At 32.2% G+C, this 60948-nt stretch overlaps 3 protein-coding genes across 6 annotated transcripts; 1 reads left to right on the top strand and 2 right to left on the bottom strand.

Annotated features, from left to right (window-relative positions):
- Positions 1–1479: 1479 nt before the first annotated feature.
- LOC129286058 (protein ROLLING AND ERECT LEAF 2-like) lies at positions 1480–4816 on the bottom strand. Its single transcript, XM_054922095.1, has 4 exons — positions 3853–4816; positions 3405–3598; positions 2900–3123; positions 1480–2265 (listed from the first exon to the last, which is right to left on the bottom strand). The coding sequence occupies exons 1-4, from the start codon at positions 4814–4816 to the stop codon at positions 1560–1562; spliced, it is 2088 nt and encodes a 695-aa protein (XP_054778070.1). The 3' UTR covers positions 1480–1559.
- Positions 4817–25628: 20812 nt separating this feature from the next.
- LOC129285468 (serine/threonine-protein kinase BSK1) lies at positions 25629–32684 on the bottom strand. Of its 3 annotated transcripts, none has more exons than XM_054921186.1 (9): positions 32136–32684; positions 31886–32021; positions 31313–31446; positions 31084–31189; positions 30807–30892; positions 29794–29988; positions 26387–26551; positions 26195–26308; positions 25629–26092 (listed from the first exon to the last, which is right to left on the bottom strand). In XM_054921186.1, the coding sequence occupies exons 1-9, from the start codon at positions 32475–32477 to the stop codon at positions 25838–25840; spliced, it is 1533 nt and encodes a 510-aa protein (XP_054777161.1). In that variant the 5' UTR covers positions 32478–32684; the 3' UTR covers positions 25629–25837. The 3 variants fall into 3 exon arrangements, with proteins under 3 accessions (XP_054777161.1, XP_054777162.1, XP_054777163.1); XM_054921187.1 differs by having other exon boundaries at positions 29794–29982; positions 32136–32683; XM_054921188.1 differs by having other exon boundaries at positions 29794–29964; positions 32136–32683.
- A 20042-nt stretch (positions 32685–52726) lies between these two features.
- On the top strand, positions 52727–57485 carry LOC129287093 (protein HIGH CHLOROPHYLL FLUORESCENCE PHENOTYPE 244, chloroplastic). Of its 2 annotated transcripts, XR_008587593.1 has the most exons (11): positions 52727–52902; positions 52996–53240; positions 53639–53737; positions 53847–54041; positions 54409–54501; positions 54584–54679; positions 54779–54919; positions 55685–55888; positions 56357–56496; positions 56614–57202; positions 57313–57485. XR_008587593.1 is itself a non-coding variant. In XM_054923246.1 (8 exons), the coding sequence occupies exons 1-8, from the start codon at positions 52752–52754 to the stop codon at positions 55859–55861; spliced, it is 1197 nt and encodes a 398-aa protein (XP_054779221.1). In that variant the 5' UTR covers positions 52727–52751; the 3' UTR covers positions 55862–56112. The 2 variants fall into 2 exon arrangements, 1 of the variants encoding a protein (XP_054779221.1); XM_054923246.1 differs by lacking the exons at positions 56357–56496; positions 56614–57202; positions 57313–57485 and having other exon boundaries at positions 55685–56112.
- The last annotated feature ends 3463 nt before the right edge of the window (positions 57486–60948 follow it).

The raw sequence follows: 60948 nt of genomic DNA, 5'->3' as shown, positions 1-60948 counted from the left end.
GTGTACGTTAATTTTTACCATGGATAAATTTTAGTAATATATGAATTGTTTATTTTATTTTATTTTACCAGCAGATGACTTGTTCAGGAGAATGATTGAACAGCTGGAAAAGACATGCAGAGGAGTACGGTTTTAAATTATAGCCACACCTTTCCGTCATTTTATTTTTTTTTTGGTAAAGAGATCTTTCCGTCATTTATTAGGTGACGAAGTGCGAGAGGATAAGGGATGGAAATTGGAAAGTGTCAAGGCTGAACCATGTGCTGAAGGAGGAGCAAGAATATCCAAAGAGTTTTATAAAGGGAAAATCTTAAGTCGGGATTGTTGACCACAAATAATAAAAAATATGATCCTTGAATTTTTAAAATTTTACCAAAGTATCCATATAGAATTTTGAAAATGATAAAAGTTTCTTTATCTAAATGAATAACATAAATAATTTATTTATTCTTATATTATATGTTGTTTATTTATTTATAAAATGTTGTTTGTTTTTTAATTTCATTTATTTATGGTCCTAATTTTACTTAATTTTATTGTAAGTGTTGGTTTTATGATAAGATAATTTATTTATTCTTATATAGTATGTTATTTATTTGCTTACGAAATATTGTTCATATTCCTATTTCACTTATTTATGGCCTTGGAATGAAATCAAATAAAAGAAGGATTATAAACAAATGAAGTAGGAAAACAAATAATATTTCGTAAGTAAATGAATAGTATACAGTATGAAAACGAACAAGTCATTTATATTGTTCATTTAAATGAAGAAGATAATTTTATCATTTCAGCAACAAATTCAAATGAAATTTTGTATGGACCTTTTAGTAAAATTTTAAAATTTTAAGAGTTCCTCATTGAAATTTTCCCTTTTATAAATATCTAAGATCCATGACTTTTATAATATAATTTTGTAAATATCTAAATTTGAAACATGAGACACTGTTAATTCATTAAAATTTTTTAATTATGCATATAGATAATTCATGAGATTTATGTCACTTCAAAGTCTAGCAAGATATTCTCTTCAATTTCATTTATAAGACAGGTTTTAAAAGGTCTATTTAATCTTATTTATAAATCATATTGTGACTTTTAAGGTAATATTTAAAAAATATTTTTAAAATTAGCTTTTATGAAAGAGAAAAAGTAATATATTATCATTTTTTGAATTTATTATATAAGGGGTATATTTAAAATGTTATATTTTATTTCTTGTATTTTTTTATATTAGTATTGATAAAATTAATAAAAAATTTATAAAAAACACGAAATATTATATAACTAGCCTTAGTTACTGATGCAACAAAAATTCCACTTGCTGCTGAAACTGTTTTAATCAGGCCTTCATATCATTGCAGCAGTAAACCTAAAGGACAAGAAAAGCTCGGCCATCTTCACGTAGCAAGATAGCAAGCACTTGGTTGTAAAACAAGTACGTACCATTCAAGAACCCTACTCTATCCGGTACTCAAATGTGAAAAGAAAAGCAGAAAAGGTAAACGTACCGCTCCCCACACCCGCTTTATGTATAGGGTCCAACTAAAATGACCAACCTATGCCGCTTGCTCCACAGTGGCTCTTTCCTCTTGAGCATTCGATTGCATCAACTCTTCATAAAGTCTTGCAGACATGCCCGTGAAGTTCTCCATGGCCTCAAAAATTTGCTGCAATCTTGCTTGTATAACAGTGCTTCCGTTACCCTCATCATCATCATATATGATATCTTCTGAATGAGAGAGACTATTGTTAACTTCCCGGTATGCCATCACCATTTTCTGCTTTGCTGCCTGTATTTGCTTTTGTAGCTTCTGCTCCTCTCTCTCTACATTTCTCCCAACGTCCTTATCAAGCATTATTTCCATCCTCTCTCGTTCCCATATCTGGAGCACGCCCCTGGTGAACACATACATGATCTCTAAAACTGCCTTTTCGGATATTCTCTCCATAGCCTGGCACCATCGGTTGCATATTACAAATACACCAGGGGCTTCCATTCTACCAGGGGATGTTTCTTCCAGCTCCTGCAACAGACATTTCAGAAGCCAATTATTCAACGCTCTCACGTACCTTTTTTGGGCACTAATCCAGCTCGAGAATTGAAAAGTCCAGTTGATCAGCTCTCGTTCAAGTTGCTTGGTGGCTTCATCACCAACGCCACTCTTCTTCCTGCATCCGATCCAACCTACGCTTCGCGCGTCTCTAATTGTTTCACACTGAATTCGGTGGCACTCAAGCATGGATTTCCACATTCTAGTTAGCCTGAAAATAACATCAAGTATCCACGCCATGAGAGAAAGCAAAACATACTAATAGCTAGCATATAGTATACTCTAATATGTCCTAAAGAATACGTAAATGTCATCACTTGGCAAAAAATGACATCATCAAAACCACAAAAAACCACGAGAACAATAAATAAGAGCATGCTAGCTAAATCTATTCCTTGAAATTTACAAAGATTCTAACACCTCAAGTTTGGCCTTAAATGACGAAAAACTCAATAAAAACCGCACATTTTCCCACTCTCGTTACGTGCCTCGGCTTAAAAGTTTATCATTTGATGGTCATGTGTCCACTAATATGCCATTGATGCATAGGCGTATGGACATCTACAAATTCACAAGGTTCTTTAAATTCTGACGATCAAGTATAAGAGAAACAAGAGCCATTCTAACTGGAGATTGACACCTATATATAGGAAAGCAATTGACAAATAACGGGGAAGTGCCTACAATAACAAATTAACAACCACGTTTAGTCAAGAATTCACGGAGCGAGAATGCTCTCATGCATGTCGGATGCCAAAAACATAAAGCCAGCGAGCGAGGGATATAGATATATTCGTGATTTGTACAAATATCACAACTGGAAGCTCTTAATTAACTTCACATACCCGTGGATCAATTCATTCACCCGGGGCCACAGCTCTTCATCCCTCGTCTTATTTATCTTCACAGATATCAGTTCAACAACCTGAATGGCCATTCTGATTTTTGCGGTCAGATTTTTAATTGAAGTTTGAATTGAATCAACTTTTTGAAAATCGGCACCCCTGTCATCCAGACGCTTCAGCATTCGACACTTTTGATCATGCAAGACTCTCATCTTTTCCTCTGCCTACAAATTAAAAATAATACATAGGAATAAATAAATGAATAAATTCTAATGATTGACAAGATAGTGTTTTGAGGTAAAAAAAAAAAAGTGTTCAAACCCTATTGATAAATTAATTTGTGAGTCTAATTAAAAAATTACAGAGTAATTAATAGATAGGCGCTACTGCAGATAAACGAGATGCTTGAAAGGAAGTTCATTCAGCTACGTTTACCGAAGAAATCGAACGAGTAAAATGCATATGTGGAAGAAACTTTTGACTTTTTGGTCAACTAAAGGCATACCTTTACTTCCTTGTAGAGTTTCCTCTCCCAAAGATGAAGTTTTTGCAATGTAGAAGAAAGATTGCGTGTCCTCGTCAACATATCTCTATCAAGTTCCAAGCTCCTAGGACCAACCTTGTATCTTTTGGAGATTGATGGCCTTGACACCATTAATGACAATGGGAACGCAACTAAATTTAACATCTTGGAAAAAGCTGGTTCATATGGATTGATAAAATTCAAGTTAAGGGGCAAACATATATAATTTGAAGTCGTGTATGCAATATACGTTCGAAGAACTCGCAATGGTTAGCCCAAGTTAGTGAGAGCACGCAGAAAAACATGCAAGCTCTCAAATAATACACGGATTATGATAACAATGGATGGTGGAGGTAATAATTGGACTCAAGAGAAGCAGACAAAATGAAAAAGAGCCATTTCTTTCACTAGAAAATGAAGAGTGACTTACCTTGATAAGCTCCATGTTTCCGATAATATGGAAGCGAGCCCACCTCAAGTATCCCAGCAATTTCCATGCCAGATTCAGAAGCCCTTCGGAACTGAACCTCAATCTCGCTGGCGACCTTAAAAGAATCCCGAGGGCCAGCTCGTTCCCCGAAGCTCTCATCATCATGCACTTCATGTTCCACTTCCACCTCATCATTCTCCATTGAACCAATCGGCATAGTTTGGTCGAGCGATGCCTCTGTAAGGTCTGCTTGGTTTTCGTTTGTGAATCCTGAATGGTTCTCAGCTCCGTCATCTGCGTCGCTTTGATCCCCCTGCACTGGTTCGACCACCTCATACTCATAATCATCGTCTTCCAAATCAGGAATTCCCTCCGCCTCTCGTATTTCCTTCAAGCTCTGGCTCGGTATGCGTTGAGAATAGTGTCCGTCCTCTTGATAATAGAAGTTGCCAAAATCCGAAGTTGAATAAAGCCTCGGTGGTGGCTCAGACGAAGAATCAACCGGCAGCCCGTAGGGAGGAGCAGAATTATCATAGGTTTGATCTGCATGGCAGGGAGAAGGATCGGGATTCGTAACAGAGAATGGAGAGGAGCAAAAGGAGGAATATTGGCGCATGCGAACAGCGTGGGGACTGATAGGCGTCTGCTCGTAGAGCTGGGAAGGGGTAACATGATTCTTCATATATGATCGGTCAGTATTATAAGTGAAAGGGGGAGGGTGAAAATGATGAGGGTCGTCGTCGTCATCGTCGTGGCGGTGATCAGAATCGGAGGGCAAATGAGGCGGAGAAGTGAAATGGAGCTGTTGGAGGGAAAGAGCAACAGATTGGAGGGAGTTGACGTAGGAGAGGTGAGCAGCAGAGAGAGCATGGCAGTGGCGAATAGTTTCATCGAGAAAGGCACAACGTTGACGACAAAGGGCCACGGCCGGGAGATCATCGAGCTTGGAGATGGTGCAGCCCATGAGGCATGTAATGGTGAATTCATAAAACCAGATATAATCACACATACATGTATGTATATAGGGAATGACGAGATTTGGTGTGTTCTCATCAGGGAAGGGGAGGAGGAGGGAATCTTTGCCAGCGAGGAGCTCGCCGCCGCCTTCAATGATTCTCTGACTGTAACTGAAAAGGAGCGAGCAAGCACAAATTGGGCTGGAGAACAACTACTGGGTACCTTGCTTGTATGTCATATGGAAAGCATGTTTATAATTTCATTTTGTTCTATGATGATAATAACGATGAACTAAAAGAGAAAAAAGACACAAGCAACCCATCATATATAAATATTCCTTTCTGGAATGGAGGTTGAGAAATTTGAATTCCAGATGTTCGTTCATTCGACGATGTCGTGTTTTGTCTTCCGACGGTGGATCGCGCCAGGTTTGTGCCCAGTCAGCCATCGAATCTACAAACCCAACAGTCATCATTACACTTCCATAACGTATATATTCATTACCATACTGTAATAGTATAATTTATTATCTCAATTAAATATTTATTGGATACCATAATATTTATGTTAAAAATGATCAGGGTAACTAAGTATAGTATAATATTTAAGTACAAGGACCTCTATGATGTGATGTTGGTGTGGACAAAATCTGACACCCCGTTTCATGTTCATTCATGTTCCTTTGGTCTGGTCTATCTTCGAATGTCTTGCTATACGTTGTGTTGGGCCAGGTTAGCCATTCGTTGATGAAGAGGTGATAGGTTGAAAATTGTAATTTACACATCTCTGATTTCGCAAGGTCCAGATTTAACAATCTGAGCCATCCAGATTTTCCAGATTTAACAATCTGAGCCATCCAGAAAATCTGGATGGTCCAGACTTAAAAAAATAATTTAATATTTTTATTTTATATTTTTTAAAAAATAAAAATTTACAAAAATTATAAAAAAATTCTAATAAATAATTTTTCGACTAGTCTAGTCTATATTTAACTTGGAGGGTCTAACTTAATATTATAATTTTTATATTTTTATATATTAATTATTTAAATGTATTCTGTACAATTTTGATTTAAAATTTTTAACTTGTAATTTTTTTAAAAAATATTTTTAAAAATTTATAATTAAAAGATTATATATTTTATTTTTTTAATATTGTAATCATCAAAATAAAAAATAAAAAATTAAAATTTAGACCTTGCAATTAGATATTTAATATCAAATATGGATTGTCCAAAGTACATGTAAATAATCAATTTAAAAAGTTATAATATTAAATTAGACTACTAAATTAAATCAGTACTATCCAGATTCATAATGAACCTATTTATAAAAAAATTATAAATTTTTATTTTAATAAATATGAATTAAATTTAAATTTAAATTAAAAATTAAAAAATCTGGGCCGTTCAAATTTAATCTGAATGGCTCAGATATTATTTGATGGATGAGCACCTCGGTGCCCGAAGACGGGGACCGTAAGTAATCAACAAAGTATCATTCTTATCAACCAATTGAGAGTTCATCAAGCGAAGCTGACTCACAGTAACATAATGAATTAAGGTTTAAATGTTGTAGGAAGAGATGTTCGACAATATCCAATAAAAAAAGAATACTTGTGAGAAATTGAAAAAAAAAAATATCATTTTCATCAGGATTATTTTGTATATACCAATAACTCCATCAAGCTGTAATTTAACACCTTCACTTAAGTTGAATGAGATATAATTAACTTGAGACACAGATTAAACAAGAATAAATCCTAAGCTATAACGAGCAAATAAATATAAAAAGTGGTTAATGTTGGCGGTGAATTTTAGATTTTAAATAACTTGGATTATCATAATCTTCATTACTTCCCAGCGTTTAATTTCCCTGTAATTGCAATTAAAGTCATATTTGCTAGCCATCTACCCATAAAAGCATTTCAATTATGTCAACCCCTAATTTATTATTTGTTTATTTAAGCAGATTTAATCAAGTACAAGCCTGATGTGACAAGGCAGGAACTGCAAATATATATTCCTTCCGTTTCAACATGCAAGGGAACAAAAAAATTATATTACCCAGTTTAAAAAAATTAACTAATCACAATAATTATATTTAAAAATAAAAAAATTAAAATAAATTATTTTATATCAATTAACATAAACATATATTAATTATTTTTTATTAATATAAATTATGAGAGATAATTTAAAAAATATGTAATAAATATTTATTGAAATAAGTAATTTTGCTTATATAAAAAAAGTAAAAAAATGATAATTTTTCTTATAACTAAAAATGAAGGGAGTATATATGCATGTATATATGTATGCATGGAAAAATTATATCTAGGTTCTATATAAAGAAATATTTCATGAAATTAAAAAATACTCTTAATTTTTAAATTCTGTACATTTACAACTTGACTAAAGGCATTAATAATTAGGCAAAGGTCATTTACAAATTGTAAAGAAAAATGATAATTTATAATAATAAGTTATAAATGATCATTTTCTAGTTGTCAATGCTTTTAGTTATATTGTAAATGTGCATGATTTAAAATTTAAAAATGTTTTATGAATTTTATAGAATCTCTTGATGATGAATTTTTTTATGTGAACCTGAATGTAAATATATATATATATATATATATTCCTATCCTATACCTATGAGTGAATCAAGTTATTTAGTGACCGAATAATGTCTAGTCTAGAGTTTCTTTTTTTAATTTCTAGGCTCTTCTAAAACACCAAAATATATTCCCAATTACATTCCTAATGTTTTTGAAAATATATATATACTCCCTCCGTCTTAAATTATAGAACACTTTTAAAAATTTTTTTTTATCCTAAAATATAAAACACTTTGATTATATTAAAGTTTCCTTAAATATATTAATTTTAATATTACCCTTTCTCTTTTTATAATTAATTTATGTCTCTTCTCTTTTTAATATATTAAATGATGGGTATTTTTAAAAGTTTATATTTTTATTTTGAAAATATAATGTTGTTAAGTATATTTAATACTCCCTCTGTTAAAAAATAAAATATATTTTTAACTGAACCTCACTTTTTAATAACGTAGTCACCTATTTTTAAACTAACCCTATCTTTTCATATTTATCCCTATTAAATACCTAACAATAAATATAAAGGCATTATCAACAGGGATATTTTTAGAAAAATGACAACGATTACAGCTTAAAATATTAAAAATATTTTATATTTTTGAACAGAGGGAGTAAGATTTATTAATATATAATATTTTATTTAAAAATATCTTATAATTTAGAATGGAGGAAGTACAATAATCCAAAGCACAGGTTTAGGTACGCAAACTAAACATTTTAATGAACAAAATGAAAGCCAACCAACTATACTGCAAAACATGGGGATTAATGATCCAATATAACCTATCATGTAATCGTATCACATCTTTTTTGTCATACGATATTTCAGTCAAGTGTGAGATATGGAATTGTCACTTTCATTTACTTAACCATTACTTTCTCGATCTCTAAGTAGACTGACTGTAGTAATGAAAAAACTCTTTTCATTAAAGTATGACCATACATTTTCTTAGTCTTACTCATCAAGGGGCCTAGTAATATCTCTCACTTAATGTAAGGGATAAATTTCATCTTGACCACTCATATTCGTTTGCATGAATATCATTAAACTCAATCATAGCATTTATGATCACTTAGTCAAAGGTGACTTTTGACTAGGTCAAAATTTAGTGGTCATCATGTAAGAATCCATGATGATCTCAAGTCAAAAGGCTTAGTAATATAGTTACATATGAGATAAACTTATAACTTGTATCATGTAACTTTTTCATAGTGGGTCAGTCCTTGTACTTTTTCAAGTGTCTACAACTTTGATTTATATCTCTATAATTAATCAAAGTCATACTAGTCTTGTTTCATCTATGATCCCTCATAGATGACTAACCAGAGATATTTAAGACAATCACTATAATTTATCCAAGGATATAGTTATCATAATAAACATGCAGTTCATATAATAACAAAAGAGAAATTCATTAAATAACAATGTGTACAATATAATGATTAGCTCTAGAGCACAATTTTTGACAGTAACATCTTGAATTTTTTAATCTCATGATTAGCTGTTAATTGAGGGTTAAGTATCAATTAGTATGGGATTAAAGATTTGAATGATTATGTGATGATTTGACTCGTTGGGATGTTAAATGACTAGATATAAGTTGAAGGATAGTGTTTTAGGTCAAACAAAGTGTGTGTGGTGAGAATTATTCTCACTGTGCAATGCACCGTGGCTTGTGCTACATGCGCCATGACGCATGGACCAAAAAATGACCCCATAAGTCGTGAATTTGAGAGAGAGAAATTAAAAAACACATGAAAGGATAGGAGAGGAAGCTGAGGTTTGATAGGGCAAGCTATTTTGAAGTTGTGAAAGGTGCTTTTGATTGATAACTTAGTAGGTAAGCTATGTATAACTCTTACCTTTCATTTTACCTAAATTTCTCGGAATATGAGTTATAGAGAAATTGAATCGATGAAATTTAAGGGATTTGATTCTTGCTCAATAGTAATAAAAAGGTTCTTGAGAGTTAAATTAGAACTTTGTGACTGGTTTAGAGCTGAACGATAGAGCTTTAAACCCTTAGGCTTAATTTGGCCTTAAATCAAGAAGAAATTAAGGTGAATAGTATTTGAGTGAAAAGAGACTAGTTGGGATAATGAAAAGTAGTAATGGACCTAGAATCGATAAATAAAAAAGAATAGACAGCTAAATATAGCTATAAGTAGTAATTATGTGCTTTTGGTTAAATTAGACCAAATGATTAAATTGTGCCAAATGTGTTCAAATTGGCATATTGAGCATCTTAGTTGAGAAAGGAAGCTTGTGATAAGTTATAGTAGTGGTTGAAATTCATGGGTAACCTTTCTAATGATAAAAGGGTTGAGGTAATTGAATAACTTTCTTTGTTTGACTATTATTGTAACTGTGTGTGTAAGTATGCTATATAGTACATGAAATAGTTTTCAACTAAGCATGATTTATGATATTTTATGAATGTTACATAAAATGACTTTTGATAAACTAAAAGTATTGAAATATGTGATTTCATATGGTATGTAAATATATATGTTATGCATGAGAAAGCATATAAAGTGGTGATTAGGAACCCGTGATTAGTTCAAAAATTATGATCATAGGGTGGGAGTTTACTTGAGTGGAGATGTGGTGATAAGACCATACGACATATTCTCCATAGTGCCCAATGGGGTGTAGTGTTAGAAAATTATATCCCCTTAGTGCCTTTCAAGGTATGGTGTTAGAGATGATCTCTTCAAGGCCCATTAAGGTGTGGTATTGGAGATTTAGACTCCTTAGTATTTGTGCGATTTGGAGTCAATGACACCTTATTGTGTGTATTAAGGGAAACCATAGTCTGAAAGTGAGATAGAACACCTTTGGTTGGGTGATTCTACTACTGAAGGTGAGCTCAAGACCAATGAGATTATATACTGATTTAAGGTGAGCCTTTAGTTTTGAGTCAAAGTAATTTAAAGGTTCGGTCAATAATGATCATGCTATATAATGCTTATGTTAGTAAAGTGGTGAAAAATGGTGTAAAGAAGTGAAATGTGAAACATTAATTTAATTTTAGTAAGACTTGTGGTATATGTTATGTTTAACAGCATATATGCTTTACTTTCATATAGTTGCATGTGATAGTCAATAGAAATGAGTTATTCTATTATTAAGATTTTTATTTCACCCTTGCAATTACAATTTTACAAGACAAAGCAATGATCAGGGGAAGGGAAGAGAGTCAAGACTAGCTTAGAATTGAGAAGCTGTGAGATCCCATCATTTATGTAATAAACTGGAATTCTTGTAGATAATGTGTATATAAGTTGCCATAGGGATTGCATGCATGATTTGAGTAGTGGACTAGAGAAAATGTAGCCCAATGTATGAAATTATAATGAAATAAGTAATTTGAGGCTAAGATTGAGTTATGATTGTATGGTAAAGGTGATTTTATATGATTTTGTAGAGAAGGGGCCAAGTAGGCCAAGTTATGCCAATTTGTAACAAATTGTGAAAAGTTAAGAAATGTAAAAATTGGTTGCTGAAGAGTCAAAGTTTGATATCTGCGAATATATGTGATATATTATAGTTAATCAGGTATGTTAGGTCCTTTTGAATTTAGTTCAAGGCCTTATATGGTCTAATGAGACAAATGGATCAATTTAAGTGTTTGGGTGCTTGAAATTTTTTGTAAAAAGTGACTTTTTACACCAGGGTGCCCAAATTTTGATCGAATTGTTAGATCATGTTCAAACCTATTTCATTAACTAGCTTATGAGATAAATTTCATGTGGACATTTGAATCACTCTAATCAGATATTGTATGTAAAAATGGCATATGTCAAAAGTTTGTCATTTTTGCTGTCATATGACAGCAAAAAATTTGGATTAGAGCACCACGGCGCATGACACAAAAAGTCAAACGTATGACCCCGTGTCACATGTCGTGACGCATATACTATACATCGTGCTGCATGACCTAATTTTCAACCTGATTTTATGATTTTTATGGCATGCAATGAGTAATGTGAATGTAACTATTTGCTTTTCACTATATGATAGTCTGATATGGTATGATTTTAGTGATTTTGCAAAATAAGTCTTTGGCCAAAGCTTTTCAAATAAAATATTTGATTACTAATTGGTGTGATTAATGTAGTGGTTTGTAATCTTCTCCTATATTGAGTGGATATAGGAGGAGGTTACAAGAGTAACCCTTCATAATTAGAGAGTGAGGTTAGTCCAATCATATAGGCTAGATCTATATGAGATAATAGTATATGGATTCAGTCAAATGATATAAAGATTGGTATGAGGCGATTGCATTTAATCATGTGAAATGCATTATAAAGATGCATTGTGAATAATGTTGGTTTGCCTTATGTGATATTAAACGCTTAATTATTATGATTGTCATACTTTAATATGTTTGATTAAATTATTTGGTTATTGAGATATTTATCTCATCCTTATAGTTTAATATTTACGGGTAAGGATCAAGTTAAGGGCAAAAGGGAGGCCTCTAAAGTTAAAGACTGAGTAATCAATTATAATATTTCACATTTTATCTTTTATGTATAATTTGAATACAATATTTATCAACTAGGGATCTTTCATATTGACTTATGTTTATTTTAAATTCACTTGCATTTGTAACCTTTAACTTTGAATTTATTCATTTTTTAATTGTCTTGATTATAATAGGGTTCAAACTCCTAATTTTACTATAGTAATGTGCTAAGATAGTTTGAAAAATTATATCTTGACAAGTTATATGAGTTTAACATGTTTTATGTGATTATTTAGTTTGAATATAAAGAATTACATTTTCACCCTCTTATTATGTGCCTTAAGGTGGTTTGGTGGTCAATTCTTATATTAAAAGTTGTTTGATGCTTGTAACTTCTTAGACAAGTGTATTAGGACTTATTGAGCGTGGTTTAAACCCTTATGTGGGCTAACAGCTTAAGGTGTGAGTTTTGGACACCTAGTTGATGGGTTTAGGACAAAATGTGAAATTGTATCCCAGGTCTCCAAATTCTTTGTTTGATATTGGATTGACATGAGACCAAAACCACTAGTTGGATTATGAAATTGATGAGGTGTGGGCACTTGAATCACCTTAATCAAAGATTTAAGGCAAAAGTTAAGCGCGTCAAAAGTTCATGATTGGTAGATGTTATGACAGTTTGCTGTCATGACATCTTTAACTACGGCTTATAGATTTTTAGCTAAAGCCAAAGGAGTTCTTGAGACCATTTAGCCACAACCAAATCTTCTCTAGAAGTGTCGGTCATGGCTTAATGTGCTCTAATAGTGGCTAAGTGCCTTTATTTAGTAAAAATGACCATTTTAACTTGTTTCCAACTATAAATGTTTTACATACTTTCCAAATACTTTTTACATTGATTTATAATGGTTAGTCACCTTTTAAACTTGGTTTTGAGATTAAATAATTTATAGGATTTCATCTTTATAGGGTTTTCTTACTTAGTCTTTTTGAGTTTTTATATAGTCAAGGTTGATCCTTTTCTTTTCTTGATATCTTTTATTATCAAATTAGTTGTAAATATCATCATAGCACTACCTTAAAGTTAAATATGTGCTAATTATGTGTTTAGGAATTGGAGATTTGCCATAACATCCTAAAAAAGTTAACCCCTAATTAGCTGAATTAAATAAGGGTAATTAAGAAAATAAATATGGTGTGTAGTTACAGAGAGCTAATGAATATTTTGAATTGTGATTTCAGCCTTAGAATTAAGTTCAAAGCGAATTTAGGCTACTTAGACCATAAAATAGGATAAGAATAAAGAAAAATGACTTTATGTCATGGATCACCAGAACATGGAATGTGCTCCTATGCATCACATGTCGCGTGTAACATCCCAATTTTTACTTAAAGAATTTAAATAAAGTTTGAAAATGATTTATTAGGTACATTGAGGTTTCGAGTAACTTCATTTATATTGTCATCTAAAGATATAAAGGATTGGGATTTAACGTAATAATTAATATGAAATTGGAGAAAATCATAATTAAAATAAATTGATTCTAGTTATATTCTTAAAGTATTAAATTATTATTTAATGAAGAAAAAAAAGGTAGTAAATATTCGTTAGCATTGATGGAATGATTTAACAATTATATTATATTTAGAAACAAATATACAATATAATATATTATGTATATAATAAAACAAAACAATGATAATAATAATAACAATATTGAAGGAGGGGGGAAACATGGGCTATGGCCCAACCCATTGGCAATTATAATTGCCATTTGCAATCTGATGCAAACATACACAATACACATTTCACCTTCCTTTCCTTTTATCTTTTTCTTCTTCTGTATTCTGTAGTGGTGCCGTGAGTGAGTGAGTGAGTGAGTGAGAGAGGGAGTGAAAGGGGGGGGAGAGAGAGGTAAAGGTATTTTGAAGGCAATTACTTGCCAACATCATTCACACACAACAACAAGGAGTAAATATTCTCACTCCCTTATCTTCTTCCAGCCTTAGAGTCGTGGAAATAGAGTAATGAGCGACAGGAGAAGAGGAATTTTAGGATCTTGGCTCCATAATAAGATATTTTCGATGAGATTTCAAGCTTTTTCAGACTATGTAAGTACTCTAAATATTTTTCTCAATCATATAGTCTCTTTAGTTTTTAATTTCTTCACAGTAAAAAAAAACTTAGGGTTTTGTATATTTTGAATTTATGAGTATTTCAATTGATTATTTAATTTTTAGTGAAGCTAATGATGTTAGAATAATAGTTTGTGTGGTTTAGATTTGCCCAAATTCTTGATTTTAGGGATTAAAGTTAGGTTTTAATTGAGAAAATTGTGATGTATGATTATGGGTGATGGTTTATTTGAATTGAATTATTTATTTTGGTTTAATGGAGGTTATATTGATGATTAAATGGATTGGTTTGGAGGTTTATGATTGAGTGTTAATATTAGTGATTTTTTTAGGTATTGTAGATGTTGGAATTTTGAAATTAAGGATGATTTAGAAAAATTATCATTGTTTAATACCTCTAATAAATGAAATGAGGTTATTGAATGATATGAATGTAATTGGAATGGAGAAATTTATTTGTAGTAGTGAATTGAAATTTTTAAAGAAAATAAAGTTTAGAGAAAACTGAGGTTTCTTGTAATGATTAGGAGTTTATTTGGGTTTATAATGATTGTAAGGTGCTAGAATGATGATTTGTGACATGAGACTAAATTTTTTATTTATGGACTATTTTTGTGCGAATTTATAGAATGAAAAAGAGGAAAATGGTGATACTAAAAAAATAATAATAAATAAATTAGAGGCTAATTATAGCTTGTTAATGTTTATAATTTGTTAGAAGAAGGCTAGAATTTTGGTTAGTCATACTAACCTTAGAAATGATATAAATAATAAAATTGAAAGTGTAAGTTATGTTCTCTAACTCCAAAATTAGAGTTGTTTTATTGGTTTCAATAGTTGAAACTAACATGTTATAATACTATGTTAAGTGCAGATTGTCTTATTGGTGAAGATTGTGATGAAAGAAAAGTTGTAAAAGGTAATCTATTGACAAAGCCATAAGGTAACTATGCTTTTAATTTGTGATTAGTGTTGCTTCATGTTAATTGGGTGATTATTGAGAAAATTATGAATTGTTGTTGAGAAATTACTTTGTTATGTTTATGAAAAAATTGTGAAACTATGGATATGAATTTTGAAGTACTTTTGCCAAGTGGGATGTCATATTGCAATATTGTTAAAAATGAGAAAATTGTGAAGATTGTAATATTATATAATTATGCAATATTGTTATGAATTTGTTTGATTATTGTGAAAGGTGTTGGAAAACTTATTGTTGTTGTATTTATGTGTCACGTGGTACGCCCCTATTGGAGTCCAATAGGTGGCTTGTAAGGGCTCGAGCTAATCTACCTTTGGTCGGGTAATTTAATACCGAGTGATGGCTACGGCTCAAGGTTAATGGAAGGAGATAAAGATGATTGTTTGTTATGCATTGTAATATTTCTTGTATTTTATTGAAATTATATTATTATTGTTTCTCCATTTAACAACCACACATTTAATTATTTGTATTTGCTATCATAAATTGGTATTGGTTACTGAGACTTTTGAGTCTCATTATATGGTTAACAATTTTCAGGAAAAGGGCCATAAGTGACGTGTGGAGGAGTCCTTGAGGCTTAGTGGTATAGATCCACTATCTCTTTTGGGTATTTAATTTATGATTTTTAATGTGTTATATTGCCAATACTAGGACTTTTTGTTTATTGACAATTATATGAATGCAATGATGTGATCATGCCCTTTAAACTAATTCTACTTTTGGTACACTTTACATAATTATAACTTGGATCTCTAATTTATTTTGGATGATTTGAAATGGCATGATTATGAGGCCAAATAATTGGCTTATTTTGAAAATTGATTAAGTTATTTTTTTTAGTTATTGGTCTATAGTTTGCACTTGTTGGGAGTATAAGAATTAAAAATATGGTTTTAGCCTAATGGCATGTGGGAGGTAAAATTTTATCTGAAATGTTGTATTGTGCAAGCTTAAGCTAATTATAAAATATTTTTATATTGAATTTATTGATATAAAATGTGTTGGGTGGCTATAACCAAACTATAGTTGTAACTGTGTAATAGTTGTATAAAATTATTTTGTATTATTTGAAAAGGGGTTTAATCTTTTTTACTATAATAGTTAATTTAAAAGGTGAAGTATTTTATAAGGTTATGTTTTATCGTTTCTTACTATGGTAGTGTTTTAAATTATAGAATTGTTTCAAAAAAATATTTAGGATAAGTTAACTTTTGTTTATCATGGAAGACACTTTTCTACCATGGTGAGTTAAATTATTTTAAAAAAAATTAAGGTATTACATCGTGACGAGTGTGGCAAATGTCATACACATTGGTGAAATTTTGCAAAAATAAGTTTGCATCAGAGTTCAAAAACTAAAGAAAGGAAAGGAGAAAAACAAAGAGGAACTTAAGAGCTTTGCTAGGGCATGCACTAGGCCTCCATTGAGAAGATATTTGAAACTTCTAAACATTAGAGGTAAGTTCCTTAAGTTTTTATCTTCCTTCCTCTTTCATTTTCTTGATGTTAGGAGTTAGAGTTTATTTAAGAAAGATAATTTTCAGCTCATAAATGCTATGGGTCTACACTCATTAACTTACATAGAATTAATAAAAGTTGTTTAAATGCTTTAAACCTTAGAAAGAGTAATGAATGCGTTTTTGGTAGTTGGAAGCCATTAATGCCCAAAAATTCATCATAAATGAGGTAGATTGAGTAATGTGGCTCCATTAATAGTTATTTGAGAGTTCAATAAAATTAACGTGATCTAATGGGAGTTAGTGAGCCCAATAGGTATGATTAAAAATGAAGGGCTTGTGATTTTAACAATTTAAAGTGTTTAGTAAATGTTGGAAATTATCTTAAAGAGGATATTGATAAGTAGTTGATGTGGATAAATGTAGAATGACTACTTCTTGACACCATTTAAACTTAAAATAGCTTTAGAAGTGTTTGTTTGAGGGGTAAATGTTTAACCTCTTAAAGATTTGAGATAACTGAGGAAAAATCTTTTTATACTCTTGTATGTTAATTAATTATTTAATTGTGAATTAATATTGTTAGTTGTAAAATTATGTTTAATGCAAGTGTTGTATATGAAACTTTAATGGAGGAATCACATCCAGCCCCCCTCAAGAAAATTAATTACAAATAAAGACTAGCAATAAGTCTTATTCAAGGAAAAAAAAGTCATATTCTCATTTTAATAATAATTTATTTTGCATTGGTCTTTATCTGTGATTAATTTTCTTAAAGGGGCTAAATGGGCTAAATAAGGGGAATTTTAGAAATAAACACTTGTGATGTGGAGTTCAATGAATGTGTGTAATGTTGAGTTCAATGAATGCTTGTAATGTAAAGTTTAATGAGTGCTTATAATATGGAGTTCAATGATATGATATTTCATGGAGTTTAATGAATATTTACAGTAAGTAGTTTAATAATGTAATATGATATGGAGCTCAATGACTTGTTATTATGTGTTTATGTGATGATCATATATGATGTGAATACAATGATAACGATAAGTGTGCCTACATAATGAGTATTTTGCATGCTATGTGATATCGCATTTCTGTATTGCATGATCATGTGAGACAGAAGTTGGCTTATGAAGAGAAGTAGTGAGTCTAAAATTTATGTAGTAAAGCTACCATTAGAGCTTGATGGTTTTCCTCGATATTATTTTTATTGTCATACTTGTTCAACAAGAGACTATCCCATTATGTAATAAGGGACTTAAACATACTCTAACTACTATTTGTTCAATGAAGAAGCCAGTTGAAGAAGAATGACACCTTATAGTGCAAGATTTAGGGGAAATCGTGATTTATAAGTGAGTTAAGTAACCTTGGCTAGGTAGCTTCTCACTCATGATTGGCTAGGGTAGTCTCAACATATAAACGAATCCATTGTGAAATAGCACATAATTTTTTGTCAAAGGCATAAGGAGGGTATAAGGGAGGTATGATTATGTATATTATGATAAAAAGGCACATGGTTATTTATATTGTGACCCTCATGGTGAAATTATGTGACTAGCTTGGTAATAATGTGAAAATGAGTTATCATGTTGTCATGTCATGAATATATGCTCTTGATGATGTAGAGTGCAAATACGTGTTGTGACCATGCTAAATTGACATGAGTATGACAATTATTGCCACTTGTATTTAAATTAATTGACATGTATTAGTATAAGTTAGACATACCTTAGTTACTAAGTGGTTGTACTCACCTCTCTCTCTTTAATATTATAAGAGTTAGTTCATCTAATTAGGATAGAGAAAAACAGCCTAAGGCATAGGATATTCATCCTCTTTGTAGGCCTCATTCTTATTTTGATTATTATGTGCATAATTTGCATGATATTGCTAGCTAGGAGAGTATATGTCTTTGGCTTACTTGCACTATGAGATTGTTAAATTAAGTTGTGTATTTTGGTCCTTAGGTTATGTATGTCTTAATTATGAAATCAAAGAAAGGGCAAAATACTAGTACAAGTAAGAAGTAAACAATTATCTACTTGATATTGAATGGCACGATGATTTATGAATTAAGGCTCCCTCTTTTATTTTTTTTTATTGAGGGGGTTAAGCATTGAAAATGTGATAGATGTATTATATGTATGATGTGGTGTATTGCGCAAGTGTCTATGAGTTTATTGAGTGTGGTCTAGGTGTAATTTAGGCATTTGACACTTGAAATAAAATTAGGGCACCCAAGTTGTGTTTGAATTGTGAAAAAGAGTGTGTTGAAAAATGAGTATCTAATTTTTTACTGAGAAATAATTTGATTGTGAAGTGTCATTAACTAGAGCTAGCAAAAATCTTTCTGTAGACACCTAAATCACCTTAATCAGATGTCAGATAGAGAAGTAAGACGTGTCAGAAGTTCTCCCTTATTGCTGTCAAATGACAACATCAATACTGTAAAAATTGTGCAATGCATTACGGCGTATGGCACAAAGGCAATGTGCCACGGCACACATTAACACATGCCATGACGCACCTTTCTTTTCCAGTACTATTTTGCTATTTTCAATTGAAATGCAAATGCCTTTATATAAGTTTGTATCCCTTACTTCCATATACATTTTTTACTTTGATTTTTTAATTTATAAAAGTATATATGAGTATGTTGGAAGTTTGAAAACTTGGAACCCTATTTGGTAAATTTTACAAGCTTGGTAATTATTTTGGATTAATTCCCTGATTACCTTAGGTTTTAGAGATAATCATAGATTAATAAGGGAGACCTTACACCACACATTACATAAAATAACCACACTGATGTTGTCAATTTGACAGCATCAGAGGCAAATTTTTGATGTACCCTTAAACTCTGTCTAATATCCGATTGAAGTAATTTAGGTGTCTATAGAAAAAATTAATCAAGTGCCAAAAGCTCATAATCACCTCTGGACCACACTCAATAACCTTAATTTACCCTATGCAATATACTATAGCATCACAATAACACTTATATAACATTTTCAGCTCTTAACCTCTTAATTTCAAAGATAGAAAAGGGAGACCAATTATATATAATAAATATTATAAATATGCATATAGTTAAATCCTTACTTGCACTAGTATTATGGCCATGCCCAAATATATCAATTTACAATACACAACTGTAAGGGTCTAAAATACATCAATTAATATCAACAATAACATCGTGCAAGTAAATATTAAAAGTATAAATCCCTAATTGGCAGTTATCAATCTTAAATACACATGATTCAAAATAATATAGGCCTATTATTAAGATTAATCAATCTTAAGCCTCTACAGCTTTTTCTTTATCTTACCTCAAGCTAACACCTATAAATTATTGAAGAGAGAGGAGTTAGGTATAATTACTTAGTAACCTAAGTCAATTTAGCCTATACAAATATAAGTCAATTAATAATAGAAATGCAAGTGACATACTAAAAGACCTCAATTAATCACTACAAATATCAATCTGGTATAGTCATAACACTAACAAGCACATGAGCCAAAATATATATACACATAATGTCACAAGAATAATAACCATGTGACTTACAAGATGCTATGAATGATCAATACCATCCTTATATCCCCATGGTACCTTCGAATGAAACTATAGGCTATTAAATCAATAGGTTTGTCCATGTGAATAGACTGCCTAAGCTCTCCAATTGTGAATAGCCACTTGGCCAAAGCTACTACACTTACTCTTAGACTACAGTTTTTCCCAAATCACACACTATGGGGTGTCATGCCCCTAAGATAGCCTCCTCGTGAAATAAGTAGAAACTAATTAGGTTCAAGTCCCTCAATAAATCATGGGATGATCCCTCATTAAATAAATGAGATATTAAAGAATTGGCAAGTTATCAAGCTTCGAATGGTGGTCATACCATCTGGATTTAACAATATCTACTTTTTTCCTTAGGTGAACTCCTACCATATATGATCATGCAATTTGACACATGCTTAACATATAGCCTGCACAATCTCAATCAATTTGTTCTTTGCACGTAACATATTCAAGCATCATATCTTTAGCATGCAATCTCTCACAAGTCATACTTATTGCATCATCAATCATAACATATCAACATACTTTACCAAATCATCATTTCATCTCAAACATTCTTTTCATACTCATGACATTATATCTTTCATATTTATTTTATGTCTCTCCACAAACATGCTCAATGCAACATTAATCACATATCAACATAAGCCAATTTACTTTTATCCAAATCACATCGAAACATGCATCTCATTTCACATTTGCATTTTATTCATTTCCAAAAGCATATTCATGCTTACAAACTAGGTACAAGCTATTATAATAAATTAAACAAGTAAAAGCATAAATTAGAATTCCCTCAGTTACTTCAAATATTTGAGTAGTTGAATGTTTACCCCTTAATACAAGCACTTACGAAACTCTTGCCAAGCTTGAATGGTGCCAAGGATGATTATTCTACAATTAATCATACCTATAATCATTAATATCACTATTAATGAAATTACAACCCTTTTTAATTAACACTTCATCAACCCAATTTATATCCTCTTGCATTTAAGCAAACCCATTAGATTTATTAATTTCCTTTATCCTACAGTAGCTCCATTAAACTCTTAAATTAACGTTAATGGTTTTCAACCATCTTCAACCACCTCATTTAATATCTATTTTCAAACATTAATGTTACCTAACAACCAAAAACGTGCACAGTCATAAACTCTAGGTTTAAATAACTCAAATAACTTCCATTGATTCTGTTTAAATCAATGGGTTTAGAACCATTCCTATAAGTCCAAAAATCCACTTTTTTCTATAAAACCTAACTCAAAACTAAGAGAAAATGGAAGAAGAAGGAAGGAAAGGACATAGGAGACTTACCCCAAGTGGTAATAAGCCTCAAAGTACTCCTAAACCTCCAAAAATTCAAACCCTAATAGAGCTATTAGCGTGCTCTTCATTCCTTCCTTTTTTCTCTTCCAATTTTTTAAAAAATAGACTATCTGCCAAGGAACATGCTGCCCAAGTTGTAAGGTCTCTCTCACTAATTCAAAATTAACTCTATTATTGAGATAATTACAGGACTAACCCAAGTAAATTACCAAGTTAGTAAAATTTACATAAATGGAATCTCAAGTTTTCAAAACTCAAAATGCTATAAAAATCATTAAAAATCATTTTTATAAAATAAAATCAGAGAAAAACATATATACGGAAGCATGGACATCTTATAAAGTAAGATAACATCAAATTACGATTAATATAGAAAAAAAAGGATTCCGAGATAATTACACTGCAGCATAAAATTTTATGTTACAACATAAACTACAGAATCTATGATAGCAAAAAGCAATCATGGTAGATTTCCTGCCCAAATTTTTGACGCATACTAAATCTCTATCCAACGTCCAATTAAGGTGATCTAGGTGTCTACAAAAAGCTTTCTTCAAACTCTAGCTAATAGCACTAATTTCACATTCAAATCATTTCTCAATCAAAAGTTGGATATCAAAATGAAAATTTGCAATAAATTGTATAAGACTCGTGCAATACACCACACTCAACTAAAAATACATGTATCACAAATTCACCATTCAACCTCATAACACATAAAACATAAGGGGGAGAAATTTCTTGCATAAAACAATCATTTTCACTCCAAACCAATCAAAATACACATATTCCTGCTTGTATAAGTATTTTGGCCCCATACTAGGGTTTACAACCAAAACTCACTAATTCAGGGCACAAAATACACAAGTGTGATACAATAATAATGCAAGTAGTACCAAAAATATTCATGTAATTCTTGGTTGGTAAGTTAACAATCTTAATACACATAAAACAACATAAAGAGTCATACAAAGGATTATTCCACAATCCTATGCCTCGGCTCATTTTTCACAACATAAAAAGGCCTTAAAAATATTGAGAATTAAGGGGTGAGTACAACTACTCAATAATCAAGTTTCATCTAATATATATAATTGCATATCAATAAAAACGAATGCAATTGCCAATAAATACACGCATAAACATGTAAGACAACATATAGCCTCAACTACAATAATAACAGCCATGTGATCGAACTTCAAATACAATAATCATATATATATATATATATATATATTAGTAACACATAACCTGGGGTCGCAATAATATCAACTATGCACCTCTAAACTGTATCGGACCACAATACTAACAACCATGTGGCCAAGACTAAATGCATAATCACATGCCAATCTTATACCCTCCTGATTAACTCCAACATGAAACTGGCGACTATTTGATGGCTACGTCCTTCACGGACTAACCCAACCTTCTACTGGTAAGGAGCTACTAGGCTAGGATCAATTCATTTACTTGTGCAATTCGGTTTCTCCTAATACTAACAACCATGAGGTGTTGTACCCCTAATCTAACCTCCTCATAAATCGATGGAGACTAGTTAGGTTCGAGTCCCTTATAAAACAAGTAGGACAGTCCTGAATCAATTATGAGATAAGGGCTACCTCCTGATTCTAATGATCAGTGCTAAGGCAAGCTCTCAATTCTAACGATTGCTGCTAATACCACGTGAGTTTAGTCAACTACTCCTCTCCTTAGGTAAACTCTCACTAATGATCATACTATGCACATATATCACATATGTATATGCATTCTAATCAACCATTCATATTATGAATCCATATATCCATACTTACACCTAACTCACTCCACACACTAACTAGTGCATAATCACAATTTCTTATTTATCATCACTATTAGCATATATATGAACATACATATAATTTGTAACAATAACACATCACCAATCATGCCAAATGTGCATCATGAGTTTAAAAATATTAAACATGTTTCAAATCAACCATTTCAACAAATAATCAATTAATATTCAACTGTATAAACTAGGCTTCCCCCGACTACCTCAAACCTTTAAGAGGTCAAAGGTTCACCCCTCAATAAAAGTTCTTCACAAGCTATACCAAAGCTTGAATAGTGCACAAGATGATTGATTTACAATTAATTATACCAATCATCATTAAAATTATCATAAACACTCTTCCAACTTTCATAAGTCAATACTTTAATTACCCAAAAATTCAATCTCTTACACTTAAACATAACCATTAGGTTTATTAATTTTCATTAACTCCATTTAGCTTTTATTAACTTAAATAATCACTAATATAACACTCAACCATCTAAAATCACACATTGGAGGTCTAAAGTTCATCCAAAATAGATGATCCAAGCTTACAACCTTGTAAAAACGTCTAAATTATGTGTAAAATACTTAAACAACTCCTATTAGTCACATTTAAACTAATGGGTTCAGACTCATAGCCTTAAATCCAAAAATCATCATCTCCCGACCTTGAATCTCACTTTCAAAACGTGTAGAGGGAAGAAGAAGAGATAAAGAAGGCATACCTAGGTGAAACTAAGCTTCAAACACTTCTAAAATACCCAAGAGTTGATACCGTAGTAGAGAAAACATTCTCTTAGTTGCCCTCTCTTTGTTTCAGGTCTCACACTCTGTTTTTTAAACTGATTTTCATGTTTTAAAACTGGTATAAAATATTATGCTGCAGCATAAATTTTTATGCAGCAGCATAACGCACTGTGAGCTAAAAATCTAATTTTTCTTTACAATTTATGCTCCAGTGACCCAATTCACTTCTGAACTCAATCCAAAAACTAAAGCCAAACCTAATAAATTTATCTAACTATCCTCAAACCTAATTATACTTAAGTTTTCATAATTACCCTTTATTAGATTAATAAAGCATGGGAAAATATTTTAGGATATTATAGCCCGCACCGTGGTGAATGTTACAAAGAGGTTCACTCTCGTTATTTGGTCTCTACACCACGATGAATGATGCACAAGCTACGATGGATGGTACAGAGATGGATCTTCCATGTTTTTCTTCCTCTTTCAAGGTCCAGGTGGCCCAACTTCGCTCAAAGCCCTATCTTAAAGTTGAAACCACAACCTAATATGTTTATTAGTCCTTTCTAACCATCTTAAATTACAATCTCACTTTTAAAGTTACTTATTTATTCTTAACTAAATTAACTAATCCAATATCTAATTTTTTATATGTTAGAGTCATTACAACTAGCACGTGTAACACATGTAGGAGCAAGGCACATGGATGTTGAGCAAAAAAGCAGCACAAGGAAGTGAAGTAAAAGTTGACTCTGGCACCAATTGATGTGAAACGAAAAGAGGAAGAGAGAAAAGAGATAAAGAAGAGAGAAAATAGAAAGGAGGGAGAGAAAGAAGAAAGGGAAAGGCTGAAATTTTGAGAATTCTATTCAATAATAAAAAATAATTTGAATATAAATGAAACTCTATCTCTATTTATAGAACTCCAAAAAATAATAATAAATCTAAATTCAAATTCTAAATCTAATTTAACAAATAGTGATGGGATGATAATATCCTATTTTTTCGTATAAATAAATGAGATAATGATTAAATAAAATAATAAATCTTAATTAACTATTATCCCATATTCCATTACAAGGTCGAAGCCCATGTTATCTAGAGTATCAACATGCTAAATTCCTTCCCTAGTAATAACAGCTACTTGAATCTCCCAATCCTTTTCCCATCATCTCCAACATACGATCCAGCACTCCACAATTCTGTTCAAGATCAGAATGGTTGAGATGAAAACATTTATTAGTTCAAAGAGAAATCTTTCCATATACTCCCTTTGCATACAATTTTGTTGTTATCAGCAAAGTCTCGAATCTTGATCATTAGATTTTATGTCTGACCCCTCCAAACTCTCAAATGACATGTGGATTTCTCATTCACTTTGTGAGCTCCTCCAATAAGTAGGGACTTGCTAACTCCTATACTTCCTAAGACCCAAAAAAACCTAAGTATTAGTAGAGCCAGTAACTCATGCAAGCCGTGCTTATTAAAGTCAAGCTCAATTTGAACCAAACTTATTCAGATCAAGTTTGAAATATCTCACCCTTTTACAAAATCCGCACACGCACACACGCACGCAATCATACCATCTGCTGCCTCATGCAATAAGAATGGTCCGCATTCCAACCGTATTGCAAGGACAGCAGAGAAAGACTTGAAAGAGATTGCATATAGAAAAATCACCAAGATTCCCTTCCCCGTTTAGCGTGCGTATGAACAGTTAATTCCTATGAGCTGGTCAATGAACCAAAAGTACGTGTGCTATCTGAGCAGACACACGTTGAATTCAAGTAGAGTCAATATTTAAATTGGGTAGCTCAGCTTTTATACAGACTTTTGCAACCTCAATTACGTATAGCAAATTGCAAGTGATCAGTACTATGCGCCTCTGCCTCCTCTTTGCCTCTTTTCTTCCAAAGCAGCAGCCTCATTCAACATATCAGCAGCGTCCTTTTGCATGTCCAGCTTCGCTAGAGCAACTGATTGCATGTAGAATGCTACAGGCCAGTCTGGATAAACACATTGCGCTTGCATTGCATCTCTCAGCGCAGGATCTGGTTGATCGCATAACAGGTAGCATAGACTGCGCCGAGCAAAAACCGTTGGTGACACCATTGTTCCAACATCAATAAACTGCATCAACCACAAACGATAAGGATCTCTAGTTCAAATCTCATGCTCAACAAGCATGAAATTGACAAACATGAGCAATGTCCAGCAAGTGCTGAGTTGCACCTGTGAATAATTTTCAATTGCTGTCTTGAAATCTTTGTCACGGAATGCATAGTCTCCACGCTTCCTTGCTTCCAACATATCCCTCATCTGTTGGGTCCATTCTTGGAAAGACAACTAAACCGAACAAAAAATTTAAAGCTTTTAGCAAAAACTGTAATGTGGATTAGTATTGAAATTGTAATAATTCATTACCTCATTAGTCCCTTCATCATCTCTGTAGTGTGTTGCAACCAAGATCTGATGTATTGCAGTGAGGTCCATCCTTGAACAAGCCTCACCCATGGCTGAAAGAGGGCGTTGTGGGGTTGATGGAGCTTCCTCATGCTTTGGAATTCCAAGCAGAATATAAGAAGGTACCTAAAAAATATCAATGACCTATAAATGATGTAGTTTGATTCCTTTTTAATGCCAAAACAGGCAATTAGTGAGCATGGGTATTCATGTTAGGCTAATGGAGATACCCTTACTTGTCCTAAAGTACAATTTGTTCAACTGCAGCTAAGTCTGTGATATGGTAGGGGACACACACAACGATTCCAAAAAAGAAAGTTACAGTAATGACAGAATAAGATGCAAAAAGCATGGAAAAGATTGGCTGAGATGCAAAATTCTACACAAATTTAGGTTAGAAGGAACCCTAAACCCATAACTCTTGAATTTTCACGTACATTGTACCCTAACATCAATTTATGAGTCATTTTAGTACTTGGGGCATTAGAATATCCACATATCAAATGGCAAATGCTAAAAATGTTGGCCAAAACAAGAATGCCAAGAGACTCTACTATGCATATTCTTGATTACTAATTACTAACATGTAGCTCTAGATAGCCAAAGCACAAATTCACATCATTTGAAGGACAATTGGCTTCCAAAAATCATCAAGGAAGTTATCATGAGCAATAAATATGCATCTGCAATATCACTTTTTTTAAAGTAAGTCTTGAAATACATGCATAAGTCCAAAGTTTACATTCATAGATGAATAATCAGATTTGATCTGATGATACTAGAAAAATCAAAGCCTAAAATTAATGCGCAGGGAAATCAGTGATCATGCATGTAATGACTCGAGATGTTCCAAGCTAGGGGAAAAAAAATTACAAATGAAAAGGTACGCTAGCCTAGTCACAGTGACACCAGCCAAAGGCTGCCACCACATAATACTGGCCGGGTCATCAACCTTGTACATGCTGAGTTTGGCATTGTCGGTCTAGTTCTATGTGTTATTGATCCAACTAAATGCTCCTATAATATTGAAAAACAAGACAACATACAGTCTTGGCGTAAAACCATTTTTAGATAAGTTCTATATCACCACATATACAAATGGTATGTAAATATGAATTATAGTAAAGAAGGTTAATAAAATAAATGAACTTTCTAGGGATGGAAGTGGAGGCGAGGTACATGCTAAAAACAATTGATTGTAGTTCATATGCTGTTATCACATATTAATATGTTCATAAGAATAAAAAAGGTTGCGTATCAACACCCATTATCAATCTACGTGCAATGAAACATTTATATACTAGTCTCTTCTTCATATATTTTACTTAGAAACGTCTCAAAAAAGTTTTTAATGCACCAGAATATATAATTTACGTCATAAACTACAGAATGTATACTTTCCTTTGGACTGTTGACTTTGATTAAGATGATATCAGAGCTTGGCATCTACAAGTAGTGAGGAAATTTACTCCCAAGTAGTAAAATTTATAAATTAGGGTTAAGGTGCAAAAATACCTAGAAAGTATTTTTCTAGAAGCTGCTGTCATCCTCAACTTAATCATGGTGCACTAGTACCCATGAACCTACAAAAATGGTGCAATCTTCCCCAATCCATTAATATGGCATTGTTGACTGTTATCATGAAAGAGATGAAATGCTGACGAGTATTATTGATAGAAGCTTACTCTATCAAATTAACGGTTTATGGATAGAAAGCTTATTCTATCATGTCTGCAACAGCCTCTAACCAGGAGAATTAAGGAGCCTTTTGAGAGGCTATTCTACTCCTCAGCAACATAAGTACCTTCTATTGGAAGCAATGATTATGAGCAACCAACAAAGCATCCAAAACTTGGGAAATTGCACTGTTTTTGTCAGTTCATGGGTACCAATGCACCATAGTTGAGTTGAGAATACCAATAGCTCCCCAAGAAATACCTCTCGGGTAATTTGGCACCTTAAACCTATAAATTAAAATGAATTAATAGAAGCTCTATCTGTTTAGAAAAGTAATGTAAAATGAGATATCGATTTGTGCTTGCTTCACAATCTCTCACTCCAACAAAATAATGTAATTGTATTCTCCAGACACTGAATTGAAAGCTTGTACCATATATCAATTTCAATTAAGCAGATTCGTCACTAGATTTATTTAGATTTTCCACTCTGAGTTAATCAAGTTTATCCATTAACTCTAAAGCCAACACCAATCTTACAAAAAACCATACTGCAGTTCTACAAGAACAACACATTAACAACTTTGACTACTTAAAAACAGCAGGCATGAGTAGCCCATGCTCTACACAAACCCTTATCATATTATATAATACTTGCTACTTGTTAAATAAAAAAGTTTATGGCCTAAAGAAACCCCTTTATGAATCATGTGCAGATCACCTGGAATATATCTTTGCCCAAAAGAGCATTGCCTAGGCCAAAGATCTAGGTCACCAAATTAGATTTGATTTAGCAATAATCAGTTAAGGTTTCTCACACAACAATTAATTTGACTGAGAAATTACAGAAATAACGTAATCACTAGTAAAGTTGTATGAATTGAGTAAAAGATATGATTGAACTGCAGCATCCAATATCATGGACTATTTAGGTGACTAGATAACAACAGAAGACCAGATAGAGCCGTTCAAGAAACAAAGGTTCAATTACTGAATGAACTACTATGACAATTTGTTGAGTAAATTAATGATTTAGTCCATGAAATATCACCTTCTCAATTTAATTCTCAAATAAAAATGTCTCCTAATTTAGTGCTCCTACCAAACGAGCCCCTGCATTAGGACTTGATTTCTCTTCACTGTATTTCTCTCCATTGCATCGCTACTACACTTCCAAAACCATTTAGATTAAATTTTAATGATATAGATTAAATTTATACTTCCTAAAAACTATCAAATCTGAACCATCAAATTTAATCCAAAGGACCATAGTTGCAATTATCTCTCCAATAAGTGGGAAGAAACTGTTTTCCTTGTGTTAGGCAAAGTCATAGCAACTTAATATTTATAGACTAGATGACAAGCGACAAACAAGAGTCCGTATGACTGTTAATTATGATGTCGACATGGACTTGCTCAAACGTTATATTCTGAAAAAACGACATTGTTTTGCCTAATTTAATGATCTTGCCGAGCCAGGTGGGCTTTGAAAAATCAAGCATAAGTATGGTGTTTGAAAGAATGACAGTTTCTTTTCTTGTTTATACCATGTCTGTTGAGTGACTATGACTTTACCTATAGCAGAGGACCATTTTGACTGGGGGACTAAATTGAGAAAAGGGTGCTCTTATGAATTAAATAATTAATTTACGAGATTTTATTTCATTCTCCAGATTGCATAAGTATCCTTACATCAGGTTTTGTTTGCAATGGAGCAAGTGTTGTGACTAATTCCTTTGTATCAGGCCGCTCCCTCGGCTCATATTGCAAACATTTAGAGGCCAGATTGACAACTACTGCTGCCTCTTCTTTAGAGAACTTTCCCTCTAAATGTGAATCCATGAGAAGCATGTTGGCTTTCCCCTGTATCATGTCAAGTGCCTGCAACTAGAATCAGATAACTCCATATGGCACCAATGAAGATCCATCATCAAACAGGTTAAGGTTAGAAATGAAAATATTTTTTTTTAATTGTCATACAGCGACATCACTTTTCATGTGTCACTAAATTTTAACAGTATTTGTTGGTCAAAACTCTAACACCACAAAAAGGGCATAATAGATTACTATAATATGATGACAAGGTTCTACACAAAAAAGCTATAAATTCAATACTGACAAGATCAGGGAAAGAAGCAAGGCTTTTGATGACAAGTGGGAAGGATATGCACAAGTTTGACAGCAAACCAGCTCATTAGGCACTTTTATAGAAATAGGGTAAGATCGGCCAAGTTGGCAAGGCGTCTGTTCATAAATTGATATTTACTCTATGCTGGGTAATTGAGCTAGCTTAACAAAAGAAATTGCCACTCGAAGTCATAATATAGTAAATATATGAAGAGCAGTAAGTGACATGACAAATGAAAGGCTACTCAAAATTAAAAAATAGTAGCATATTGAATAACTATTAAGATATTATATTACCGTTGCAACTACCAAATTTCTTTCTAAGCTCAACCCACCATCTATGGTAGTTAATCCATGTTCACTGGCTGAGTATAGTTTCCTAATGGCGAGTATAAATATCCAGTCCACACGGAGGAAAATAATTATTGATATTTCATTATATGTCAACAAGAAAATTTTATAGAAGCTCCACTGGATGTGCTTAATTGGGCAAAAAAATCATAGACAGCATAAAAATGATCAGGTAAACAACAAGAATAGAGGAACAGAAAAGGTATTGGCAGATATAAACCACCTACATGACTTGGAGGGATGTGTTTTCCACTTAGCAAGTCTAGGAGAACAGTACCAAAGCTGTAAATGACACTTTCAGGAGTGACCCTTCCTACATTTTGATGAAGTAATGATGAGGTAATTGTGAGTATATAATAAATAAGATAGTAAAGGTAACAGGAAAATCGTCATGCAACAAATTTGCTGTGATTTCCTTTTCACAAATTAAATTATACTTTGACCAAGTAGAAGAATAAAGGAGAAGCTACATAATAGAGGTCAGGCAGCACGGACACGTAGTACCATTTCTTAAGTACTCAGGAGGTGTGTAAGCAAGATTCGTGCTATAACTTTTTCCATCCCTACTGTTCTTCATCAAACCAAAGCATGATAGACGAGGATCACCTTCCTAAGTGATCCATCAAAAAATCAGATGATTTGCCAATATATCATTAATATCATAAGCAACAACTCATAAAGCAAAGCATCTATGGAAAAAATTAGAGTTACAATAACAGCAAGTATACTCTACCTCATCAAATAGAACCCTATAAGCATTCAAATCATGGTATAATGGGCGACCCTCGGAACTACAGTAATTTAAAGTTTCTGCAATGGAAAGACCCACTCTTAAGCGCATGGCCCACTCAATGGTCTGATTTTCCCCTGAAATAAACAGCAAAAACTAAAGCTTGAACTGAGATAAACAGCAACCCACCTAATTTAACTCTTGATGTTTCCATTGTGGGCAACAAAATAGACTTGTTCTAGTAAAGAATATATAGGTTACATTAACCTTAGTACAACCTATACCAATGTCCTCTTAAGATTGTGAAAACAAAGTTGGGAAAACTTGAAAAACGAACTACTGCAGCAGCTAATAAGCAGTAGTCACTTAGATTCAGGGGGTGAAAAAATAGCAACGCTTGATTCCCTTTCGTAATTGTATGCCAAAAGATTTTAAATGGATAGGTAATAAGAAAGGTCCAAGTACACATGGCTAAAATTGATGACAGCGCTTGGCCGCAAAGTGAGAGCCGATGAGGCGCCCTTGAGCTAAAGTGATCAGAGCTAGTAGAATATTTGTGAAACAGGTGATACATACAGTGGAAAAGATGCTTAGCGAGAGTGTCATTGGGCATGTATTCTGCAACAAGTAGTCTCTCATCTCCATCACAGCAGTAGCCAATCAAATTAGCAAGCCTGCGATGTCGCAATTTTCCAACACCTGACGCCTCTTCCTAAGAACAACATAGTTTGGCGAAGAGATAGATATCAAAACACTTTTAGAAAAAGGAAAACCCAAGAAATTTGATAGTTGAGAAGAAGAAAAAGTGATAGAAGATGAAAGGTACCACAAATTGCTTGGGATCGGGCCATGCAGCCTTGGTGAACTTCTTGACGGCAATCCAGCGGCGGTTGGGGAGGCGACCTTTATATACAAGGTTAGGTGCCTTCTCTCCACTCTCAGACACAATAAATTCGGAGCTAAAATTATTGGTGGCTGCTTTGAGGTCGGCGAAAGAGAACTCGGAGAAAGAAGGAACGCCGGCGGCGGATGGGTCGGCGGTCAGAGAAGGTGGCGGGTGTGGTTGGGTATGGATGTGGTTGTGAGTGTGAACATGGTAAGGGGGTTGTTGATTTTGCTGCTTTTCTGGGTGAGTCTCGGTCAGAAGTGAAGATGGGCAGCAACCCATGGCTCGAATGAGTTACACAACCTTCTCTGCCAAGGGATCGCACAAACCATAGATGACTTCTAGTTGATGCCGATGCTACTGCTACTTGCTAACCACCCACAAGCTGGTTTTTGTTCCGAGTCTGAGAAGATAGAGCGGAACTCGTTGTCTCTTTTTTGGCTTTTAGATAGGGGTAAAAGAGAGTCTTGTGATGACTGCACCGTAAACTATTGATTCTTCATCCCCCTACAGTTGCTTGCGGGTTATAAAGACGCGACACGTACGGTGTACTTGGGTGATAAAAAGGAAAACAGTTGTAGTAGTTGAGGCCTATTAATACTGGAGATCTATTTTCAAAACCTCAACCTCGGCAAATTAATTTTATTTATCTACGGTCCACCCTCATTTCAGTTGCCATAATTGGTAAAAATTACGTATCGCTAATTTTCTTTTCTTTCTTTCTTCTTTTTTTTTTTTGACTAAAAGAAACTTCATTCACAAAGAGATAAACAATTACAAACTAAGAAAAAAAATCCAAGAAAGGAAAGACAAACGACCCCCTTAAGGAACCAAAAAAGCCTAATGGGGAGGAGGGAGATACAAGTTAAAATTACATGAAACATTGTATGCTAATTTAACAAGGTAGGCAGCATCCTTGTTGTCATTTCTATACAAAAAGTAGATATTAACATTTCAATTCTTAATTAAAAGCCTTGTATAATGTCGTAAAAGGGATGGTAACTATAGTTGTCTCTTGTAATAGTCGAGATAGCATATTCATTATCACAAAAGGCCTCCACAGTTCTATATCCCTTCTTCCAACATAATTTTAACCCATAAAAAATTTTATAAATTCTTGTAATGCCAGCGGGGACATGATCCAGCTTTTGATTAAAACCAAAAATCCAATTCCTGATATTATCTCTCATGATACCTCTATGCGTACTACGCCCATTACTAAGAACAGACCCTATCCATCTCCAGCCTAATTGCATCTATCCTTGATTGATGAGGATTGTTAGCAAAATGAAGACATTCATGGTTTCCAGCTTGAGTAAGTATCTTCATATCAGCAGCTACTTTGAAAAGGAAAGCAAAAGGATCTTCCATAGATCTTCTTCCTCTACTTGAAAGAGAGTCTTGCATTTAACTTTTCAAATATTCTAACAAGTATAAGCAAAAAGGGTGCTCCAAGGGACACACTGTGTGAAGTGATTACCAACTTGTGCTTTTAAATTCCATGATATCTACTCCCTTCTATTTAAGCTAAAAAATTTATCCATAACATTTGGCCGCACATATTCCTTCCACCACTTCATAGCATGAGGACAGTCTCTGAATAAATGCATAGAATCTTCAATGTAAGAACACCTGAAGGGACAAGGGCGGTCCACATCTAGACCGCGTTTTTGCTGTAGCTTCATTGTGTGTACTTTATCATGTGCCATCAACTAAAGAATGGATTTGGTCTTCTCAGATATCCTCTATCTCCAGATGATGTGCCAAATGGGGTCTGTATGAACCTCCCTACCTGCAAAAAGGATAGAATAACCAGAGTGCATAGAATAATTTCCATCATTAGAAAAAATCCATAAGCATTTGTCCACTCCTCTCTCCTTACAAGGGGTTTTCAAGCTAGAAATGAGATTTACAACATGATTCAAAAGCCAATATCTTAATTTTACAAACACCTATTGACCCGAAGGAAGAGCACAATTGTTTACACTCACATTAAGATCTATAAATTCTTTGCCCTGCTCCACATAATCAATCACCATTTATATCCATATTCCTAAAGAACTGATTCTGTCTCCCTATTCCTTTGCCTTTGTTATTGGTACACTCACTGCAATCACTATATCATTTTTCTTTAAAAAAAATTAAGTATCAGTTTCGTGAAATAGACTTATTTATAAATAAGTGTTGTGAAATTCAAGAATTACAATCAGGTCTCTTAAGACTTAAGTGTCATTTGAAATTAAGCTGTAAAGATAATAAGACCCCAATACTTCATCAACAATTTATAAATATAATTTTAACTTTTTATAACTATAACTTCACATATCAAATAGCTAAACTGATTAATTTAATTATTAAATATATATAAAGATATAGTTATAAAAAGTTAAAATTATGGTTATAAATTGTTAATGAAGTAATTGTAAATTATTTGATTGATGTAATGTATGTATACATATATTTAATAGGAACATTATTGTTTTTTATCACAATTTCAAATTATAATCAATTTTTAAGGAACTTAGACATGGTTTTTAAATTTTATAAGATTTTTTTATAAATAAGCCATTTTTATGAGATTTTTTTGTAATTTCTTCTTTTTCTTTTTGTTAACTTGATGGAAAAACGGATGCCGAACGGGAAGCGTTAAAAATCAGTATTGATTTTCCTTTTGTTACACTCACTTTCTCTGGTTGCAAGAGATGATGGAGGAGTCAACGTCGCGAACCTCCCGGGTACATCCAAACGACTTGCTTCATGGGCTAGCCCAACGCGACCGCTCGCGTGCAAGTGGTGGCTGCTACAAGCATTTTATTCACCTTTTCTCCATACTGTAATTGTTGTAAGTTTTTTTGCTTAAAAAAAAAGGTAATTGTTGTAAGTTTTATCTTGAGAAGAAATTGGTATTCATTGCGTCTATGATTCCAATAAACTTAGAAGAGATTCGAATTTTCTTGACTAAATCAAAGGCTTCTCAATTGTTGTCCCTGCTCTATTATTCAAAAAACATCTCATGTCTTAAATTATTTATCATAATATTTTTATTTTTAAAATAATTAAAACATAATGTATTTGTTTATGACATTAAATACTCCAATATTAATCACTAAAAATACTGTTTGAAATTTAAATTTAGTTAAAAATGTCACTTGTCACGCCAAATATTCAAGTTAAGGTTTTTTTTTTTACATTTTAATTATTTTAAGGATGAAATTGCTACAATGCAAATAATTTAGGACATTAGATGTTCTTTGAAGAATAATTTAAAAATAAAAATGTATCTTAATTTAAATACCATCGGCATGATGTGACGTTTTCAATCAAACTTAACTTTCATTCAACATTTTGAATGTTCAACTTTAAAATATTTAATGCTAAAAATAAACATGATATGTTTTAATTATTTTAAATAATAAAATTGATATAACAAATATTTTAAAATATTAAATATTCTTTGAAGAATATTTTAAAAATAAAAATGTATCTTAACTTTTTTTTATTTATTAGATTAGATACCTAAACTTGTCATTCCTTCTTATCCAATTAATGTATTACCGTACGTGTGAAGTTGAAACTAACTCTCATGTTCTCTATTCGAATTCCTTGCCAGAATGCTTTATTATCCAATTTTCTTTTGGAAAGAGAAAAAGTAGCAAGCATATTATATCTTTATTAAGTAGGGCCCCCATTTGCAGACTAAATAAAATTAGCAGTTTTTGCCATCTCCTCTCCCACAAAATGCTTTTCAAATGTTGTACAGGCTTTATTATTCATTAAATGCAATTTCTTCCAAAGCCATCCTCTCTCAATAATAATAAAAAAAATTAGAGATTTCATTATAAAAAATTAGATAATTACTTTTAATTATATTTATAAAGAAACAAATAGATATATTAACTTTGTAAATCAGAAGACTTCAAGCCTTCAAGTGATAATTTTGACATCATGACATTTCACAATCCAACCCCAATTATAGACACCTTATGGCGTTAAATATAACTTGATCTTAGTATTTTTACTCAATTTTTTTGTGGCCTTGCATCAAAAAAAGAGAGAATTACAACCAACCCTTTCTCAAGATAATTAACTATGGATAAGGACCAATGCGGAACGGATTGTTATTAAAATGGAAAACATAACTTATTTTTTCTCAAATGAGACTTATTGTTGGTACTGGTTCGTGATTAATTTCCTTGAGAGAAGAATGGCTGTAATTCTCCCTAAAAAAATTGCCTCTCACCTTATCTTTAAAAGTTAATTCACTCACACCTCCACTTTTCATACACCTACATGTAGCATTTGGCATTTTCTCAGTACACCCAAGTTCACAATTCAAATATTTTTACAGTTCCTTATATCAAATCTCTTAATTCATCATCAAAAGAGATGGGTGAGCACGTTTGTAAGGGAGAATAGTAATTTAGTTCATCAAATTAAAAACATGATTGATGATATTTTTAAAGGGCTTGATTATTTCTACATTTATAGTGTATGGATATATATTAATATATTTTATCATACTTATTATAAGGGGAAGAGTGGTTTAATTTATTTTTTTTATTTTTGTTAGTCAATCCCATTCTATTCTATTATAATAACTAAACGAGATATCACCCTTCATTTGGATCGAAAAAAATAGAGAAAAAAGAAAACTAGGAAGACAAACTGTTGAAAATAGTAAAAACATACTATTTTTTTAAAATTTCTCCTCCTCCGTTTTTCCCCTTTCATATTTTCTTTCAACTTTTCCCTATATTCAAATCAAGCCTTACATGTTTGGCCAAAATAATCAAGCCTTAAAAATTAATGAAAACTTTTGAAAAAAAAAAAAGAGAGAGCATAAGATAATTGAAGCTAATTGCAAAGAGAATTTTTTTGAACATGCATGCGTTGAAGACTTTTAAAAATTAATGAAAATTTTTAAAGAAAATTGAAATTATTAAACTTTTTAAAAAAGATGGAAGATAATTGAAGTTAATTATAGGAAATTTTCTTCATTCCTTAACAAATAGTTTTGAATATTCTTGAAAAATTTAGAAGAAAATAAAAGGCTTTTAAGATTTAAAGGCTAAAAAATGTTGAAGGGATTGCATATTATCGAAGAAAAAAAATGAAAATTGTTGATGATGGAAATAATGAAGATTGCGTGATTCATGCATGCACATTGCATCAGTTTAGGAATAGTGATAGAATATAATATTTTATTATTATTACACACATGTGATTGTAGGCAAGATGCATGGGATTTTTGCTACATGATACTATATATAGTTGTACATTGTTGACCATGTAAATGAGTGATATACACAATATTCAATCAAATCTGATGTGGTATCAGAGTGTCGGTCTCAAAACCATGCAAACCAGAGATTTTGACACTAAACAGAGAGCATAGCAGTGGACGGAAAGATCATCGTGAAGGAGGGACTCACCGAAGGTGTGCATGTGCAATCACATTATTGCGTTTATACATCAGATAATTCAGGTCAGGTGTATGTTGGGGAACTTCTTCATGAGAGCAACTATTGAGAATGGGTGAATGACATGAGCAATACTTTGTTTTCCAAGAACAAGATAGGCTTTATCGATGGATCCATTCCCATGCCAACTGCTGACTCATCTAATCTCAACCATTGGATGCATTGTAATGCCATGGTGAAAGGATGGCTAAAGAGTGCAATGAATAAGGAAATCAGAAGCAGTGTCCACTATGCAAAAACGACACAAGAAATATGGGTTGATCTAGAGGAACGCTTCAGCAAGGGAAGTACGCCACGTTCTTACGATCTACGGAGAACCATAGCACACACCAGGCAAGATAAACAATCAATCGCTGCTTACTTTACAAAGTTAAAAGGTTATTGATGAGTTGAATTCAATTATGCCATGGCCAAAGTGTGCTTGAGGGGGCTATAAGTGTGAACTACATAAACAATTAATTAAGATGAAGGAGAAGGAGCACTTATATGGTTTTCTTATGGGATTAGATGAAGATTATGCGACCATAAAAATGCAAATTCTTAGCATGAAACCATTGCCAAAACTCGATACAGCATATCACTTAGTGGCTGAAGATGAGCAACAGAAGCAAATTTTGGCCACTCACAGACCCACGATGGAAACTTCTGTATTTCAAGTGTGGAATGATCGAAGAGACAGAAAATGTGATAGGCCACAGTGTAATCATTGCAATAAATTTGGGCACACAGAAGACCAATGCCATAAGTTGATAGGCTATCCACCAGATTAGAAAAAGGGTGGACGCGAAAGGAAAGATAAGAAATTTGTACCGAGAGTTGCACAGGTGAGTAGAGATGCAACTTCGAGCCCAATTCTAGGAATGACAGCAGACTAATTTTTAAAGTTGATAGAATTCTTGGGAATAAATGGCAAGGAGCAAGTCCAACATTTAGTTAACATAGCAGGTATTTCTTAGGATGATGAACCATGGATTATCGACACTGGCGCCTCGATTCACATCACCCATAACCAAGAAAAATTTATAAACTTAAGAGTTACTACTATGTCAGTTGTACGTGTTCCAAATGGCCAAAAGATTCTTGTTCATGGGATAGGCAATGTTGTGATTTCACCAATACTAAAGATAAATGAAGTTCTTTATATACCTGAATTGAAATGCAATCTATTTTCTGTGAGCTAATTTACTAGGGAATTTAATTGTGCTGTGATATTCTTGGCTAATTTCTACATAATCCAGGACTTGAGTACAATGAGCCTGATTAGAACGAGTAAATGCATGGATGGTCTATACTTCTTGCAACCTTTACATAAAAGGGGAGTAGCCATGGCTGTGCAAGGAGATAAAGACACAGATTTATGACATCTCAGATTGGGTCACACACCAACTGAGAATTTAAACAAGCTTTCTTTATGTTCTACTCATGTTGATAGTAAACATTGTGATGCTTTTATTAGAGCAAAACAAACCCAGTTGCCTTTTGGTATTAGTATAATAAATTCTAAAGCCTATTTTGAGTTGATTTGCTATGATATATGGGGAAATTATAAAGTTGCCTCACTCATCGGTGCTCATTATTTTTTAACTATTGTAGATGATTTCAATAGGGGAGTTTGGCTTTACCTGATGAAAAACAAATTTGATGTGAGCTATTTTTTGCCAATGTTTATTAAAATGGTTGAAACTCAATATAGGAAGAAAGTGAAATAGGTTTGATCAAACAGTGAAATTGAGTTCAAGTCTAATTTTATGATGAAATTTTATGCAAAGAATGGGATCTAGTTACAGACTTCATGCCCTTATACACCATAATAAAATGGTGTTGTTGAACGTAAGCACAGGAATATATTAGAGATAGCACGTGCCTTGCGATTTCATGCTCACCTTCTTGTGTCTCTATGGGGAGAATGTGTTCTCACTATAGTTTACATCATTAATCGATTACACTCCAAGGTGATTCAATATAAGACCCCTTATGAAGTGCTTCATGGTAGACATCCCAATTACAATCACATGTGTGTGCTCGGGTGTCTCGCTTATGCTAGGACAACAATGTGTGAAAATAAGTTTGCTAAAAAGGGATGAGCATATATGTTTATTGGATATCCTCATGGCACAAAGGGATACAAATTGTATGACCCTTCCACACGTGAGACACTTTTATCACGAGATGTTCTCTTTATGGAAGACTCCTTTCCCTTTACACGTGATCACAATGCTAATTGCATGCAATCACTGTTCTCGTATGCTCATGTGTCCACAGATTTTGAAGATGTGCCTGATATGATCCCACTGACGGACTTCACTAATGATACGCCAGAGGATGCTCAAGTCATTTCCACTGAGTCAGTACAATCAGAACCAATTACTAACAGTCCAAGTAACCAAACCAGTGCTTCACCTTCACCTGTAAGACACAGCACTTAATAATGTATAGCTCCTTTAAAGCTAAACGATTATGAAGTAGACCTCCCTTCATCAGTTGCACCCCCCTCTGCTCGTTCATGCACTACTTCTCCAATAGACAACTCCCTCAAGTATCCCATTACTTATCATCTTTCATGCAATAAGTTTTCCCCCTCTCATAAGGCTTTTCTTATAGCTATCATGACCACCGATGAGCTTAAGTCTTATTTTCAGGCTCGCAAATATGCCCATTGGTGTGATGCCATGAAAAGAGAAATTGCCGCCCTAGAAGCTAATGAAACCTGGTCTGTAGTCTCTTTATCACTAGGAAAGAATCTCATTGATTCTAAATGGGTGTATAAGACTAAGTTCAAGCCCAGTAGTCAAATCGCTAGTCACAAAGCTTGACTTGTAGCTCGCGGATTCACCCAAGTTGAGGGCGTTGATTTTCATGACACTTTTGCACCCGTTGCTAAGCTTGTCATTATGCGTATATTGCTTGCTGTTGCTACAAAACGAGACTGGTTTGTCTACCAACTTGATGTCAACAATGCTTTTCTTCATGGTGATCTTGATGAAGATATATACATGCAGATCCCATAAGGTTTCACTCGTGAGGGGGAGACAAGAGTTTACAATTTGAAAAAGTCACTCTACAGTTTGAAACAAGCATCCAGAAACTGGCACTGAAAACTGACGCAGGAATTAATGAACATTGGTTTTAAACAAAGCGAGGCAAATCACTCTCTATTTGTCTATTAAAATTCTATGTCTTATGTGGCATGCCTCATTTACATGGATGATGTAATCTTAGCTAGAAATGACATGCGTAAGATATAAGAAACTAAATAGCATCTTAATCAAAAATTTAGCATAAAGGATTTGGGAAAGCTTAAGTGCTTTCTCGGGATTGAAGTGGCAAGATCATCATATGGTTTTGTCTTAAGTCAACGCAAATACACATTAGATATCTTAAATGAAGCACGTATAGAGCATTGTCGTCCTAGTAGTTTTCCCATAGAGCAGAATTGCAAGTTGTAAAATGATGATTCAGATCTATATGTTGATGCATCTCGGTATAGAAGGATGATGGGCAAACTACAATACTTAACAATCACACGACCTGACATTGTTTATGCAGTGAATCTACTTAGTCAGTTCGTGGGCTCCTTAAGACAAACTCACATGTTGCAGCTGAGAGGATACTTTGCTATCTCAAGAGCACATCAAGATAAGGTATACTACTCGAAGTATAAATGTGCCATGAATAAATCTCTAATTAGTAATTTTGGATGCTTGATTATAGAAGAAGATTTGAAACTAACATATATTCCCAATTTTCTTTGAGGTTTTATCTTTGTGGTTGTGGTGGAATAATAGGAACAAACACTGCATATTCAAAAATTTGAGATGGGAAATATTTTGCTCTTGATCAAAAGCTAGTTGTAATAGGAAAAAATTATGATTACTTGTTAGCTTGATACCCAAAAGTGTTGTTGCATATAAAATTGCATATCCTTATGCTGAAATAGAAAGTTTTATCCTTAAAAGCATCGGTCTAACTATCAATTAGAGGCATTATTAAATAATTCTGGAAGACCATCGAGTGTGGACATGAGCAATAAATTTTAATTGTTATTCTAATTGATGTGCAATAATCATAAAAATTTGTGATGAAAATTCACTCGCATTATCAAGATAAATTGTCTTAATTGCATAATCTAAAAATTGTACTCTTAATTAAATTATATGAGCAGATAATTTAACAAATACTAAATTATCACACATGTTATTATATTGTAGATGTATCTATTAAAACCATAAAATTTTTTAAAGGTACATATGGTGAATTAATAGGTCCACATATATCCCCTTGGATACATTTAAGAAAAACATGGGATTCAATTCCAACTTTTATAGTTGAAGGTCTTTTAATTAATTTTCTTTGAGACGAAGTAACACATGAAAAATCCTTAAATTGAATAATCTTTTGGTTTGTCAATAGATGTCCATGTGAATTTTTAATAATTTTTTGCATTGTAGTTGACTCGAGATGGCTTAATCGATCATGCCAAACAATAAATGCATCTTAATCAATAAAATTCTTGTTGACTATTGCATTTATTTCAACTGTAATAATATTTTTATAATACAAACCAAAAGATAATATGGATAATTTTTTTAGGACACATTCTCTCCAAATCTAAAATATGTAATATACAAATATTCAACATTTTTCTCATTTCTAGTCTCAATATGATACCTACTTCAACGAATATCTTTAAAACTTAATAAATTTTTTGAGATTTTGATGAACATAATATGTCATTTATAATAAATTTTGTTCTTGCAGTAATATTATAATTGCTCTTTTAGAGCTACCAATTAATTTAATATTATATGCTATGGTATTAAGGTTTTCATCCTTTATTATTAAATAAGTAAAATATTTATGCGTTGTAGCACTATCAATGAGCCATATTCTTCAAGGAAAGAAAGAAAATGTATTAAAATAAATACTTAATAAAATGAAATTTATTCCAAGCAATAATACTTTTATTACAAAAAAAAAACAAGAAAGATAAATGGAAACATAAAGGCAGAATGACATATAGGTCTTAGGGGGGCCAATTAATTCAAATAAGTCCCAAATTGCTAAACTTCAAAATTTTACAAGTTTGACTCTCAATTTTACAATTTTTATTGTGATAAATTTGTAATTTATTTTTTAAATTTTAATATGATTGAAGAATAAATAAAATTTATTTTCCCTATTAACATTCATAGTCATGTTATTTATTATAGCTTTTAACCCCTCATAAAGATGATAATGAAAGAATATTATTGCATTTGTCTTATCTTAATTACTTGCTTTACTTTCAAGTAAAATTACGTTTTTTAGACCTTTGATGTCTAGGTAAATTTCAGCATTTAACACCTACAATAAATAAATCTTTCCCGTAATATTGGGAGCCATAAATTTAAATTTGGTAAGAGTTGCTATAATTCAAACTAAAATAATAATTAGAATTAGAATTATGACAAATATAATAAATAAAGCATAATAAATAAATATTATGGTAAAAAAGTCCTTTACATGCGCACTAAAATGATAAAATAATCATAAATAAATCATAGAATATAATTCATAATAAATTAAAATAAAAGAAACGCGAATCTAAACAACCAAACTTACTAAACAAATAAAGTACAATGAAAATAAAGAAATGCAATAAAGCAAATAAATTTATTGATAAAGCAAACAATTCATATGATATTAACACATAAAACACATTATATTAACAACATAAATTGATCATAAATATATACATACATAAACAAACACAAAATGTATAATATATATGTATATAGTATTAATTAATGGAGGACTAAAAAATTAAAGATGGCATCAAATACATAAATATAAATAAAGAAAAATAAGTATATCAGTCTTCATAAAATATAGAACAACAAATAATAAAAATAAAGAAATGAATAATTAAGGATACTTGATTAATTTAAATTACTAATCATGTGATTATTTTCAAATGAACAAAATAGAGAAATGTAAAATCATTTTGTAACCAAGGAAAGAAAAGGAGAGGAAAATAAAACAGAAAAATATAATGTAGTAAATATGTAAATAACATAATCATGAATGTTAATAGAACAATAATATAAAATATAATTATATATAATATAAAAACACATTACTATAGCTAAAAAATCATACCTTATTTTCAAAGCCAATTCGTGATGACAATGTATTATAAAATATAGCTAATACGAAGAGTAGAAAATAACAAGATAATACAAAGAAATGAAAGATAAAATAATGGAGGAGAATTCTTATTCACTTATGTGCATATACTTTGGACATGACCTTTATTTATAGGCTTCCAACTATTCAAGTTCTATTATAATGTTATAAAAACATAAAGAGGCATAGAGTGGTACATTATGTAGCTTTTGAAGGTTATAGGTTATTAACAGTAAGAAACTCCTTCTATGCCATCATTAAGCTATTAAGAATAAAGGAATTTTAAGAGTTATGAATTATGAACATCCATAACATAATATTTACAATATGTGTGATATCTGTTCCTATTGTTCCACAACAATACACAATGATAGGACTTCAAAGAAGATTGAAAATATATGTTGGTTTTGAATCTCCTTTTATAATCAAGTACCTAGAACCATTAATTGGAGTGATGATTGCCATTTTGATGAAACTGTAAAGTCTGCCTAAGAGGGGGTGAATTAGGCTCAATAAAATTTAAAGTAAATAATGCAAGAATTAAATGATGTTAGAAATAATATTACCAAACAAGGCTGAGTGAAGGAAAGAGAAGCTTTACACAGAGTGTTTATCCTAGTTTTAGGTCTAACTACTTGAGCCTACATCCAATTCCTAAGATACGCTAGAGATTTTTCACTATCTCTATCAAGATTAAGTCAGGCTCTTGGTTGCTACAATACAATTTAGACTCCTTCTTTAGTATATAATCTCCCCTTACAAATATAATATTAACTCCCCTTAAGCTACTTGAGTTTAAGTTCTTCTGTTTCAAGTGAGGAAAAGGATTAGCAGAATAAGTTCAATAATAAACTACCACTATTTAAAATTCTCTCTAAGAGTGGATGTACAATCAATGAAAGTACAAAGAAAAGCAAATGTACTAGTAGAAGGCATTTAGATAATGAATGTAGGTAGTTAGCTCAATTTACATCACTGCTTCTTCTTCATGAATGAGTCCAATTTATAGTCAATTCTAAAAATTTATCTATTAGACTCATATATCTGCTGTTGATTACTTCAACTTGGGTTCTCAAAACTCTTTTATCTTTTAATGTAATGAAAAAGTGCTTTTTCGACGGGTTTGCGTGTTGTTGGTGCCTTAAGAAAAGTAACAGCTATATGCATTAAATGCTTTGACAAAAGGTAAAAAAGAAAGATATCGGTAGAGTAAAGGTATGAGGGTAGAAATAATAAATCAAAGAATAAAATAAGAGATTAATTTCACCGTGGTTGTGTTTAAAAATATACTAGGATGATAAAAAAGTGAACACGACACTTTCAAGTTCAAAATATTAGAAAATTGTAGAAGATCCATGATGCTCTACTTTTGAAACAAAAAACAAAGGAAAAATATTCAAATACATATCGGTAGAAGTCAAGACATATCGGTATAAGTATGAAGGTTTTAGATAAGATAGTGAAGATCTCATATTGGAAGGTGAGCGATATACCAATAGGATTAATTATAAGATATGTTAATTAAGGAAAATATCTACCGATAGCACTAAAGACATTTGGGTAAGAAATAAACATTTAGGTAGATCTTCTACACACCAATAGAAGTTGCAACATCTAGGAAAAGTTAATCATGATTTATTAGCTTAATGAGCATGATTAGTGAATCAATAAGGTGTGTGGCTAGATGGGCCTAACTGGTGTAATTAATTATAATTTTAGCCCTATAAGTGGGTCCGAATCAATGACGGGCCACTCGAGCAAGGAAAAAAGAAGAAAAAGTAAAGGAATGCCCTTTGTGCCACATATCGCAGCATATAGAGGTAGATTTAAAGGCAACGAGCCTCTTTGTGCTATGGGCCATGGCAGAGGGTTGTGTGCGCTGTGGTGTATGGTTAAAAATCTAATTAAATCAATGTGTCTCTCAGTGTAAAATCAAAAGAAGAGGAAAGGAGAAAACGCAAGGCATATTTGAGGGTCTACTAAGGCACATTGTTAGATCACATTAGTGATAGTTTAAAGCACACAAACACCCAAAGTAAATAATTTGTGCTCTCATCTTCCTTCCCCCTCACATTTATAAAGATTTGAGTTAGGGTTAAGTTGGAAAGTTAATTTTTGATCCATAAGAGCTATGTGTCCAAACTTGTTAGTTAAAATAAATTTAGTAAGAGTTGTTTATGGTAGATAAACCCTACATTGATGATTTTATTAAGAGTTTGTAGGGTAGAGCCATTAATATGCGAAAATTATATTAAATGTGGTTGTTAGGAGTATTGGTGGATCATTGATGGTGGTATAGAGATCTATTAATGATAATGTACATTAATAGATACTAATGAACCCATTAGGTATAAATGGAATGGGATTGGTAAAATAGAGAAATATGAAATTAATGTTGACAAATCCTTAAAAATGGGATTATGATGATATTCTTGATTATGATTATAATGTGAATCATTGTGGCACCATTCAAGCTTGTGAGAAGCTTTAAAAGTGTTTTGTATGAGGGGTAAACTTTTGATTTCTCAAAAGTTTGAGAAAATTGAGGAAAACTTATTTTTGTATAGTTGTATGTTAATTATGTTAATTGTTGAATTTCACATGTTGAAGCTTATTTGTTGATGTAATCTTTAGATGCAAATTTTGGCAAATGATGAACTTGTGAAATGGTTTGAAAAATAAAAACCTCTCACATGCCATCCGATTGTGATTTACAAATTTGTCTTAGTGTGTTATTGTGAGTGAAAAAAATTGTGATGTGTAATGTAGAGTATTTGGAGTAATTGAGTATAAGTATGAGTTTATATGACATGATGTGTTTGATTGGAATGCATAATCATGTGATTAGTGCGTAGCATGATCATTGGCGAGATTACGCTTAGGGAAAGGAGTAGATGGTTAAATCCATGTGGTACTAGCGATCGTTGGAATCAAGAACTTGCCTTGGCACTGATCGTTGGAATCGAGAGGTAACCCGTGTCCTATGTTTGATTCAGGATTATCCTACTTATTTTATAAGGGACTCGAACATAATTAGCCTTCACCAGTTCATGAGGAAGCTATATTAGGAATATGACACCCCATGGTTATTAGTGTTGGGAGAAACTGAATTACATAAGTGAGTGAGTTAACCCTGGCCGGGTAGTTCCTTAGAAGTGGAAGGTTGAGTTAGTCCGTGAAGGACATAGCCACATGATAACCATCAATTTCATATCAGAGGTAACAAGAGGGTATAAGATTGGTATATGATCATGCATATAAATTCAGCTATATGGTTATTAGTTTTATGAACCGGTGTGCATTAAGGGCGCATGTTTGGTATTATTGCAATCCCGTGTTGTGCATTATGATTTAATATAGCTTATCTGTGCCCAAGCCCAGTCACATGGTGGCTAGTATTGTAAATCGTGGCCAAGTTTATCATATATGTTGTAATATTGTGTTTTTGCCTATTTTCATTCACTAGCAATTGATATACAACTATATAGATTAGGTGAGACTTGATTACTGAGTGGTTGTACTTATCCCTTAATTTTCAATATTTTTAGGGCCTAGCTCATCAAATTAGAGTTAAGGAAAACACTCAGAGGCTTAAGACTTATAGAGTAATTGTTTTCTATACCTTTCCTTGTTGTTTTATGTGTATAAATATTGACACAATTGCCAACTAGGAGTTATATGTTATTTTTTATACTACGTTCATTATTATAGTATGCGACTTAGATATTTTATATCCTGGGTTAGTAAGTTTTAGTTGTGAACTTGTGGATAGGGCTAAAATACTTGTGCAAGTTGAAATATGTATCTTGAATGGCTTGAAATGAAAATGATGGTTTTGTACAAAGTTTTCCTCCCTTTTGTGTTTCATAAAATTTAGGGTTGAGTGGTGATTTTGAGATTTATGTGTTTTTGGTTGTTTATGGTGCATTGCACGAGTCTATTAGAGTCCATTGAGTATGATCAGAAGGTTAGTGTAGACTTTTAGCACTTAAAGTTGAGCTGGGACACCATGGTTGTAAAATTTTAGTAAAAGGGTGGTAACATGAGTTTTGGTGTTCAACTTTTTGTAAAAAATGAATTTGAGTGTGAAACTGATGCTATTAGCTAAAGCTAGTAGAAAGTTCTGTGTAAACACTGAAACTTCCTCAATCGGATGTCGGATAGAGATTTAGGATGCGTTTGAAGTTTGCTCCCTGTGCTGTCATTTTGACAGCTGATATCTATCAAATTCGTGCAATGCATCATGGCACATGGCACAAAGGCGAGTGAGTTGCGATGCATGTTCACTTAGCCATGGTGCATGGGTCATTTTCTGCACAAAGCACTGTTTTGAGTTTTGAAACTCTTTATTTTAGGTCCCTAATAATTTTCAAACTTCCGCATTATTTTAAAACTCTGATTTAAGCATAATATGTATTTGATAGAAATTTTAAATGTTGAATTTTGGGATCCCAATGTATTGATTTGAGAATTGCTCCTATTTATGAAATTTTACAAACTTGGTAATTCTTAGAGGGGTTTAGTCCCTTAATTACCTTGATATTGGAGTTAATTGTGGTATAGTAAGAAAAACCTTATAAAAGTGTCTAAAAGATGAAGGTTTTAGATTAGGAGAGGACATTTGGCTAGATTATACATGTATCGGTAAAAGTAGGACCCTTAGGTAGGTTTATAACATATCGATAAGATTAAGACATTTGAGTAGGATGGAGATATTTGTGTAGAAAAGAGACATACCAGTAGGTATGACATATACCGGTAGGTTCAAGAACAAATCAACAAAAGATTTTTAATTCATTTCCAATTAGATCTAAATCAATTCTTGGATAGAAATAACTCAACTAATTTTTCTAATGGAATAAAAATTAAGGTTAAGAATAATCAAAGAATTTAAGCACATAAATCTTCTTTCCTTAACTTTGACAATTTTGCTATGTAAAAACAACTTTCTAACTTTTTGTAATTATCAAAATCAAGGTCAACAGAAACAATTTTTCCAACATTAGGGAAAGAAAATAAGCAACTGAACAAAGAAATTACATGGAATGTATTATCATCATCTCGTCTAGATCCTTGTACAAAGCAATGTGAACTTGAAGTTAAAAAAATAATTCATTTGTAAAATATTACAAATCAATTGTTGATGCATTTACTAACATGAAAAGAATTATCAAATCTCATATTTTAATTGAAAATGTTCCTATTAGAATATATGTCCCAATAGGACAATTAGAAAATGCGAATGAATTTAAGCTACATTTGAAGTGTAGTAGACTAATTGGTTTTAAAGATAAAAATCCTAGAAAGAAGGAAGAAGCATAACATAAAGATGGCATAGTTGAAGAGGTTGGTACTCTAAAAAAGTACGGAGACATAACTAATTAGAAGAACCTAGAAGAGGTCTAAATACCTAAAAATAATGAAGAGATCTCGATAAATTATGTCACTATAAGAAAAAAAATAGAATTGAAAAAATTTAGTTGTTGACGACATAATTTCATATAATGTTACTGTGAAAATAATGAAGCAAAATGAGAATCTAAAACTAAAATCAAATGAAGATTGTAGAAATAGAAATGATTGGACAAAATGAAAAGATACAATTCAAGTAGAGTTATATTCACTTTCAAAATGTGAAGTTTTTGGACCTGTTGTTTGAATACCCAATGGTGTAGAGCTAGTTGTATATAGATGTGTATTTTATGAAAACAAAATGAGGAAATAGAAGGCGTTAGATATAAAGCACGACTAGTTGCATAAGAATTTTAACAAAAACCTAGTATTATAATAAAGAAATATATTCTCTTATGGTAGATGGAATCACTTTAAGACATAAAATTAATCTGGTAGTACATGAAAAACTAGATATGTTCTTAATAGATGTTGTTACGGCTTATTTATATGGCTCTTTAGATACAAACATTTATATGAAAATCCTTAAAGGATTTAAATTGCTGGAAGCATGTAAAGATTCTTGAGAAAAACATGCAATTTGTTTGTATAAATATTTGTATGGACTAAAACAATTTGGGAGAATGTGGTATAACTATCTCAGTAAATATTTGCTAAATGAAGGTTATAAAAACACTCCAATCTCTCCATATATTTTTTAAAAAGAAATAGGTCATAATTTGTTATAATTACTATCTACATTGATGATTTGAATATAATTGAAACTCCTGAAGAGTTCCAAAAGGTAGTTGATTGCTTAAAGAAAGAATTTGAAATAAAAGATCTTGAAAGAACAAAATTTTTTCTCGATTTGCAAATCAAGCACTTAGCAAATGAAATTTCTCTTTATCAATCAACTTACATTGAAAAAATATTGAAGCAATTTTACATGGACAAAGCACATCTATTAACTACTCTGATAGTTGTGAGATCTTTTGATGAGAAAAAAAGATCCTTTTCACCCTTAAGAGAAAGATAAAGAACTTTTTAATCTTGAAGTACCATATCTTGGTATTATAGGTACACTGATATATCTTGCTAATTAAAAAAGACTTGATATTGCATTTGCCATAAATTTATTAGCAAGATTTAGTTCTTTCCCAACGAAAAGGCATTAGAATGGAGTTAAACACTCATTTTAATATCTCCAAGAGACAATTGATATGTGATTATTTTATTCTAATGAATTTGAATTATAATTTATTGGTTATGCAAATGCAAAATTTCAATTAAATCCACATAAAGGTAGATCACAAAATGAATATTTATTTACTTATAGGGGTACAATAATATCTTGGCATTTAACAAAATAAACTTTAGCTACTACCTCATTAAATCATGTAGAAATAATTGCAATTCATTGGACAAGTAAATAATGTGGTTGGCTAAGGTTAGTGATCCATTATGTCCAAAAGATATGTGGTTTATTGTTGGGAAAAATATTCTAACAATATTATATGAAGATAATATAGCATGTATAGTTAGATTAAAATGAGGATACGTCAAAGTAGATAGAACAAAACATATTTTTTTAAAATTATTTTTCACTCATGACCTTTTGAAATGAGGTGATATAGATGTTTAACAAATTTTCTTATGTGACAATTATGCAGATTTGTTTACTAAGACATTGCCAACTTCAACATTTGAGAGATTAGTGTTGGTATTGGAATGCAAAGATTCAAAGACATAAAGTGATGGTGTCACAAGAGGAAGTGAAGTGATATTGTTATTGGGGGAATATTACATTGTATTCTTTTTTCCTTTCCAAGACTTTGTCTCATTGGATTTTCCTAAAAAGATTTTTAATAAGGCAACTTTAACAAGTGTTTAAAAATATTATGTACTCTTTTTTCACTAAATTTTTATCCCATTTGGTTTTTCTTAATAAGGTTTTAATGAGGTATAATGTTTGTTATGGACATCCAAGGGAAGTATTATAAATTTTAGGTTATGGATGTTCATAATTCATAGTTCTTAAAATTTTTTATCTTTAATGTCCTAATAAATGGCATAAAAGGATTTTTTTTTGATTAATGGCCTATAACCTTCAAAGGTTATATAATGCACAATTATATGCCTTTCTATATCTTTTTAATATTAGGATAACACTTGAATGATTGATGGCCTATAAATAAAGGTCATATTCAAAGCATATGTACACTAGTAAATGTGAATTCTTTTTTATTATTTTCTCTCTCATTTACTGTATTGTCTTGTTTTTTAATACTCTTAGCTATATTTTATGACAAGCTTATTAATGTGAGATTTACTGTACTTTTTTTATATCAAATCAATGTTAAATTTAAAGGGCATTTTAGTAACTTTACGGACCAAATTTTAGTCCTCCTGATCAAATATTTTTGTTATCTGATCTTTTTGCTGAGTTTTGTGAGAATTGGATAAGAATGTTTTGCTTGACCGTGAATTGTTCCCATGCCCGGTCTGATCAATAAGGGGGGAAAAATCAGTGAGCAAAGAACCCGTAGAACTAGAGGAAAAATAAATAAATAAATAAATAAATAAAATTATTATTTTTGTTGTTATATAATTATTATTTTTGTTTTAAATGTATATTATTTAAAATAAATTAATATATTCACGGTTTCATTTTTCTATTAACCAACTAGTATTTTAACTGGTTGAACACCCGTTTTTTAAACCATGCTTTAAACCAATTTTTCTTCTTGACTTTTTTCTTTTTTTATTCAACTTCACATCAAAATATAATTAATTTATACTTGTATAGTCGGAGACTTGGAGTCCCCTGGATATATCCTCCTTTCACTTTTCCCTTCTCTTACCCTCTTTCCTACTTTTATTAAATTTAAACTATCCAATTTTAATCTAAATAACTCAAATTAAATATATTTATTTTTATTTATATATTAAAACTTATAAAAAATTAATAAATATTTTTTATTATTAAATTGGACAACTCAAATCTAACGTGAATGGTTCAAATTTAATATTAAAATTATAAAAAGTTAATTAATATTAAATTTAATTCATTTATATTAAATATGGATTGTTCATATTGATAATTAAATTTGATAATTTATTTAACTTTTATAAATTAGCTACTAAGATAAATTTTGAATAGTACAAAAATTTTAATATTAAGTTTGCATCACCTATTAAATTTAAATCATTTAAATTACTGATTATATTTGATAAAAATTTTATATTTTATATTTTAATAAATATAACATAAAAATAAAAATAAAAATAAAAAATAATTTATTTAAATTAACTCTAGACCATTCAACTTTAATAAAAGGTGCGAACGAGGGAAGTCAAGTACGCGAATATAAGCCTTGTATTTGCAAAGAATGGAAGGGAGTCGGACACGTTGCTGTAGAACTGATCCACTACTCATCCGACGTGGCATCATTATGATCTACCAACTCTTCTTTTTCTCTTTCTTCTTCTTGATCCTTCTTCAGCATCTCAGCGAAGTATGGCGCTGAGGGCCGCTCAGCTTCCAATGCCTGCCAGAATTCACCTCACCACTCCTCAGTTTGCTGCAAACGCCCAACTTTCATGGCGTCGTACTGTATCGCCCAACCCAATCGTCCTTCTCCCTTTCCTTTCACTTTCTACCTCTACTGGTTCGCTCCTTTAATTCTAATTTAGGTGCACTTATCCGGATTCTGGTCGTACGGATTTCTCTGAGCTATGCATTTTACAATATTGTTTATCAGGAGGAATATTGCATAGAAGCCCGCCAGTGAGCTGCACGGCGCAGGTTCAGACGACGGGGGCGGTGAATCTAGGTCCTGGCACTCCTGTCAGGGCAACGAGTATACTGGTGGTTGGCGCTACCGGAACTCTTGGAAGGCAGGTTGTGAGGCGCGCGCTTGACGAAGGCTACGACGTTAGGTGCCTCGTCAGGCCTAGGCCTGCTCCAGCTGACTTCCTTCGAGATTGGGGAGCCACTGTTGTCAATGTACCTTTTCACTTAATTCCTCTCTGTTTTTTCAACCAGTTCTATCTGCGTTTACCATTCCCTGTCTTCTTTCATTCCCTTGACGTTGTATTTCTTCTTCGGTCACGTGTAGAACCATGCCAGCAGGCGCTAATTATTTTCTGAAGCTCATTGTTTGAGTATCTCAACTAAGAGCCCAATTTCATACATGTTTTTTTTTATCATCAAAATTAGAAGAAGCACAGCTGCAGATAATGAGTAAATCTGATTAAATTTTCCATTTTTGAGTTATCTTTCATTCTTATTCAGAATCTTCTGTGGCATTGATTTTTAGGCATTCAGCGGATCCCCCTCAACCGTAATATCTTTTAGCTCCTACAAGATATACATAAGCTACTAAGTTTATTTCTTTTGGGCAGGCAGACCTCAGTAAACCAGAGACAATTCCTGCCACGTTGGTTGGAATACACACGGTGATCGACTGTGCCACCGGACGTCCGGAGGAGCCCATTAAAACTGTAGGTTTCAGATGGAGGATTTTATTGCTGTCTTTCGTTATGTAGAATTATTTTATCAGAAGACTTTGAATACTCTAAATAGTGGACTTTATCCATTCATTCTGTTTAGGTTGATTGGGAAGGAAAAGTTGCTCTTATACAATGTGCTAAGGCAATGGGAATTCAGAAATATGTCTTCTATTCCATCCATAACTGCGATAAACATCCAGAGGTTCCACTGATGGAGATCAAATATTGCACCGAGAAGTTTCTCCGTGATTCAGGCCTCCAACACATCATTATCCGTTTATGTGGTTTCATGCAAGTAATTACCCCCCGAAATTGATGTTTTGGGCTTTCTTCTGTAACCTTTTAGGGCGCATTTCAAATTTCAATCAATCTTCTGATTGACAGATTAACATTGCTGACAATAGGAAAATCTTGTGGCCAGGCAACAATTTTGGAAAATCTAACATAGTAACATTACAAATTTACTAACATTTTTATTATGTTGCTTCTTTCAAACTGTTTCCTAGTGCAAATGATGTACGTAAACAAAGCAAGGTTTCTTGGAAAGGACATATTCTGTGTTGTGCATTTTGAATCCTGAGAAAAAGTACGGATAGAAATCTATATATTAGATTTTTCTTCTATGCTGCTAATACTGAAAATTTTGACGCAAAATGTTGCAGGGTCTTATTGGGCAGTACGCGGTTCCAATCCTGGAAGAGAAATCTGTTTGGGGTACCGATGCCCCAACAAGAATTGCTTACATGGACACCCAGGTTAAGTATTGCATCTCTGGTTCCTTTTTTGTCTATTCGGTTTCTTATTCCAGGTCTCTAATCAATTTCTACTTTTTTGTAGGATATAGCTCGCTTGACATTTATAGCCTTACGGAATGAGAAAGTAAATGGGAAACTTCTTACATTTGCTGGTCCTCGTGCATGGACAACGCAAGAGGTATACATTTTATGAGTTCAGGCTGTTCAGCCAAGTAACCAACTTGCTTGTAATCACATACCTTGCTCACCAATCCTTTCTTTTCATTCTTGATTTTAGGTGATAACGTTGTGTGAGAGGCTTGCTGGTCAAGATGCCAACGTGACTACAGTTCCAGTCTCCATTTTAAGACTCACTCGTCGGTTGACCCGGTTTTTTGAATGGACAAATGATGTTGCTGACAGATTATCCTTTTCAGAGGTATTATTTCTTCAACAGATGTTTTATGAAGACAACATGACATATATCTTAACTCCTGCACTTCTTTTGAATATTAAAAATTTGGTATCTTAGATAACGAATCTTCTGGGAATGGTTCTTCAAGGGTGTAAAATCCTATGCATAAACTTCATTGACTTGGTTGGTCCCAAAAAAAAAAAAAAAAATCCCATTGACTTCATTTTTTTCCCGTGAAATTTCTCTTGGTGTACTCACCTGACGGCTGTCGCTACCTATTAAATGTCACCACAGCCTTCCTATTAAAATCGCTGGCATAATAGCCTTCCTATTAAAATCATATGCAAGATATTATTGTTCGTCAAGCAAATAGGTTGACAATTGTAGCTTTTTTAAGTACACTTTCCCATGTTGAATCCTGCTTTAAGTTCGTGGCTGAATGCTTCATTACATTGCTAAATTGTAAACCAATAGTGAGAATTCCATATGAATGAGATTTTGGTAAGTTATTGGATGTTCAGACCCTTAAATTTTTATACACATTTTACAAAATGAACACAAAATTTGAAAATCATAAATATGTGATTTGTTCAGCGTGGAAGTTGGCATGAGCACTTTTTTTATGATTTCACAGCTGTATGTGTTGTATATCTGAGTCATCAAGTAATTTTGAGCACCTAGTTTTCTATGCATATAGAATATAGATAGCACATTGTTTTTATTTCACTGGTGGTTAAATATGACTATAATGGGGCTAATCAATGATGATTTAAATGGGAAACTATGCAGGTGCTAACAAGCGACACCGTTTTCTCTGTTCCGATGGCAGAGACATATGATCTTCTTGGCGTGGATCAGAAAGATATAATTACATTGGAGAAGTATTTGCAGGACTACTTCACAAACATATTGAAGAAATTGAAGGATCTTAAAGCACAGTCAAAGCAAACGGATATATACCTCTGAAAGATGGGTTTATGGGGGGGAAAAAAGGTAATTTATGCAGAAAGATGGACGCATAGTTAACACCGTTTATTGGTTTTATTGGACAATAATTAAAATTTGGTTCTTGTACTGCTCCTTCCCTTTCTTCTCTTTCCAATTCAAAGTGGTACTGCTGCCATGCACTGTTATTATTATTATTTTTTCTTTTCATAGTTAAGCAACTTGAGAAGAATTTTTATGAGATACTAAAATGCATTCATATTGCTTTTGAATACTGAATTCTGCTTACCTTAATCGCTAAATATGAAACTTACCATTAAAACTCTTGTAAGCAAACAAGTCTATATGTGCACGTTGATCTTATTGGCTTTTTCGATTTTTCTTTCTTGCCTGAGTCGGTTCTATTGATTGATTGATTTTTTTTTTTAAGTCAATTGAATTGAACGTAAGATTGATTATATCTGATTGACTCTTCAATCAGACGGACTAATTCAATCCAATTTTTATTGCATATAGAATGTCGTCATTACTTCATGGTAGGAACTGATGATAAAGCCGATCAATTCTCAAATGTTTGGGATCATGAACGCGGAGGCCCTTGCCAATTGCATCCAAGTTCTCCACAGGCCATTACTAAACTGGTACTCAACCAAAATGTACGTAAAATGTGAAAATTTCGAAAGTTTGGGAGAATTGTGAAAAGTAGCTTTCCCTTTAAAATGTAGATGCTCGTTTTCTGCTTTAAACTTTCTTCTTAAAACATTGTGGTTCAGGACTTGAAAGGGAAGAGAGACAGAAAGCACTCTCAAATGAAAGGAAATTCTTCTGTTTATTCTTGTTTTCACGGTCCGGCCCAGGTCTACGAAAGGAAATTCTGACAGGTCCATAAGGCTTCAGCGTTCAACTTCTACTTGTCCAGTTCAAGATGACTCTGAATTTTATGGACGGAGTATGGTCTGGCTGGGCTATTCAGATCGGCCCAGTAAAAAATAATTTCTACGTATGGTTACTGAAGTATAACTAAGTTTCGGTCAGTGGAAATGTATAATGATTAGAAGCAAAATATGATATCGAAGCACTCACTTCCCAAACAATGGTAACACTTGGAGGAAAATATAACATTGTTGATCAAGTGTGACGAATTCTCCTGTAATTAACAAGGGTGGAAATTGACAGTGAAGTAAGCAATAATAATATATTCAAACTATATTTGGGGATGTAGTAGGTATAGTGAGAATACCAATCCTACAAGGAAAACGAAGTGACTAGAATGAAATCTTGCCATCAAGTCGTCGTCTAGCTTATGTGGACTCTACTTTGTCGTCGAGTTTGCATGTTTGCTTCCGTCATCTTGCTATCCAGGTTTTCTCTTTGTTTCTTTGCCGGTGCCTAGTGCCTTCGTCTCGCTGCTAGAATTGATGCTTTGCTTCATTATTGATTTTTAGTGATGTTCTTTAGTTCTTGATATACAGAGAAAAAGGATGAAGAGGAGAAGCAACCACGGTGAAGTGCGAAGGTCCTAATTCTGGCCAATTATTTCCTGACACACGTTTCCTCCGATGATGCACAATTGCTCTGCTTTTCTTCGATTATGTGATTTTTAAATCTTGAATTTCATATTATCAAGTATATTTTAATTCATTTAGGCTTACCAAGTATATCTTGATTCTTGGTAATTAATCAAATTTTAACATCATATAATTCATCAAAGGTAGTGAATGTTGCGACAAGTATAAAAAAGACCATGAGAGGCACCTGTGAGGGGAGTGGAACAGATGATTTTGAATCTTATCAAGAAGGGTAGAGGAAGACCGAAGAGAACATTTTTAGAGGTTGTTGAGCGAGATGTTTTAATTAATAATATTTTTAAAAACTTAATAAATGGTAAAGCATAATGGTGTCATATAATTTATGTGGCTGATCTCATCTAATGAGATAAGGCTGCTTTTTGTTGTTGTTGTATATTTCATCCAAGGTATCTAGACTCTAGTTCATATTGTTTATTCTAATATTTTTTGTTTTCAATTTTATTTTGATTTTTTTATCTTTCAATTATCCAATTTTTTTATTTATTTTATCATTATGAATTCTTTTTTTGCTGCTATTAATTTTTTTTGTTATTATTATTATGATTTTTAAAAGAATATTATTATTTTGCATTAACTTTTTGTTAGGTTATTAGAGTTAAATTACTAAACTTTTTATTGGGGTGTGATTTTGTTTGATTTTTGTTGGAATTGTTCTAACATCTATAAGAGTTTATTGATAATTGTTCCATTTATAAGAGAATTAACAATTTTTTTATTTAAATATTCATTATATATATATATATGAATATTTGTATACATATAAATTAAATTACATTGTTTTAATTAAGTTCGGTTTAACTCTGAATTGACCCTCGGTTGAACTATTAATCCTTGACCTGCTGCATTAACTGATTTAATGATTGATCTAGTTTTCATCATCTTGATACTTAACCACAATCCCTAAAGCTAATAATTTAAGAAGACACGCTTTTAAAAACCCTAATGATTAATTAAGAATACTTTTGAGTAAATGAGATCTCAAAATAGAATAGTTTAAATTGAAGACAATAGGATAAGGTCCTTAAAAACATTTTAGATCAAAGCTAAAAAGGTTTTTGGAAGCATGGAAAGATTGAGTGTTTAAAACTAAATGTAAAAGAAAATCAAAAGAGTTATTTTCTCAAAATTAGACCATCCATCGTGGCCAAGCACACATCCTCCATGGCTCGTGATATAGAGGCCAAAGGCACAATCCACCATGGCTAATTACAATAAGGTCATTTGCTGTGGCCAAACTCATTGTTCGCCATGACTGACGATATTATTTGTCATGGCTAATAGAGGTTTTTGTTGTGGCCAATTGATGACAATAATAGATATGATAGCATTGGATTTCAACTTTCACGGTGCCTAACTTTCAACTCAAACTTTTAAATGAGTGATCCAAGCGCCCACACATAGACAAATAAGTAATTTAATTAATGACTCTAGTTTTATAATGATTTGATATCAAAAGAGAATTTCAAACACTTCGAACTATAAACATACAACCATAGCTATTAGCATCCACAATCAAACCAAACATACTCATCACTCATAGATACACATGCATAACACTTAACTCACATCCACAAGCTATAAACATTCAGGTTACACCTCCCAATATTTTCTATCAACTAGGAGGTTAATCTAATTGGAGGTAAATAACAATCCTTACATATTGTGCAAACCATAACATGTGCCTGTAATATCCACCTTAACATTATCAATATTCACGACACAATTATAACATGCAACAATAATTAGAAGTCATTGATCCCTCCTAAATTTATTGTAAGTACAAAAGGGTCAAATCAATTAAATATTTGAAATACAATAGAAAACCTTTAGGATCCCAAACAAAACCCTTTAAATATGTAGTTTAAGTTCCAACATATTGATTTTTAAAAGGAAAAATTAATCATTTGATCCCTGTAGTTTTGACTCAATTATAATTCAGTTTTTAAACTTTAACTCACTATAATTCAGTCCCTAAAGTTTTGACTCTATTGTAAATTAATTCCTGAATTTTGTCTCTTGCAATTTAGTTCCTAAAATTTCAACCTCTTAAATATTAGTCCCTTTATTTTAAAAAATAAAATTATAAAGATTAAAAATATTTTAAAATTTATTACTAATATCTTAAACTACTAAACCCTTTTAATAGTTATAAATATTTAAAATTTTAAAATATTTTTAATCTTTATAATTTTATTTTCTAAAATATAGGGACCAATATTTAAGAGGTTGAAACTTCAAGAACTAAATTATAAGAAGTAAATTTTAGGGACTGATTTACAACTAATAAAAACTTTAAGGATTAAGTTACAACTAGAATAAAATTACAAGAACTAAATGATTAATTTTTCTTTTTTGAAATTATAGGAAGCATGGTAGACAAAAGCAAGCAAAACATGGTCAAAAATGTTATTTTAGCACATTCTGACACATAGAGGGAAAAACATAGTCAAATTGTCTATGCTCGTGGCATGTGGCATAAAGAGGTCGATTTGACCTCTGTGCCATGGCTTTTCACAAAATGCCGCGGCGCACATTCCCCTATCATGACAACAAAATACTATCATGATAGCTTTTTAGGATGAATTTTAGACATGCACTATTTTTACATTTGATATTAGATTAGAATTATTTAAGCATCCACACAAAGCTTATTCAATAAGCTAACTAGTGATAAAAGTTTCATTCTAATCTAATACCATATGAGAATTTTAGACACCTAGACATCAAAAGTATAATTTTAAAATAATTTTTAAGCATCCAAATACCCAAATATCATTAACCCATTTTGAGACTTGAACCAAGTTCAATGGACCGTTAGACACTTGATTAAATAGTTAAATAATCATTAACACACCAAAACTAAGATTTGACTACTCTATGTCCCAATTTCACACAAACAAGGCCCTTATATGAAATTTTTCAGATGTCATCCTTAGACCACATATACACAACCTATAACATATAATCTTTATTATTATACATAACCACTGATAGCTCACACTTGTATTTATATTTTAGACTTTGCCACAAGTATTATAATAAAATTCACTCTGGCTAAAATACCTCAAATCTACACAATATACAAGTACAGTATTATTATTCATGCAATCATATCACACCTTACATGACACACACAAATCACCACTTCTTATACTTGTAACCAAAAATTAGCATTTTACTACAAGTAATGTAATGAATACACACTCTGAGCTAATTTTATCATATATTTTCATATATCTACCAAGAACCAATTCTACCACACCCATATAATACACTCTTTTATGTCATAGCATACGACTCGGCAAGAGCATCAAAATGTATTACACAAATACATGAATTCTTAATTGACAACCTTAACTTTATATACATTCACATACATAAACTCAATTAATAAAGGACATTATGCCAATAGTCTGGGTACTCCTTATCCTATTCTTTCCCTTATCTTCTCTCTGTCTCAAAACCTGTAAAATATAAATTTATGGGGTGAAACAATGTTTTAGTAACTAAAATAATTCA

The sequence above is a fragment of the Prosopis cineraria genome, unplaced genomic scaffold (genome assembly GCF_029017545.1).
Source record: "Prosopis cineraria cultivar Desert tree isolate PC_DT_omini unplaced genomic scaffold, ASM2901754v1 PC11, whole genome shotgun sequence".
Classification (NCBI taxonomy): domain Eukaryota; kingdom Viridiplantae; phylum Streptophyta; class Magnoliopsida; order Fabales; family Fabaceae; genus Prosopis; species Prosopis cineraria.
Note: the sequence above shows the minus strand (reverse complement) of the source record. Positions and strands in the feature narration are given on the sequence as shown.

Bases quoted from the DNA above. Each gene is read 5' to 3' on its own strand.
- LOC129287093 (XM_054923246.1), top strand. From the start codon at position 52,752: ATGGCGCTGAGGGCCGCTCAGCTTCCAATGCCTGCCAGAATTCACCTC. The intron at 53,241-53,638 runs GTACCTTTTCAC...TCTTTTGGGCAG, and splicing joins GGGGAGCCACTGTTGTCAAT to GCAGACCTCAGTAAACCAGA. The intron at 53,738-53,846 runs GTAGGTTTCAGA...CATTCTGTTTAG, and splicing joins CGGAGGAGCCCATTAAAACT to GTTGATTGGGAAGGAAAAGT.
- LOC129286058 (XM_054922095.1), bottom strand. From the start codon at position 4,816: ATGGGCTGCACCATCTCCAAGCTCGATGATCTCCCGGCCGTGGCCCTT. The intron at 3,124-3,404 runs GTATGCCTTTAG...TTTAATTTGTAG, and splicing joins AACTCTACAAGGAAGTAAAG to GCAGAGGAAAAGATGAGAGT. The intron at 2,266-2,899 runs GTATGTGAAGTT...TGTTATTTTCAG, and splicing joins GTGAATGAATTGATCCACGG to GCTAACTAGAATGTGGAAAT.
- LOC129285468 (XM_054921186.1), bottom strand. From the start codon at position 32,477: ATGGGTTGCTGCCCATCTTCACTTCTGACCGAGACTCACCCAGAAAAG. The intron at 31,190-31,312 runs GTAGAGTATACT...TGGATCACTTAG, and splicing joins ATAGGGTTCTATTTGATGAG to GAAGGTGATCCTCGTCTATC. The intron at 26,552-29,793 runs GTAAGGATACTT...GATATTTTTTAG, and splicing joins CATTGCAAACAAAACCTGAT to GTACCTTCTTATATTCTGCT.